This window comes from Embiotoca jacksoni, unplaced genomic scaffold (assembly GCF_022577435.1).
Source record: "Embiotoca jacksoni isolate LCO1_2020_lvr unplaced genomic scaffold, fEmbJac1.0.p SCAF_5, whole genome shotgun sequence".
Taxonomy (NCBI): domain Eukaryota; kingdom Metazoa; phylum Chordata; class Actinopteri; family Embiotocidae; genus Embiotoca; species Embiotoca jacksoni.
The window spans coordinates 18,862,037-18,915,163 of record NW_027185403.1 but is presented as its reverse complement, the minus strand read 5'-3'; the positions used below and the strand labels follow the sequence as shown (position 1 = coordinate 18,915,163).

Genomic DNA, 53,127 nt, shown 5'->3' with positions numbered 1-53,127 from the left:
CCAAGATAATCTGTCAACGTAACATGTTGCACATCAGGATGCTGATTAAACAGCATGATTATTGCACAAGTGTGCCTTGGACTGGTCACAATGAAAGGTAACTAAAATATTCCATTATAGCACGCAACCCAATAATGTATCTTGATGATATTGCCTAAGAGAAGCATGTACAGCAATAAAAGTATCAGACAAAAAACAGTAGTCTTTCTGGGGTGACCACCCCATGCTTATATGGGAGTTCAAGACAATGAACAAGCAAATAAACTGGCATGGTAGAGGAGAGGCCAGGTCACAAATTAGAACATAACTAATGCCTGGCAGAAGGAAATGGATATCAACGACAACGGGAGACATTTTTATATGACATAGAGTTCAATACATATTAACCAGTTTAAAGGTAGCTTTGAGAGAACTTGGAATGAGCATGCTTACTGCAGGAATGTCCACCAGAGCTGTTGGCTGTGAATTTAATCCTTATTTCACTGCCAAGCCATCTCCAACGATGTTTCAGAGAATTTGGCAGTACATGCAACCTATCTCAGACCACGAAGACCGCAGACCACGTGTAACCGCGCCAGCCAAGGATTGCTACGTCCAGTGGCTCCAGCTGCAGAGTCACCTGACACCACCCACAGGGACAACTGATGCTGCACCATTGTCTGCACAAACTGTCAGAAACTCAGGCAAGCTAATATGGCTGCCTGTCGTCAAGCAGTTTGGGGATGATTTGCCACAGAGTGGCCCATGGTGGTGGTGAAGTTATGCTATGTGTAGGCATAAGCTATGGACAACAAACACAGGTGTATTTTATTGATGACAATTTAAATGCAACGCCAATATCATGACAGTATCCTCAGGCCCATTGTGCCATTAATTTGCTGCCATCACCTCATGTTGCAGCATGATAATGCACGGACCCATGTTGCAAAGATCTGTACCGAATTCCTGGAAGCTGATAACATTCTTGAATGGCCTGCTGCATATGCTCTTGATTGGTGTATATGACAGCTTCTTCCTATTCCTGCCAATATCCAGAAACTTATCACAGCCATTGAAAAGAAGTGAACCAGTATTTCACAGGCCACAATCAACAACCAAAAATATTCTATGCAAAGGAGATGTGTTACACTGCATGAGGCAAATGGTGGTCACCCCAGAAAGACTACCGTTTTTTGTCTGATACTTTTATTGCTGTACATGCTTCTCTTAGGCAATATCATCAAGATACATAAACTAAATTTCTATATTTATGCAGATGGAACCCGGTTACATTTATCTATGAAACTGGATGAAACGGATCAGTTAGTGAAACATCAAGCATGCCTAAAAGAAATAAATACCTGGATGACCTGTCATTTTTTAAACTTAAAAATCCAGAAAAAAACTAAAGTTATGGTATTTGTTCCAACCACATAATTACATAGATGATATTGCCTTTGCCTCCAGCACCACTGTGAGGAAGACGACTGTAATTCCTGATAATTTTATATGGCTAAATTTGGGATTGGAATCACATAAAATTATATTATCATGACACACCGTTACCCATGAGGTGATACTGTAGTATACCACATTACAACGGTCTAATCTGATAGTTCATTACATCGGTGAAGATGAAGACAAAAAGTGATCTGTAAAAATGGAGGGTACATTTTAAACGCTGACTTTTATTGAAGTAAACAATTTACACTTTTTGTAGTTTTGTAATTTCATGATACACTTGCTGGTAAAGTTGGGCTCTCAGATTCAGCAGCTTCTCAGGACTATCATCAATACAAGTGGACAAATACATACTATGCAAAGAATGGGTATAGGAGTGCGGATTTGCGGAGTCCCTGCTTATATGGGAGTTCAAGACAATGATCAAGCAAATAAACTGGCATGGTAGAGGAGAGGCCAGGTCACAAATTAGAACATTACTAACGCCTGGCAGAAGGAAATGGATATCAACGACAACGGGAGACATTTTTATATGACATAGAGTTCAATACATATTAACCAGTTTAAAGGTAGATACTGTAAGCGTAGAGAAGAGATCGTCATTGCACAATTAAGGCATTTTGTTATTATTTTGCCAGTCAGTATCCAAACTAACGCCATGAGTCTGCGCACTCCGACTCAGTAGGTGGCGGTAAACTCGTTAATGATCTGCCAAAAAACCAAAAGAAGACGACGAAGATGAGGAGGAGGATATTGGGCTGAATCGAAGCGACCACCGCAACTCAAACCTTTTCAAGCTAACAAAACTGCCTTTTGGTAACTTTCAAACACCACTCAATGGTAAGTTTTATTTCATTCTAACGACATTAAAACTACAATAATTGTATTGTAGCTCCAGAAAACTACCACTGGCAAAGATAGGCGCGATCTAGTTATTAGGTAAGAATAGTTTTTTTTTTTTAATATTTGTTTTAGTTGTTCTTGCCTTTAGATTTGCTTTAGTTAATACTAAACTAAGATGCTTGCAAACTTAAGCTGCAGGTACTCTAACTAAACAATCAATCATTGTTACGTACAATGTGCTAGAATTATGAGTAGTTGTCGCGTTATTTAAATACATGCAGTTGCCAAGCTAATGAGAGTACAGCGGGTTAATTCCATCTGTTAGTGTGTGACGCTGTTCATTGTCTTTGCCTGCCATCGGACAATTAAAGTGATAGGGTGCGTTCCAATCGTCCCCAAAAAATACCTCCCAAGTCCTTTCCTAGGCTGTTTTCCTTGATCTCATTGAAAAACGTCATGAGGTGAAGGAAAGATGAGAAGGAGAATTGATAAGGACTTAGGAAAAGACATCTGCAGTGTTCAGAAAAACAAATGGCACTATGGCAATTATGCGACGGCGCATGTTAATGACGTGCTACCTGGTGAAACTACAATGTTCTGAAGATGAACTACAAAAAGCGCATCTTCGACAATAGGTGCGTTCGACTTCAACTACGGCTGACTTCATCTGACTTGATGGTCTGTGATAGCTGCCGGTGAGAGCAGGGGAGGAGTGTGAAAAGGCTGCCGCCATGTCGGACACTACATTGGGTGGCGTGCGTGAACTCAAAACAAGGCTAATCTCGCGATGTTTGCCTGTCATTTACACCCGAGTTAAATTCCATTTTGTAGCGCCAAATGACAACATGAGGCACTTCAGGGCTCTGGACACTGTGGTCCTTTCTATCTGCTGTCATGTTCGGTTTGCATCATGAAACATTTTGGGCATCATCAATAGGCAACATGCCCCATATTAAAATCTCTCCTGCTGTGTCACAGCGCAGGTTGTTCATATGTGGAAAACCTGCATAGCTGTTCTGTGGTTTGTATTTTAAGTATACGAGTGTTAACCTCCATACTTCAGACTGTTGTGCTAAACCTGGACACTGTTTAATCACCCAAATATATTGTTCAGTAACATTTTCAGGCCATACACAGTTTACATCAGTGTCTGACACATGAAATACAATCTAAGTATGTTTAATGGAAACATGTGCAGGGCGATAGGTTATGGGCAGAAAGTCCCACATTGAACATCTGCCGGAGAAAATATTTTAAATTTCTTCTTGTTTTATTGAGAACTGTAGACTTGACAATACTATAAGAAAAATAATAAATGAAGTATTATGAGTTAAAAGGGCTTTATTAAAAGTAATTAAGCCTACAGCCTTGCCTATGGCCTGGCTTGTTGTCTGTGAACTTGTTGTTCTTCACATAGTTTAGGTGGATCAAAAAGACATTTGCTGGACAGTATGTGTATTTGAATGGCCTGACTGCATATCTTCTCTATATCCAAGAAAGACCAAGACAAAGGTGCACACCATGGCTACAGGCCCATGATCAGAAGGAAGTCAGACAGACTGACAACAACAAGTTCGCAGACAACAAGCCAGGCTATAAGGCTATAGGCTTAATTACTCACCCTCGTAATTGCGTACACAACCTAATATGCATGACTTAAAAAACTTTCTCCTGTCCTCTGGTGGGTGCAGGTGAAAGTGCGTTGACATTTCTGTGCATATCAACCAATGTTGATTCTTGGTATAGCTTCTGGGCATTAGGAAAAATATGCCGTTGACGCGAGCACAGAAACTGGAAGGCAGTGCAAAGCCCACTCAAGTCCCAGCTTGTCCCTTCAAGTAAAAGCAAAAGCAATAGGGTAAATGCAAAGAAAATATGGGAAAAGCAATACGTGAAAAGTAAAGACAATACGGGAAAAATCCAAAGCAATATGGGAAAAGCAAGGGCAATACTCTTTTAAACTTGATTTGTCTTTATATTTCCACATTCATTTAATTATTCTTTGACAGATTTATTCTTTATTATAGCACTCCTATCGCTCAATAGTGAGCAGCTTCAGCGCTGGACTAAGAAAACTGCAGCCGCCGCGCTCCTACGAAGTTTTAATGTCATGTGACATTGTGACATTTTGCAGCGCCAGCTAAAGTCGGACACAATTTCTAACCATTATTGCTGCAAATCCATGCATCCTGTTTAGTCAGGTTAGTTGGTGCTGAAATGATGGAAAGTCCTGTGATCAGAAAATGATCCAACAACATACATAAAGCTGTTTTTTCATAGAGGAGGTGGTTGCTCACCCTCCTGTCCTCATAGTCATTGACATGAATTCTAATTATATGACTGCTTGTAAACAGTTGTTAAATTCATGCAATATAAACATCACATGTTCAGCCTTCAAATCCACTACTGCACATATCTCCATTCCTGAATGGCCAAGTGATGTGCTGCATTAAAGGTTGCATCTGCAAGGAATGGTGGAATTGCATTGGCTGCCACTTCTTTACTTTCAGGTTACTTCATTCAGTTAGGAACCTTCCTAAGCAACATTGATTATTCAAACGCACCTATTGTCTTGATAGACATGTGGTTGGTTGATACCAAACACATTCTAATGTTTTATATGTGCTCTCTCAGCAGAGGATGTCAATGCAATCAAGAATTATGTGTTGTATTCACAGCTAGGCCGGGTGCACATTTGCAAGAAGAGATGGATGACGAGCTTGTGAACTTCATCAGCGAACGCAAGGCAAGAGTGGCTGAAGACAAAGCTTGTTTAGAACAAGACCCTCCTTACATGGAAATAAAGGTGTGTTTGGTTGACCAATGTGAGATTATGAATCCTGAATTGGTTTGTCAAATTTTGATGACCATGAATTTAGACCACCTAATGTACATCTAGCAACCCCAATTCCAAAAATGTTTGGACACTGTGTAAAATGTAAATAAAAACAGAATGCAATGATTTGCAAATCGCATAAATCCATATTTATTTGAAAATAGACCAAAGGCAACATATCAAATGTTGAAACGGATAAATGTTATTGTTTTATTAAAAAAAATATGCTTATTTTGAATTTGATGCCAGCAACATGTCTAAAAAAAAGTTGGGACAGGGGCATGTTAACCACTCTTTTGCATCACTTCTTATTTTCACAATACTGTAAACGTTTTTGAACTGAGGAGACGGGTTTCTGGAGTTTTGGAAGTGAAATGTTGTCCCATTATGGCCTAAGATATAATTCTAGCTGCTCAACAGTTCAGGCTCTCCTTTGTCATATTTTTCATTTTAATAATGCGCCAATTTTTTTAAAATTGGAGACATGTCTCGACTGCAGGAAGGCCAGTAAAGCACCTTGACTCTTCTACTAGAGAGCCATGAAGTTGAAATCCGTGCAGAATGTGGTTTGGTATTGTTTTGCTGAAATAAGCAAGCCCATCCCTGAATCAGTCCCTCCAGGAAATCGCGATCTTCCGATCGTAATAATGAACACAAATCAAAGCACACTCCGCAATATTTGCGGGAGCTTGCAATTTTTTTTTAATTCCTGAGTTTTCCACAAAAAATAGGCCTATATGTTGAATTTACAATAATTAAACAGCATCTAAAGCTCTTATTTTGACAGAAATTAAGTCTTATTCTATATAAGTCACAGACCAACTGTTCTGTAAAGCTGTCATTTTTATGATTTTTTTTTTTGTGTAACTTTTATCTTTGGTTTTTTAAATTCAATAAATAAATATAGATTAGAACAAAAATATGTCCGTGACGTGCAGGATGATTATTATCACAGGAAGTGATTACATATTTACTCCCTTATCAGATGGTTCTTAACATTTTGCGTAAAAAACTCACTTGTGCAAATTAATGAGAAAATCCACTGCAAAAACAAGCATTTTTGTTCGCAACAATCACAAAAAAACTCAGGAGAGTGAGACATTGTCTGGTTGGCAGCGCATGCTGCTCCAACACCTTGTATATATTGTTCAGCATTTATGGTTCCTTCCCAGATGTGCAAGCTACCCATGCCATGTGTACTAATGCATCCCTGTACCATCACAGATGCTGTCTTTTTAACTGAGCGCTGATAACAAGCTGGATGGTCCTTCCTCTCTTTAACCTGGAGGATGCAGCATCCATGATTTCCAAAAATAATCTAACATTTTGATTCGTGTCGTATTTCAATTCTGTGCCGCCTGAGGGCCCGAAGATCACAGCCATTTAATATTGTTTTTTAGCATTGTCCTTTGTGTACAGAGATTTCGCCAAGTTCTCTGAATCTTTTAATGATTTTATTTACCGTAGTTGATGAAATCCTCATATTCTTTACGTTGAGGAACATTATTTTTTAATTTTTGCACTATTTTCATATGCATTTCCCATGCAGTCTTTCACAAAGTGATGAACCTCTCACCATCTTTACTAGAGACTCTGCCTCTCTGAAATGCACTTTTTATACTCAGTCATGTTACTGATCTGTTGCCAGTTAACTTAATCAGTAGTGAGATGTTCCACAAGCTGTTTTTTTTTTGTGTTACACAACTTTTCCAGTCTTTTGTTGCGGGGAAACTAGCCTAAACGGATCAAGTTAAAAATTGTAACTAATTGAAATATTGATTTTATTGTATATTTTAATGGTAATGCATTTCTGTGTTTGACTTACAGGCAAAACCCTACAGAGCCTATGGGTCTACTGTTAAGGAGAACATCCCTCCCAAGTCTGTAGCACAGGGAAAAGGTATAGAACATCGCCATAAGAGCCCCGTTTGAATTCATATTTTCATTGAATATTGTCTTTTATATAAAGAATTTGCAAAGTACATAATGTGTTATCATAAATGTCTTGTCAGATGAGAAATGTTTTCAGAGTAGATGTTTCTTAAAAGTGGTAGTTATTTTACTCTTCACCTTATGTCTTTTAAATATTTATGGTTGTGTTTGGTCAGAGGAGAGTTGCAGTGTGGGTCTGCCCCTCGGTGAGGAGTACGAGAGGAAGAAACAGAGGCTGCAGCATGAGCTACGTATGGACTACAGGCGCTACGTGGCTCAGGTGAATGTTACACACTTATGTGTGGGCGGTGCAGTGGTTAGCGTTGTCACCTCACAGCAAAAAGGTTCCAGGTTCAAATCCGGTCCTGGGCCTCTCTGTGCGGAGTTTGCATGTTCTCCCTGTGCTTGCGTGGGTTCTCTCCGGGTGCTCCAGCTTCCTCCCAACATCCAAAAACATGCACCTCCCCAGCTCCTCCTGCCCACATGCCTAAGTGTCCTTGAGCAAGACACTGAACCCTAAATTGCTCCCGATGGTGTACCATCGGTATGTTGTAAGTCGCTTTGGATAAAAGCGTTAGCTAAATGAAATGTAATGTGTTTAGGCATGTTTGCCTGTAACCGGTGGAGGTTCCGTTCAGGCTTTGTCATATATCTGACAAGATTTCATTAGTGTGCCAATGAAATGGCTTACCATTAGTATTGGCCATACTTATTCCATGTTGTTATTCTTCTGTTTCTGCCACATTTTAGCTTCATAACTTGTCTCAATGACTTTTTATAGCGATTTGTGGCAGTGTTTTCATAAATTTGCAAATAATAACATACAGTGGTGTGAAAAAGTGTTTGCCCCCTTCCTGATTTCCAATTTTTGTGCATGTCTGTCACACTTAAATGTTTGAGATCATCAAACAAATTTAAATATTAGTCAAAGATAACACAAGTAAACACAAAATGCAGTTTTTAAATGAAGGTTTTTATTATTAAGGGAGAAAAGAAAATCCAAACCCACATGGCCGTGTGAAAAAGTGTTTGCCCCCTAAACCTAATAACTGGTTGGGCCACCCTTAGCAGCAACAACTGCAATGAAGCGTTTGCGATAACTTACAATGAGTCTTTTACAGCGCTGTGGAGGAATTTTGGCCCACTCATCTTTACAGAGTTGTTGTAATTCATCCACATTGGAGGGTTTTCCATCACCAACCTCCTTTTTAAGGTCATGCCACAGCATCTCAATAGGATTCAGGTCAGGACTTTGACTAGGCCACTCCAAAGTCTTCATTTTGTTTTTCTTCAGCCATTCAGAGGTGGACTTGCTGGTGTGTTTTGGATCATTGTCCTGCTGCAGAACCCAAGTTGGCTTCAGCTTGAGGTCACAAACAGATGGCCGGACATTCTCCTTCAGGATTTTTTGGTAGACAGTAGAATTCATGGTTCCATTTATCACAGCAAGTCTTCCAGGTCCTGAAGCAGCAAAACAGCCCCAGACCGTCACACTACCACCACCATATTTTACTGTTATTATAATGTCCTTTTTCTGAAATGCGGTGTTACTTTTACGCCAGATATAATGGGACACACACCTTCCAAAAAGTTCAACTTTTGTCTCGTCAGTCCACAGAGTATTTTCCCAAAAGTCTCGGGGATCATCAAGATGTTTTCTGGCAAAAATGAGATGAGCCTTAATGTTCTTTTTGCTCAGCGGTGGTTTTGGTCTTGGAACTCTGCCATGCAGACCATTTTTGCCCAGTCTCTTTCTTATGGTGGAGTCATGAACGCTGACCTTAACTGAGGCAAGTGAGGCCTGCAGTTCTTTGGATGTTGTTGTGGGGTCTTTTGTGACCTCTTGGATGAGTCGTCGCTGCGCTCTTGGGGTAATTTTGGTCGGCCGGCCACTCCTGGGAAGGTTCACCAATGTTCCATGTTTTCTCCATTTGTGGATAATGGCTCTCACTGTGGTTCGCTGGAGTCCCAAAGCTTTAGAAATGGCTTTATAACCTTTTCCAGACTGATAGATCTCAATTACTTTCTTTCTCATTTGTTCCTGAATTTCTTTGGATCTCTGCATGATGTCTAGCTTTTGAGGATCTTTTGGTCTACTTCACTTTGTCAGGCAGGTCCTATTGAAGTGATTTCTTGATTGAGAACAGGTGTGGCAGTAATCAGGCCTGGGTGTGGCTAGAGAAATTGAACTCAGGTGTGATAAACCACAGTTAAGTTATGTTTTAACAGGAGGGGGCAAACACTTTTTCACATAGGGCCATGTGGGTTTGGATCTTTTTTTTCTCCTTTAATAATAAAAACCTTCATTTAAAAACTGCATTTTGTGTTTACTTGTTATCTTTGACTAATATTTAAATGTGTTTAATGATCTGAAACATTTAAGTGTGACAGACATGAAAACAAATTGGAAATCAGGAAGGGGGCAAACACTTTTTCACACCACTGTAGTTAGTAATGCAAGTTAAATGTCACTTGGCACTAAAAATTGAATTTTATATTTAAAATAACCTGTGGTGAAACCTAACAAAGTACATTTATATGTACACAGTTCCCACAGGTCAGCACAAATATAAAAATATGATGATCGTGGTATTGCTGGAGATCAAACTACCCAAACGTGTAGTTATTAAAATTGGCACAACCTTAAACATCTACAGCAGTAAAATGTAACATATACAATAATGCAGCAGTGATATTAACCTAAATAAATAATTTTGCAAGCACAGACAGGGAGCATTTTACTCCGCAACTTCTACTTTTACTTGTCACACGTTGTACGTACATTTTGAATAGAATACTTAGGATTCATACTTTTACTTAAGTAAGGTTTTAAATTCAATACTTTTATTTGTGGTGGAGTATTTTTTTTGTGTAGTGTTGCACTTTTTACTCAAGTCTGACTCTTTAATACGCTTATTGTTTTTTTGGAAAAATGTATTTTTTTACAGTATATGAATATTTTGCAGCTGCAACACAAATGTCCCTATAAAGTCAATAATAATATTCCTGACCACAAGATACTGAGTGAAGTTTCGACAGGATAAAGAACACACATCAGTCAATATTATCAGTCTACTACGGTCACTCTGTCCTCCTGCTCAGCTGCAGGGAGGAGGGACCGTTTAAAAGGACAGCAGACAAGAGTTTGAGCAGTTAAATGTGTGCAGCCACAAACATCTACCGTCATACTTTGCTTTGTGTCCAGTAGTGTCCCCACACAGATGTGCAGTCTCCGTGTGGCCCTCTTTTGTGTCCCGTTTGCTCGGTGGTGTTGTACTTTCTCCCTCCCGCTTGCTCGCCTGTACTTTTACAACCCTGTTTCCATAAAAGTTGGGACGCTGTGTCAAATGTAAATAGAAACGGAATCCAACGATTTGCAAATCACATAAACCCATATTTAATTGAAAATAGACCAAAGACAAAATAAGACATGTTGAAACGGAGGAATTTTATTGTTTAATGAAACATTTGCACATTTTGAATTTGAAGTTTAAAGCAAATTGGAAAAAACGTTCTCAAGATTTACAAAGGACATACAACCAGAAATCTGAAATTAAAATTAATTTAGGAAAAAAGTAAAGAGTCTTGGCGGACATCCCTTTCGAACATTATGGTGGTAAAAGTTAAGATTTAGAACTGGTGAGCTCTTGTTTGGGACACGTCAAACCAAATATCAAACATCTTTTAATGGAGGCTCTCTTTTACTTAGAATGGTATGACAGACAAATAAGATCAAGTATGATTACTTTTGACTAACACGATATACTAGTCAAGGCTGTCCGCTGTCTTCACTGCTCTTTGCATTAGCTATCGTGTCTCTTGCAGTCTCTTTACAAATAGTACATGATTAGGGGGCATTTCTACAGGAGAAGGACAGTTTTTCGTTCCTACTTGGCATTCATTCTTTGGTTAATGATTTACCCTTTTTTACCTCTTTTTTTGGGCGGTGTTTTTTATATTATTAACTGTTACAATTATGTTTTCTCTAGCAACACCTTCTTGAAGACCGAGCAGGTGCTCCTCACAAACAACAATCAGCCTTGCAGAGGGATGAGGCCACTCTGACAGAAGATAGGGGGTTGCAAAGGGCTCTGCGCCTCTGCCCTGAGGAGGATAAGGGGCGATTATCAATACTTCCGAGGCATCATGAAAGGCTGGGGACAGCAGTGGACCAGGAGTCAGAGGAGGAATATTTCAAACACAAGCTGGATCTGATGGGCAAAACACACAGACATAAGGGGGTTGAAGACAATTATGAAAAGAGACAGTCCACCAGGATCGATGGCAGGTAGCTGGGGGAAACTCTCTGCTTAATTTCTGTAAAATAAAAGTAGTAACTAAGTTTTTGATTGTCCTCATTTATCCTTTGTTTCAGTGTGTTGTTGTTTTTTTCAGGGAAAAGAGGGAAAATCCAGTTTGTATTGCCAGAGAAAGAGGTAGATTGAGAGGACTGACCAAAAATGAAGTTGCTGAGTTTGCCACTGGTCTCATAATAGGTAAGAGGATCTTTCTGCATTTTGCAAGTGAGAAGTTTGTTTTTAAAATAAAAATTCATTTTCGGAATTCAGCATTTGATCAGGCAAACTTTATTGATCCCCTCTAGGAAATGCCTTTGTTACAATTGTCCAACACGCACTGAAGAAAATGAAGAAATAGATGTAAAAAGTCAAAACGGAGCCTGAAAGGCAATAATAATAAATACAGGAATCAAATAAAAAAAAAATTGATGTATGAATCACATTGTCCAGAGTCACATGATTGAAGTCCCTGGATGAATAAAGCACTGCGACCCCATGGCGAGGAGTTCACTATCTGGTCTGCAGAAGGGTTCCTCCATAGCAATGTGATGAGAATGGCACCTTCTGTTAATACATTTGGCAAGCATGTAATTAAATTTCTTCCTGTCTGCCCAAACCGTCTTCAAGCTGTCAATGGTAGCGATGGGATCTGGAGTATTTTCCTGTTGACATGTCTGTATGAAACACAGAACACTATGCTCTATTCTTTATGAGAGCCGTTAGCTCATCCATCTTGTCCAGAGATCTCGTAATGACTGTGCTGATAATAAGAAAACATGGCTTGTATCGCCTCGTCTCCAACGTTCTCTGTTGTCTGGATCAAACTATTTTCTCTCATTGCTTGTTTCTTCCTCTGCATCTGTGTGCACTTCCCCTGATTTCCGCAAGGATTTACATTGTTGTTTTTCTGTCCCATAAGAAGTCTGTGCATGACAGTAACATAGCTGAATGAAAGAAGTAATTCCAAAGTGAAAAAGAGACCAGAGGTTTCTCTGCTAGCATAATTCCAGAGGGCGCAGCTGAACAAAAGTTACAAGTACAAGAATAAACAAGTCAACAAAGGGGAAAAGCTAAAGATGTTGGAAATTTGGGGAAAAAAATCAGGAGCAACTGCATACATGGTCGGCTTCATGCGCACTCTTAACCCTGAGAACCCGATTGAACGCACAGTGCGTTCAAATTCACTCCCTTTCTTATCGTCATTTCTCCGTACGACAAAGTATTTTCAGCTAGTCCAGTTTTGAAATCACAGCTGACCTCTGTACTGTCTCCAACATAGGACTGACATTAAATCCCACTTTGTATAAAACAAAAAATATTACAATAACATATTTGTGCACACATCATAGGGGCGTATGCCCTGAGTGTGACCATCTGGCCACCCGGAGTCATTCATGACATTTATTTTTCCGTCAGGCACTAAGCACATATTTGTTCCAAACAGCTAAGTCATTAAGTGACACACAAACACGGTTCAGATATTGCCAGATTCAAAACAATTGCCTCCACACAACTATAAAAATATATCTCTATTGACAATATTTTCTGGGGAGATACATGTAAAAACATAATTTCACAAGACAAAATAATTTTTTTTGCTTGATATAAAGGTTAATATATAAATCTCCAAGTATTACTAAATTAAATCATGAAAGTGCTGGATAGCCTAGAATGTTCTGAAAAAAAAAGATAGAGCGTGAATGGTTATCACCAACAATGACCAAGATACAGTATAAGCTTAAGATTGAAGGTAGTGAAATTACCCTGAAAATATCTTAGGCTTCAAAGGGTTGATGCATATTTTGTTATTAGCAATATGCTGAATGAATTTAAATGTGTTGTTACTACTTAAAGGATCGATCACAAGAAAGATTTATTGTTTAGTAAGAGAGCAAGCCCATTTACGGCATCACAAGTTTCTTGCCCTCCTAATCATCCAGCACTTAAAACCATAATAACTCAGGCGGAATTGTTTTTTGTAAAAGTGTTGAGGAAATGATTGTCTCTTTAATAATAATAATAATACATTTTATTTATATAGCGCTTTTCGGGATACTCAAAGACGCTCTTTTGAACTGTTGTCCCACCTTTTTAGGAGCTGCCAATACAGATGAGGCTTTGCAGAGGAGAAAGAGCCGCTACAGACAGGAACTGCAAGAACAGATAGCTGAACAGCACCAGAACAAAAAGAGGTACATTCTCTGAGATTCTTGTCCTGTGATGTTCAGTATAACATGTAAATATTTGTAACTTTTTTGGCAAGTAGATGAGACTGCAATGGCTGCAACAATAGATGAGCTTAATTTCTGTTCATCCAAAAGTGCTGTATGTCTGTCACCCTGTATAGAAACACGTGTGTACTTGTTTCAGGGAAAAAGATTTGGAGTTGAATGTTGCAGCGACAGGAGCAAATGATCCTGAGAAACAGGTTAGCTGATCCTCATTTAGTAAGGGGAGAGATTTAATTTGCATTATATTTGTTTTTAATATTTCAATTTTGTCTCTGTCCGCAATCCAGCCGGACCGAATTAGGCAGTTTGGACTGGGCAGGAGAAAACATCTTCAGGTTTTGGAACCTTTAGCAACAGAAGAGAGTGGATCATCAAGAGTTGTACCTGATAATTTGGAGACGGGTGTTAGAGAAAGGGAAATGCCTTTTCCTGAGCAGCCCCATGTGGCCTCTCAGTCCCCTCCACTGGATTACAGCCCTGGACTGGGCAGAGGCGGTCTGTCTCCCAACAGCCAGTTTGCCGCCCCCTCCTTAACCAGTGCCATGGAGATTCCCAGGTATTCCATGAAGTTAAAACTTACATCAGTTATAGTTCCCAGGATTTCAAATGACAATAATTGTCGGTGACAAAAAGTTTGGTTCAGGACGAATGAGTACTCCTTGAGCAGCTAGCTTGTCTTAAATACAACAAAAGACCAACCTGTCTATCAAGTTACAGCCAATGTAGGTTGTTTTGATGAAGAAGCTAATGTACTAACATTGATAACTGCACTTGGCAGATGTTTTTCACACAACAGCAGGACACTTCCTGAGACTGATTTACAATAAAAGTCATCCTCTGCTCTACAAGTTGAATGTGAGGCAACAACAGTAGTAGATTTTGGGTTTGCTTTAATTCACATGAGGTGGGATTAAAAATGTTGTAGACTGCTCCTATTGCATGCAAATAGAGTGTAGCATCATGATGTGCCTGGAGCAGGAGGAAGCGATAACCCTTGTGAGTAAATATTTCAAGTTAAGTTAAGCTTGATTCAAATTACCACCCTAGTTACACATGTTTTTGTGACCAATGGTACGTGCTGTGACGGGTATGGTATAGAAAGTCCAAAAGAAGATGGCTGCTGGTGTAGCTCCATGGTGTGGTTGAGTGGTGAAGTCCGTGGTGCAGGTTTTTTTTCGAGGGATTAACTACTTTCACTTGAAGCTACCTTTCCACAGGCTGTGGCTGATTATTTCGCCGGTACTTACCACACTGACAGACTACGTTACCAGGAAGGCATGAGAGATTGTCTGCCGATCTGAGTCGCTCTAAAATGGACGTCAAACAATGCTACAAAGGGAGGGGGAGCTTTGTGATGACATCATTTTCAGGCAACCATTAATCGACAAAGGGGGAGGGATGAGCTGAGGCTCTGCCAGTTCATTACAGTGCACATTTGAAATTTCAACATGGACCTGAAATTTGAGCAGAGAGTGCTCACCAAATTTTGTGTTACATTTTTGGGGAACACAAAGAAGTTTCAGGGAGCCAAATCCAGTGCTGAAGCAGGTCTGGAGCAATAATTGTATTGTTGAGGACGAGCAACTCCTGCGTTTTCAAAGTGCTGTGAGCAGGCACATTGTTGGAGAAACCAAGTGCCATTGGCAGAGTGTTTCCTCTCAGACGTCTCAGAACATCACAGTAAAACTTGGCATTGACAGTCTGATTCTGGGAGATAATTCACGTTGCACAACCTCACGAATGTCAAAGAAAACCCACCTTGTTCTACTCCTGACCTTGGACATTGACATTCTACCGCTAATGAATTGCAAATGACACTCAAAACACCTCACTGGGCTCATTTATTTATTGGCGTAGATTTTCTAAAGGGTCTCCTTTGCTGATTTCCAGAGTTTGAGACAAAATTTGATGCAAGTGCTGATTTTGATCAAGCAAAACTCGTACTCATGAAGGCTATAGCTTCTTAACCTGGTGCCACCAGACTATTGACTACCTTCAGTTTTCCTCTGTGATTATAGTCTGGAAACGCTGCTCTTATTAACATTCGTTTAGCCACTCTGAAGGACAGTAACTGGAAAAAAAAAATGCCATATGCTCAGGGCAGAATAAACACTAAATGCCTTTTGTGTCAGCCGATGGATGAAGAGATGGTGGCACTGGAAACAGTGCGAGGGAGGGATGCAATCTGGCACGGGTGCTTCATGTTGACTAGTAACACTCTCTTCTAATATATGCCGAAAGTAGCGTGTTCACACACCATTGTATCCTGATAACACAAGATGCAATTAAGTCGGGATTGACAGCAACTAGCATATATAACATATAGTCCTTATGCCTTCAGAAATGCATTTATTGTGTATTATATAACATAAAGAATCATACGTCGTCCACCTTTGTTCCTTCATAAATTCTTTGTCTCCTCCTCACCCTCTGTCACTAAGTGAAGCATACCGAAGCCCGTATGAAGAACCCCATCATTTGTATGCTGCCAGAAACTTGCTTGACCCAAACATGGCCTACTGTAAGTGTTGGTTTCTGTTGAAATGTAGGTTGAAATTCACCATTATCATGGCTTTATATGTGTTTAATTCTTCTGCCCAGATGGTCATTTGCCTGTTCCTGGTGCTGGACTTCCAATGTCCTACTGGAATGTACCACCAGGGCGAACCATGTCTAACCAGTTTGGTCACTGTAGCCCTCACAGCCAGCGAAGCTTTCCTGATTATTCAATACAGTAAATATTTCTTCTGTACTATTACTACTTAAGCTTGGAAAGCAAGGCTACAGAATTATTAGCAGCAAAGTTGGCAGTAAATTTAATGGTTAAGGATGCTCACAGGCCTGTTCTTGATTGACTTGATTAACCCAATGGAAACAAACAATTATGGTCCATAGACAAAAAACAAAACAAGCAAAAATAAAAGATAAACTTGAACCTCTTTAAATTTGCCGTGCACGAATGGAAAAGACATGGCATGTGGAAATATTTGCTTTTCATGTCCCATAAGTGGCTTTAATGGAACTGTTGAATATAATTTTGGTGAAATAGTAATAACTAGTAAGATATGGTAAAAGAACAAATTCTTGAACACAATCAAGCATAACTCCTGACTAGATCTAAACAGTGTCATTCTGCAACTGTTCTGGCAGGCCCAGCAATGAGACTGCTACTGTGGACTCGCAAGTCCAAGTTTTCCCTGCAGAGAGATCCAGATCAACAAGGGAAAGGACTTTGAGCTACAGAGAAGCGCTGAAACAACAGGTAGGTTGATCCAATTTTGAATCTATTTTAAAAAGAAAAGATTTATTTAGCAACTAAGCCACCTCAATGCTACCATCATCCACTAGAATTATAATTTTCTTCTAAAACATTCAAGTGTAGTCCTGATGTTTAAATCTAAAGACTGTATAATAATAACACAAAGAGTATATGGATGAAATTACAAATTTGTGTTTTTGATACAAAAAAAAAAAAAATTGCTGAAAGCATGCTCAACTTAACTTAAAAAGAAGTGCTGGAAAACAGTAGTAAATATGCCCCTGTCGCAACTTTTTTTTAGACATGTTGCTGGCATCAAATTCATAATAAGCACATATTTTTTTATTAAACGTTTTTTCTCTTTGTTCTATCTGTAATTATAAATGGGTTTTCATGATTTGCAAATAATTTTTGAATTTGATGCCAGCAACACATCTCAAAAAGGGTCATGTTTACCATGTTTTTGCATCACTTCTTTTTATAACACTCTGTAAATGTATAGGAACTGAGGAGACCAGTTGCTAGAGTTTTTCAATAAAATTAGTGTCCTATTCTTGCCTTATATGATTTCAGCTGCTCAATAGTTCGGGGTCCCATTTTGTCGTATTTTTAATTTCATGATGCGCCAAATTTGCAAATAATGCAATGACATTGTTTTGCTGAAATAAACAAGACTTTCCCTGAAAAAGGCGTTGTCTGGATGGCAGCATATGCTGCTCCGAAACGTGTACATGTCATTGAGCATTAATGGTTCCTTCCCAGATGTGCAAGCTAACCATGCCATGTTCACTAATGCATCCCTGTACTATCACAGATGCTGTCTTTTTAACTGAGTGCTGATAACAAGCTGGATGGTCCCTCTCCTCTTTAACCTGGAGGATGCAGCATCCATGATTTCCAAAAAGAATCTAAAATTTGGATTCATCACACCACAGAACAGTTTTCCACTTCACCTCAGTACATTTTAAATAAGCTCGGGCCCAGAGAAGGTGGCGGTGTTTCTTGATCATGTTTATATATGGTTTATTTTTTGTATGGTAGAGTTTAAACTAGCATTTGTGGATGCAGCGATGAACTGGGTTCACAGAATTCTGAAGTTCTTCTTATCTCAGACAATGATTTCCACTCCAGATTAGTGTCTGTTTTTAATACCGCCTGACGGCCCAAAGATCATGACCATCCAATAATGGTTTTCGAACTTGTCTCTTATGTACAGAGATTTCTCCAGATTCTCTGAATCTTTTCATGATTTTATGTATCGTAAATGATGAAACCCCCAAATTCTTTGCAATTTTATGTTGAGGAACATTATTTTTAGCTTGTTGCACTATTTTCCCATGCAGTCTTTCAGAGTGATGAACCTCTCACCATCTTCACTGAGACTCTGCCTCTCTGAAATGCACCTTCTATACTCAATCATGTGACTGATCTGTTGCCATTTAACCTAATTAGTTGTGAGATGTTCCACCAGGTGGTTGTTTTTAGCTTTACATGACTTTTCCCATCTTTTGTTGACACTGTCCCAACTTTTTTGGGATGTGTTGCTGGCGTCGAATTCAAAATAAGCATATATTTTTCATTAAAACAAACAAAAATAATCAACTTCAGCATTTTATATGTTGTCTTTGGTCTATTTGCAATTAAATATGGATTCATGAGATTTGCAAATCATCGCATTTTGTTTTGATTTACATTTTACAGCTCCCCAACTTTTTTTCGGAAATGGGGTTGTATAACAATACTTCATACAACTAACAGAAAGAAGACTTTTAATATGTCTTATGAGGTTTTCAATTCAATTTTATTTATATAGTCCAAATCACAGCATAGGCTATTTCCTGACACTTAACATATTAAAGTCCTTACAGCAGAACTTTACAACATTATACAGAGAAACCCAACAATTCAACAATTCCCACATAAGTTAAGAGGAAAAAGCTCCAATAGAGGGAAGGAAAAACTCCCTCTTAGCAGGAAGAAGAGAGCAGAGAGAGAACAGGACAGCATAGAGATCCAAAACATGAACAGAACTATTGGTGGGGACGACAATGGCAGAGCAGAGACATGCAGCTCCATGACGGGATATCTGCAAAAGAAACCACAGAAACTGCGTGAGCGAGGGAAACTGAATGGAGAGGCAACAGACAACAAGCAAAAAGTATGGGAGAGAAAAAGCATGAAGTCAATGAAAGAAGCTCAGTGCATCACGAGGTCCCCCAGCAGCCTCGGCCTATAACAGCATAACTAAGGGATGGTTCAGGGCCACCTGAGCCAACCCTAACTAAAAGCTTTTGACCTCTTAAGTGGAATTCCTATCGACAAATGTTTTGTCGGCATGAGCTTTATAACAATGATGCTGCTGAAATAAAAATCGGAACAATGAACATCACTGTCATGTTATGTGCATTGTTTGTGGAGATGTGACTCATGAAAGACAGTCTCCAGAAGAGTGAACTTTCTCCCATGGTCTAGTAAACAAAAGTAAACAAAAAACACAATAAATCGTAAAATCAAATTGCAATTGATCCCAATACTAAAAACGGCCACTACATTATTGAATTGGCACCCAAGTATTGTAATAGTATCGAATCGGGAGCATATGCGCAATTTCACCTCGGCTCTGTTCTTTTTTGTCCAGAACCCGTATTGTTAGAGAATACAAAGTAAACTAGTTGCAGATTACTTATAACTTTTACTGCATCCTAGTTTGTGGTATGTTGGCAGGAAGCTTCCAGGAGAGGGAGCAGCGAACTTCACAACCAGGTAAAATGGATCTAGTTAAGACTAAAAGATAAGGTCTATGTTAACTTACATTACTAGATCCTTGTTAGAGTTGGCTGTAGAAGTATTTCTGAAATCTTCTCCATTTAAGGTGTTAATTCATATTCTAGTTCCACTTAAATCTGCCTCTTATTTTCCTGCTAAATAATGCAATCCTTTCCATCGCTCCTTAGCGTGCATTTTTGGCCAGTTATTTCTCAAGCCTTAATGATCACTGCAGGCTCACACAAAGCTTTTCCAGGTAGATCCTCTCTGTTTGTTTTGGTTGAGTGTCATGTTTGTACAAAAGCGTAATAGTAGCACAGTAACATAATGCTTCTGTTATTTAGTTTTTGTTCCATATTCAGAAACTGTGGCACCACTCTGGTATATTTTAGAACTGAAAGGTCACGAGTTGAACATGCAGCTCACATGAACTAAAATGTGAACGTGAACTTGAAACATAGTCAGTCAACACTTCCAGTTGTTTGGACGTTGTCATTGTACTTCATGTTTGAAAGGTTATGACAGTTGGGTGTTTTTATTTGACATCTTCAGATTTCCACAATAAGCATAATGATGATTATCAGTGAAATACAGTTAAGTAGAAAAGACTTACTCTTGTAATATTTGGGTCAGAAAGTGATCATTTTAAGGAAAATAAGCTGCTCATAAAGAATATTTAAGTGATTTGCGAAGTAACAATTATCAATTTGCAAATGTTAAGTAACTGAGAAATAATATACCATAGATCCTGGAACGGCAGGAACGAAGGCGTCTCGAGCGGGAGGAGAGCGAGCGTTACGAGGTCCAGCTGGAGGCGGACATGAAGAACCACCAGCCCTGGGGGAGAGGTGGAGGAGGAGCCCCACTCAGGGACAGCACTGGAAACCTCATTGGTAGGTCCTGGTCTGTAGTGTCTTTTTTACACTACTGTATGAGTTTTTCATGGTATAATAACAGTCTCATAAGATATGACAGGATACGGTATTTCATAATTATTTTTACTAGTGCAGTGCCCGTTGAAAATAGTCTGTTTGTCAGTATGATTGCCTGGCTTGTGGTATTGCTCCGTAGCTTTCTTCAGAATAGCTCAACTATGTCCACTGCGATGCTCTGTGGAACTGCGACTTTGTGGCGCGACTCCGCTCCCGCTGCTGCACAGAACGCCGGTTGCTTGGGTACAAGCTTTTCCCTCTGTTTCTCCTGTAAGGCTGAGTGCTGTAGTTGCAGGCAGGTGTGGGCATGGGGCTCAATTAGGGGAGCAGGCAGCTGTGGGGGATGGATCCTAAGGTGTTCCCAGGCCAGATGAGATATGTAATCCCTCCAGCGTGTTCTGGTTCTGACCTTGGGGTGTCCATTTGGGCGTGCCTGGAAAATCTCCAGAGTGCGGTGCCCAGGAAGCATCCTGATCGGATGCCCGAGCCACCTCAGCTGACTCCTTTGGGTGCGAAGTAGAAGCGCCTCAACTCCAAGCTCCTTCTGAATGTCGGAACTCTCTAAGCCTGAGCCTGGTCATCCTGCAGAGGAAACTTATTTCAGCCACTTGTAACTGTGATCTTACTACCCACACCTTGTGATCATACGTGAGGGTTGCAACATAAACTGACTGGTAAATTGAAAGCTTTGGGATTCGACACAGCTCCCTTTTCACTAAAACGGTCCGGTGCAGCGCCTGTTTGGGTTGCCGCTGCGAAAAAGCACCGATAACTTCCAACTGCAACTCCTAGTGGCTGTGTCCACAATGGAGGTTTTAAACATGGTCCACTCAGATTCCATTTCCCCAACCTTCCTGGGATGTGTGAGAAGCTTTTCTAGTGGGGGTTAAAGACCTCCCAGACAGGCACCTTTGCCAGATGTTCCCAGGTTAACCTCACTACATACTTGGGTTTGTAAGGTATTTCCGGCCAACTCCCCTACCATCCCTCCCTCCCTTTTCTTACCAAAATTGTACACTAGTGTTAAAATATAGTTTCAGCATCTGAAGTATAATTTTGCAAATGTACAAAAGGTATACTGACATTGAACTTACAGTGTAAGTACAAAATAAATGTACTTATAATATATGGTAACTGCATAGTTAGTGCACTAGTTTTAATAAAACTGAGTTTCGAAGCCACCTTGGTTTTATAACATTTGTCTCGTTAAGTGTTCTTTTGATTTCAAACAATAATTACGTTTAAAAGGACTCCTCCGCTGTCGTTTTGTCCTCCGTTAGCCAGAGTGGTTTACGTCCTTGTTTCCATGCTGGCAGGGCTTTATTAAACACTCACTGGGTGCAAAACTTCAGAATGTTTAAGTAAGTTTGTTGCAAATAGATCCATGTTCACTATATACAGTGGGTACGGAAAGTATTCAGACCCCTTTAAATTTTTCACTCTTTGTTTCATTACAGCCATTTGCTAAAATCAAAAAAGTTCATTTTATTTCTCATCAATGTACACTCAGCACCCCATCTTGACAGAAAAAAACAGAAATGTAGAAATTTGTGCAAATTTATGAAAAAAGAAAAACTGAAATATCACATGGTCATAAGTATTCAGACCCTTTGCTGTGACACTCATATTTAACTCACATGCTGTCCATTTCTTCTGATCCTCCTTGAGATGGTTCTACTCCTTCATTGGAGTCCAGCTGTGTTTAATTAAACTGATTGGACTTGATTAGGAAAGGCACACCTGTCTATATAAGACCTTACAGCTCACAGTGCATGTCAGAGCAAATGAGAATCATGAGGTCGAAGGAACTGCCCAAGGAGCTCAGAGACAGAATTGTGGCAAGGCACAGATCTGGCCAAGGTTACAAAATAATTTCTGCAGCACTCAAGGTTCCTAAGAGCACAGTGGCCTCCATAATCCTTAAATGGAAGAAGTTTGGGACGACCAGAACTCTTCCTAGACCTGGCCGTCCAGCTAAACTGAGCAATCGTGGGAGAAGAGCCTTGGTGAGAGAGGTAAAGAAGAACCCAAAGATCACTGTGGCTGAGCTCCAGAGATGCAGTAGGGAGATGGGAGAAAGTTCCACAAAGTCAACTATCACTGCAGCCCTCCACCAGTCGGGGCTTTATGGCAGAGTGGCCTGACGGAAGCCTCTCCTCAGTGCAAGACATGAAAGCCCGCATAGAGTTTGCCAAAAAACACATGAAGGACTCCCAGACTATGAGAAATAAGATTCTCTGGTCTGATGAGACCAAGATTGAACTTTTTGGCGTTAATTCTAAGCGGTATGTGTGGAGAAAACCAGGCACTGCTCATCACCTGCCCAATACAATCCCAACAGTGAAACATGGTGGTGGCAGCATCATGCTATGGGGGTGTTTTTCAGCTGCAGGGACAGGACGACTGGTTGCAATTGAAGGAAAGATGAATGCGGCCAAGTACAGAGATCTCCTGGAAGAAAACCTCTTCCAGAGTGCTCTGGACCTCAGACTGGGCCGAAGGTTCACCTTCCAACAAGACAATGACCCTAAGCACACAGCTAAAATAACAAAGGAGTGGCTTCGGAACAACTCTGTGACCATTCTTGACTGGCCCAGCCAGAGCCCTGACCTAAACCCAATTGAGCATCTCTGGAGAGACCTGAAAATGGCTGTCCACCAACGTTCACCATCCAACCTGACGGAACTGGAGAGGATCTGCAAGGAAAAAAGGCAGAGGATCCCCAAATCCAGGTGTGAAAAGCTTGTTGCATCATTCCCAAGAAGACTCATGGCTGTACTAGCTCAAAAGGGTGCTTCTACTCAATACTGAGCAAAGGGTCTGAATACTTATGACCATGTGATATTTCAGTTTTTCTTTTTTAATAAATTTGCACAAATTTCTACATTTCTGTTTTTTTTCTGTCAAGATGGGGTGCTGAGTGTACATTAATGAGAAATAAAATGAACTTTTTTGATTTCAGCAAATGGCTGCAATGAAACAAAGAGTGAAAAATTTAAAGGGGTCTGAATACTTTCCGTACCCACTGTATAATATAAATTGGAATATATAAAATTGTCTACTAACTGGAACATTTTAAAAGCAGCTAGGTCAAAGGTATATATTAACACAAAATGTATCATGCTTTTGAGTAATACAGTGAACCCTCGTTTTTCACGGGGGTTACGTTCCAAATAGAAACCGTGATAGGCGAAATCCGTGAAGTAGTAACCTTTATTTTTTTTACAATTATTATACAATGAAATACTCCATAATACATTGAAACCAAAGAACAAAACCTTTTTACAGGCCCAAGCATTTGTTTAACAAATAAAAGTACTGTATAAATGTTTTTTTTTTACAAATAACTACTGTACTGTAAAATAATAATTTTAATCATCAATACGAACTGAAGGCTTCAAATTGCTGAGATCAGCACCGCCCCACTGCGACCCGAGTCATTGGATTAGAACGGGAGAAAATGAAAAATGATTATGAAAAAAAATACAAAGTACAGTAGGACAAATAGTGACTCACGTGTATTTCACTGCTCTTCTGACTGAGCCGCTGCATCCTGACTCCGCTCTGGAGCGTTTTTTTCTTCTAAAGCCCGCGGTGCAGGTGTGGTTTTTCGAGAGAAGAACATAGTTATCGGTAGTTGTTGTCGCTCTTTTTTCTTCTGGGCAAAAAGATTCTTATAAACCGGCATGCCACCATCGATTATGTTTTACGTACGTGTACATATTAAACCGCAACGTTATTGACAAACAGGTAGAGAAGAAGCGGAGAGACTGTTTAGCCAATCAGAATGCAGAACACAATGCACGATGCAAATCCGTGAAGCAGCGAGACCGTGAAAGGTGAACCGCGTTATAGCGAGGGTTCACTGTATACTAAATTAAATTGAAAGCATTGCACTTTTAGCAGCTATTATGTTACATTTTAAGTTTCACTATACTTAACAGAAATGTGTACTATTAAAAAGTATTTCTTCAGTTAAACTCTGCATTGATATTATATTAATATGCTGAAGAAATGATATATTTAATCACATCATGGACCACATTTATGATAAGTACACCTTAAGAAAGTATACTACAGTATAGCTTTAATTAAAGGATGGTTTAAACATACTTTTTTAAACATACTGTAAAAGCTTAAAATATGTTGTAGTAGTAGCACTTAAGTAGCAATATAATGCAATTGAAGTCTGAACACACTTACTAAAGTATATTTAAACACAAGTAAGTTTTAAATGAGTATATTTTAACTAAGTGTATTCAAATGTACCTCAGATTAAGTACATGTTGGAGTAACCTTGCTAGAAATACACTGTTAAAGCAATTTCCATGCACTAATTATAAATATACTTTTGAAGAATAGTACTTAAGTGGAATTTGAATATGATTGGAAATGTACTTAAATTCTAGTATATTTTTAATACGTGTACTAAATTGCATTTCAAGTTATATTATCTTGTAAATATGCTATGCAAAAACTTACTTGTTTGCTCTGAGAAAGGAGTGCATTTGCAGTGAAACTATCTTTTGGAGTATCATCTTTTTTTGGAGTGGAGATGGTGATATTTTTTTCCAATACCGGTAATAAGCACTTGTACATAATATGATAACAATCATTCTCCATACCATGGTATGTACTGTGAAAAAGATATACCGTTGCAACCCTAATTCTTACTTCCCTTTTCTGTTACCTAGCTGACCTCAACCAGATGCACAAGCTGAATGAGGAGGCCTACAGCAACTCGGGGCAGTTGCGGAGGAGAACTGCAACTGCCACAATGGCCTGCCGGGTAGAGCACCCTGACCCCAACGAGAGGGTCTCTGGTACAGTAGCAGAGTGTATTATCCATGACTCCAGTGAAAAGTTTTCTGGTACCGTAATAATATTTAGAGGTCCTGTATTTTACACTTTTCCTGTGTTTTATTTACAGTTTTGATAAACATTAGAAGATATTTTTCAGTTTTTAAGTACCAAAAACCATCTTAATATAGTTTTACATCTCCTCTCTTAAGCTTCTCTCTGGAGCTCTACCAAGAAGGCATGCATTGAAGGCACATTGATATCGCCAATCTCTTTTGACTGGATGACTCTTTTCTGATTGACACACGCCCAGGCCAACCACAGGCTTTCTTCTGTCATGTAGCTTGCTATCTCCGTGACAGAATGAATGCTATGTCTAGATGCACACCCCGGGATAATGTTACTAATTTGGTATCTGTCGTAAATGTGGACTATGGGCGCTATCTCCCCTTCTATTCCTTAGTTATGGTGATGGATAATAAACAAAAAATAATAATTATCATTTTATCTTCTCAGATATTTGTGTTAAATGTTGTCCTAATTATTGTATAAACTATTGAGTAATAACCACAAACGTGATTTATGAGGTCACAGTTACCTTTAATCACCAAATTGTGGTCAGTTCATTCTTGAGTCTATGTAAATATCGGTGCCAAAATTTAAGAAATTCCTGAGATATCACATTCACAAGAATGACACTGACTGATAGGATGTATGTGAGGTCATATTGACCTTGACCTCTGACCATTGACCACCAAAATCTAATCATGTTGTTGTTGAGGCCAAGCAATTATTTTTTGCCAAGTTAGAAGAAATATCCTTAAAGCTTTCTTGAGATACTGCACTAAGAAAAAAAGATGGATAGATGGAAGGGATGTGAGGTCACAGTGACCTTAAACTTTGACATTTGACCTCAAAACTCGAATCAATTAATCCTTGAAATCAAATAAAGGATTATGCTGCATTTGAATAAATTCCATCCAGGCGTTCCTGAGAGGTTATATTCATGAGAATGGATCAACTTTGGGACACAGCGACATTGACCTTTTTTTTCTCCCAAATCTGAACAGTTCATCATTGGTACCAATTGAATCTTTCTGCTAAATTAGAAGAAAGTCCTTCAAGGCACTCTTGAAGGCACAACTTGAAAACATAATTCTTCTGGCTATGGCTATCGCTGGTGCAGAGAAATAAAAAGAAATGGAAATCAGTATTTATAAATATGGGACTATCAATTCTTGATGTATAAGCAATGTTTTGCTATTACATTATTTTTAACATCACAGACTACACCAGAATAAACAGTGGGAAAAAGACAATGATAGACATAAGGTAAAATTATTTCCATGAAAGTCACCAAGGAATATGTACAGCAATAGATGTTATGAATATAGTTTCATTTAAAAAGGAATTGTACAAAAACAGACAAAAATGTGTGAGTCATGAAATTAATTCTTTTGTAGGTTTCACCCATGTCCAAACATCCCAGTTTGCCAGAGGCAAAGTGTTTGGCAACCAACCCACCGAGCAACAGGTCCAGGAGCAGGACAAGTACAAAGCTTACCTCAAACAGCAGGTACCAGTATAAACAGGTACATTTACTGGCGGTTTTACTGGACGTCTTATCAAACATCACTGTTTGACAGCCTTTTGGACAGTGTGTTCTCTGAAGGGACTGTTCAGCTGCTTGTTGATTATAGTGAAAGTAGCCTTTAAAATTTCACTAAATTGAAAGCACAATCGAAAGTTTTGTTTCCTCCTTTTCTTGAAAAGTTTTGTAGATTGTGTTTGTGGATTTGTCTTGTGTACTTAACCTGCGTTTGTTTGTAGATTGAGGAGAAAATGCTTAAAAAGGAAGAGGAGAGGGAACGAACCAGACTGGAGGATGAGAAAGAGGAGAAAAGGTTGGCAGAGCAGAGGGCTCACATCCAAAGGGAGTACGAGGAAGAACAAGAGAAGAAGAAACGAAAGGAAATCGAGGTTAGGCGTTAAAACTGAGTCGTGGGGAGGGTACACCTTTGTTTACTAATTGTTTTGGATCCTCAAGTGATCTGATTTTACTAGATCAGGGTAGATCAGTTATTAAAGTTGTCTCGCTAATTCTCCATTTCCCTTCATTTTGCCCTCATCAACCTCTTTCGTATTGCTTTTCTGTCTCAGCAAAAAGCCAAGAATGAGGAGCTGATTCAGCTCGCTCAACGGAGGAAGAAGGAAGTTGATGAGAAAAAGAAGGAAGCAGAGAAGCAGGAGAATGCAGCACTGAGAAGACAGTATGAGAGAGAGACACAGGCACGGGTGGAGGAGGTTAGTTCATTGACAGTACACAATGCTTTAAATATAGATGTTTCTGCAAAGAATCTAGAAATTAAAAATATGATCTTTACAACCACTACAGTTTCTAAATGGACACCAGAGTTTACCCGAGGATGGGGTCGCAAAGGTGAAGTGTGAGGGGGAAAAAACTTTTAGTGTATGTGCAAAAATGCACAATCCCCTACGTGCAAACTATAGTACATGTGTGCACAGTAATGAGCACACATGTATGTGTCAGAGATGTGTATCTGTGACTTCAAGTTCACAAGAATAGACGGATGGATAGCACAAATTCAAACTCAAGAAAGATTTTGAATTTGACCGTGATTGTTGAGTCCTTGGCATAAAAACTCCTGCCAAATTCCCCAGGGCATTCCTGATATTGCGTTCACGAGTGTAGGTCAATGTGACTGTTACCTTGACCTTTTGAACCTCTGACCCCCAAAACTGAATCAGTTAATCTTAAAAACTGAAGTGAAAGTTTGTGCTAAAAGGTATTCTGCTGGAGGGACTGATAAGAGCAGACCATTTACCATTTACAATCACTAGGCCGTAATTCTCATTTGTTGGATAACTTGAAAGGTGTAGTCATTGGATCTAAGACATGTTTTCATTCGCATTGAAAACTACAACACATGCTTTTGGATTTAAATAGTTTTTTTCTTTTTGAAGATTGGATGGAATCTAAGGGAACAGCCAGTGAAGTTTAGCTGTAATATCTGAAACTGTTATGTTGTGAGCATGGGGCTATGTGTTTTTAGGTGTGCAGGGAGCCCTCGCCTCCAATCCCTACCCTACAGAAGAAACATGGGCTACACCGGTACAGCTCAAGACCCCCCACTGTTGACAGCCAGCACTCCACAGCCCCCATTTCTGTAAGTTACTCACATACACGCAGACTACTTTAACAGTTCAAAAAATATCTCTGCACAGGTTACTACTTGCCTGCAATGCCATTGAAAGAAATCTGGTCCTTTTCTCTGTTCAGTTTAGTTGCCGGTTCTTGATAAGACATCTGACAGAAATCTAGTTTCTCTGTTTAAAAGAACAGATTTTCCAGTAACTTCTTGCCTTGACAAGTAAAGGTAAAGGATGTCTTTTCATTGCTTTTTCTGTCTCTTTATTTTTTCCAGGAGCGCTCCTTGTCTGGTTTCCAGTCCCCTCCTGTCCCGGCTTGTAGGAACCACCTCAGAGCTGCAGGTACTGCATAAATACAAACCGAAAGACTGTCAGCAAAGATTTAAACAAGTGTGCAAGTCCACAATAACTTTGTACTAGGTTCACTGTTTCCCATTGACCATTTCAAAATGTTTTGACCATACCATCTTGTTCCACTGTTACTTGACCATTGACTTGATCATTCATGTCTGTAATATTATCTAGTAGTAGTTGAAGCTTAATCAGTCGTAATAGTGGTATTGATACTGTAACGGATATTATGTGTGTTTGTGTGTTTTCAGGAGACCAACGTGACGTGTTCAGTGAACTTTCAGCATTGCGTCGGCAGCTTCGTAGTGTACAAAAATGCCTGGAGGGTCATCTGCAGCAGGGTGAATGGGAGGAATTAGATTCTCCTCTGAGCAACAGGTCAGACCTGTGCAGATGCATCACTCCTACTATAACCTTATGATATTCATCACATGAAGTGCAGTATTCGTTGCACATATTTATTATTGGACTACAAACTGGATTTAATTGTGGATCCATTTATTTAGTGGTTCAAGTGCTTCTCTACTTGCATGGGGTATGTGAAAAGATAGTGTAGTATAAAAAGTAATAAAGACTTAAATTTTAAGAAAAAGTCATTCTCATAAGAGTCAGATAGAAACAGTGTCAAGACTGCATGCACGCAAGTGAGCAAGCAGGCAAAGAAGTTCCAACTTTTTAAAAGTAATAACTGGTTAAAAAAGCTACTAAAAGGAGGTGGTAAAACAGTTCAAATAATTTAAACTGGAGTCATGGAAGTTTAACTTTTCGCTATGTTAACATTTAGCCATTCCTTTTATCTACTTTGAATTGAAGGCCTTGGACACGTTGCCTGCGAGGCGTGTGCGTTACCTCTCGCTCTGCACAGCTGGGGTTCCACACCAGCTGCGTGCCACAGTTGTGCTGTGGCTGCAGGTCCTATCATTGAATCAATGAGTGTCTCTTTGATAATGGCTATCAGTATTGAATGTTTGAGGTTAGACAAGTGAAAAGTTGGAACCAAAATGCAGGAACAGGATTTTTGTTCACCCTCGTTCAGAGCGACACACAAAGATGCGTATTGGCACTCACTCTGAGACAGAGGAGGGAGAGAGAAATGGAGAAAGCACTGGGAAAACGCCGCCCTTCACCACGTAAAGTGTCGCCATGATATGTTTAGAGGCTTCACTGGGTTTTTGCTATGATTATTTGTGTACATGTAATCACAGGACTTTCCCCTGTGTATTTTTTTACTGGAAACCGCGTGCAGCATGTGAAAAATAGGCGGGTCTATTCCCTAGCTGACGCACCATCATGCTAGGTATGACTCATTCGTGAGACGCTCATCTCACGCAGGCAGTGTGGCTGCTCTGATCTGTAAACATGGACGTCGAAATGAAAACACGTCACTCAGCAACAAGTAACACGCACGCCACGCATCCAGTGTCCCAGGCCTAACAGTTCAATCTATTTGAATAAATTAAGATGAAAACAAATTGTTGCAATATTTAGCTAAATGTTATTAATATTTGGTTGAAATAAATGGTGGTGTCAATGATGGGGTACTTCAGTTCATCTGCAATGGCTCTGAGGGCATGTCGATAACAAAGGTTGAGAGAGGAAAGGCTTTTCACTATTTATGGATAATACTGAGTATCAGGACTTTGCCATTTAAGCCATTGTCTGTGTGCTTGTCTGCATTCGTCCAGACATCGTGAGCGGCCAATGGTGGATGTGTTTGATATGGCCAGGCTGCGACTACAGGCTCCGGTCCGAAGGACCACCTCCAGAAACATGGAGCCCCGAGACGTGCTGCAAATCTACGACTCCATTCAGCTCAAAGACAATGGTGATACAGTCGTACAGTCTTAATTTGACTTTACTGCAAACCAACATTAATAGCTGTGACTGATTAATATATGCTTAATTTTTAAGAGGCAGATGGTGAGCCCAGGTTGGGCTCCAGTGAGGATCGGAAACTGGAAGAAACAGGTGTGCCTAGCAGACGGAGGCGGGACTATGGGGATCCATATCACCAGTTCAGCAACCAGACATCTACAGTCCAGGATGGTTAGAACACAACATGGAAATGCATGGAACATGGAACACAACATCCTAAATGCAGCTACTTATATTGGTAGCTTTTGTTGGGCTTGTTTAAGCTAGCTAAGTGACATTTGATCTTGCTGGGTCCATTTTGTTTTCTAAAGAATATGGACTGCATTTACTCCTCCTTAATCCTAAAGCAAGTAGACAGCCTTCAGATTGTACACACTGTATTGGTTAAAATGGGGTCTGCATCGTTTGCTATTTAAGAGGATAACGGAAATAATGTCCTTCTTGTGTTGCAGATTATTTTGACCTGTCCCCACCAGGGCAAAATTATCATCTGGTGAGAAAATTAAAAATTGTATGTACTGGGTCAACTAACTTGTAGTTATTGGACTGAAATTGTGAAAATAGTTGTGTGTTCGTTGCAGAGGAGTTTGACCAGACGATCCGCAAGAGGTTCTTTGCTGGAGTCAGAGAGTGCTTTCATTGGTAAGACCACCGTGAGGGAGCTACTATAATTGAATAATTTTAATTAAAATCCTCTTTTGAATCGTACAGCCAGTTGACTGTGACCAGAGTTTTTCATATCACATAAGGATCCAAAACTCTTTGAGCTATCACAGCACTGATCTATTTTGTTATTTTCTGGAACACAAACATAAATTAAACCTGCAAGATCTCAACAGATTTGAATTGCTGCAGCTTCGATTACTTCAAACCCTCCTGCCTATACACATTGTTCACAGGTGCAACGGATGGTTGCTGTGGGGATTTTTAGTACATTGGACATGCAAATCCTGTGTTCTTTTAACCACAATTTGAATTGCTGTGCCCCTATTTGTCAAATAGGGGCACCAAATGTCACCAAATGAGTTGCTTCACTGTAATTTGGAGGCCTGATAACTCTGTCTGCTCTCTCGCACTCAGTTTGTGTAACGAGAGTGAGACCTTGAAAGTTTGTGCTAACCTAGTCAACTTTACTGTTGCCTTGATGCAAATAGTTATTTTTATTTACGTGGCTTTATTCCTTGATCAAAATTATGACAATAGACCTGGATATTTCTGCAATTACCACCCATTCTTCCATGTGGGAAATGTTTTTCCCTTTGATATCTTTGAATTGTTTTGCTTCCCAAATTTTTAACTCTTCTTTTCCTGCTCTGTAACAATAATCACTATGTGCTTCTAAGGGGACTTTTTTTTAATCTTCTTACTTTTACAGTGGAGGAGCCCCTCCAGTATTGCAGTGACCTGTGCTGTTAGAGCAGAGCTCTCACAGGTCCCTGATCACTTGAAAATTGTGTTTTCCCCCACTTTTGGAGAATAAATGCCAAATGGGCTTCATGGTCCATGCCCTGCTTTGTTTGATCTACTAATATTATAATTTTGTCTGAGGGTTTTACCTTCTTCGAGGGCTTTGTGGAGGTTTTTGCATTCACATCCTGGTATTTTTTACCCCGGGTTCTGGTTCTTATGACCAGTGTATCCTCTCTGTCCTCAGATAAGGGGTCACAAGCACTGCACCACAGTGAACCAAGCTAAGCTAACACGCCAGAATACACACAGGGAGCAGCCCTGTCATAATGCTGTTTAGGTCATGAGGGTCTGTTTTAGCATTTTCTACAGCAAGAAGGGGTGTGTGTCCTCTTTCCCTCGTGGCTACTGCTCTGGCTTTCCTGATCTTTTTTTTATCCCTGCTGCTGGACGTACCTCAGCCTCATTAGTGGGTGTCTCGCAGTTTAGGGCCGTCTAGTGGAGTCCCTGAATAGGAATAGAAAAAGGTAAACATAAGCATAATAGGTCTCCTTTAAAAAATAGTGCCGTGTTTCCACAATGTAAGAGAGAAAACAGGTTATGTAATTACAAATCTTTATACCTTGAAATAATTCTACCTTAATGATTAAAAGTATCTCATTGTACCATAATATCAAAAAACCACAGCACAATGTATTGTCTCTAAATTTGTGTTGTTGAAATGGCTGGGGCAGATTTTTACTCTTGATTGTGTGTGCTTGTGTGTGTGGTGTGTTGAGACCATCCTGGCGATGCCTATCCAGTGCCACACACCCCAGAACTTGAGAAGACCCATCATCTGTCAGCCAGGGAGAGGAGGAGACTGGCCAAACAGTCACAGTACCCTCAGGTACTCTGTTCAAACAACAGCCGTGTGGCCCATGAATGTGTGCTTGTAAGCTAAAAAGCTACATCAAGTAATCCTGGGTTATTTTTTTGTAGGGATTTATTTTTCAAGACACATCTCTTTAACTGTTTATCCCATCTCATGACCTGTGTTTTTTGTTTTTTTTAGGAGCGAGCTGATTCCAGCCAGCCGATTGGCCATCATGACAACTACTCCACCCACACAGATAATAGGCTCCAGCACGAAGCAGAGCCTGGAGATGAGTGGAGGAGCCAGAACAGGATAGGTCATGCATTGACTGTCAGTCGCCGTGGCAACACAGCTGGTACGACTTTAAATATTAAGCTCTGCAAGTTGACACATTTTAATGTAATTATTACAAATGTTAGCAAAACAGTTTTTCAGGAATGAAGTTGAATATTTTTCTTAGATATGTGAATTAAAATTTAACATCAGAGCTGTAATGGATTTAAAAATCCAGAGGCTCATTAATTTCAGCAAGAATTCATATCCACTTAGAAACTGTTGGTTCCTGTTGAACATATATAATGACCCTTTTTTTGGCAGAATATTTTTGGCCCTGAGTTCTGTAGAAGCCCATGCAGTAATGCTGTAACAGAAACAACTGCTTTAATTCAAAGGTGCATCTGTACACTAAGTTTACACAGGATACCAATTTTGACCTGCTGGCTCCTTACCTGTGTTTCTTCAGGACCATTAGATCTGTCTGATGATGACTTCTCCCCTCCCCAGTCTTCTCTTCACAATCGAAACCATCAGAGCTCTTTAACAACTGCCGCCACAGATCCGTGGATGTGAGGGTGGACAACATAGGACCTTGGTTTGGTGCCTTCCACTTTTGACAGCATGGCTTAATACAGAATCGATCTCTCTGTCTTTGAAATATGAGATAATGGTTGGTTTTATGCTGGGTTTAAATGGAACTTGTAAGCTTGTTGTTACTATAGGCAACAGCAATATAGAGGGCATGTAGAAGAGGCAAATAATTTAGCAAGCTGGTGGGCGAGTAACTTGATGCAGGGAATGTAAAGTCATAAATTACAGCTGGAGAAGATGAGGCGGTTTGAACATTATTACACAAACATTAAGTTAGGAACTTAAATTACAACATATTAGCTTAACATTCAACAAAAAATTTACTTCCATATCCATTGCCATTTCCAAGAACATCAGCAAAATGTCACAATTTGTGAATTCTGAGCTTTTGGGAAATTTCAAAGGTCCAATGTAACAAATACCAAAACCAAAATAGCAAATACCAAAAGTCATATGGACTTTTCTCATGAACATGATAAAAATGAGCCCATTTGAACCCAGCATTAATTTGTTGCTATTGTCACACATCGAAAACAATGAATAGCTGTCTAAAAAACAATGAGGTCTGTACTCTTCTTTTTAAATTATTGTTTCCATCAAAGGTTCATTGTCTGATCCCACAGTGGACAACAATTATGTCTCTGACTATTTATGTTTTGAATAAATTCTATTTTAATTATATTGACTGTGTTTTGATGGTGTGCGTTCATTGACAGCCTCAATTCTACAAAAACTTCATCAGATGTCATATGTCTGCCAAATTATCTGCCTGCAATTTATGTACATGTCTAAAGCTGTACTCTGATTATTCAGATGGTAAAATCCATATTACATACAGATCGTTTTTTCCCCTTTAAAGAAATGTAAAGTCTGCCTTGGCAAAATTGTTATCTTACTATTACATGTACATTATCTTAACATCTTATCTTAACAAAGTTACAGTTTGACATTTTGGGTAATTCAAGTTTTGTTTTGCCAAATATTAGAGCAGCAAATCAATACCACTCACCTGTAATGGTAAATTTGACAGCTGCAGCATCTTTTTTTTAATTTTATGCCACTCATCGTAGTAATTAATACACATACACATTATGAAGAAAAATATTTATTGGCTGTTGAGTTTAGCTTTGCAACTAAATCCATTATATTATGTCAATCGATGCTCATCGAAATGCAGTCAGTCCCATATCTGAAGTAAAGCATCGGGAGATACATCTAGCAGCGCCAATTCTTCCGTTTTAATACAGTTCAATTCAATTCAATTTTATTTATATAGCACCAAATCAAAGCAGGTTATTTCGTGGCACTTAACACATTTAAAGTCCTTGCAGCAGAACTTTACAATATTATACAGAGAAACCCAACAATTCAACAATTCCCACATAAACTAGGAGGGAAAAGCTCCTCTTTAAGGGAGAAAAACCTCCAACAGAGGGAAGGAAAAACTCCCTTGTAACAGCAAGAAACCTCTGACAGAACCAGACTTGGAGGTGGGCGGCCTTGGGGTGAGAGGAGAGGAGAGCAGAGAGAGAAAAGGACAGCATAGAGATCCAAAACATGAATAGAACTATTGGTGGGGACGACAATGGCAGAGCAGAGACATGCAGCTCCATGCATTTGTGGATGCAGCGATGAACTGGGTTCACAGACAATGGTATTCTGAAGTTCTTCTTAGCTCAGACAATGATTTCCACTCCAGATTAGTGTCTGTTTTTAATACCGCCTGACGGCCCAAACATCATGACCATCCAATAATGGTTTTCGAACTTGTCTCTTATGTACAGAGATTTCTCCAGATTCTCTGAATCTTTTTATGATTTTATGTATCGTAAATGATGAAATCCCCAAATTCTTTGCAATTTTATGTTGAGGAACATTATTTTTAGCTTGTTGCACTATTTTCCCACGCAGTCTTTCAGAGTGATGAACCTCTCACCATCTTCACTGAGACTCTGCCTCTCTGAAATGCACCTTCTATACTCAATCATGTGACTGATCTGTTGCCATTTAATCTAATTAGTTGTGAGATGTTCCACCAGGTGGTTGTTTTTAGCTTTACATGACTTTTTTCATCTTTTGTTTACACTGTCCCAAATTGAGACATATTGCTCGCGTCGAATTCAAAATAAGCACATATTTTTTATTAAAACAAAACAAAAATTCCATTTAAGCATTTGATATGTTGTCTTTGGTTTATTTACAATTAAATATGGATTTATGAGATTTGAAAATCATTGCATTTTGTTTTGATTTAAATTTTACAGCTTCCCAACTTTTTCGGAATGGGTTTGTATATACTTCATATAACTAACAGAAAGAAGACTTTTAATATGTCTTGAGGTTTTCGATTCAATTTCATTAAATTGAATTTGCAGTAAATAGCGCCAAATCACAGCACCGGTTATTTCATGGCACTTAACACATTAAAGTCCTTACAGCAGAACTTTACAACATTATACAGAGAAACCAATAATTCAACAATTCAACAATTCCCACAAAAGGTTGGAGGGAAAAAACTCCTCTTTAAGGGAGAAAAACCTCCAACAGAGGGAAGGAAAAACTCCCTCTTAACAGGAAGAAACCTCTGACAGAACCAGGCTCAGGGGTGGGCAGCCATCTGCCTTGACTGGTTGGGGTGAGGGGAGAGCAGAGAGAGAAAAGGACAGCATAGAGATACGAGACATGAACTGTTGGTGGGGCAACAGTTTGAAGTCAACAGCATGTGCATGCTTTTTTTCTGTATAAATTTCTTCACATTTCCAATTGATGAAGCTCACACTAGAAAACAACACAATGTTTATTTCTTTTACTTGTTCTAATTTTTGGTCCATCCACACACTGTATGACATAACTTCCTCACATTACCTCCATCTGTAGTTGACATGCATTCCGTCTTTTCTTTCTTTTAATTTCAAAAGTCATGCATTGTAACTATGATCTCTCACTCACTAGGTGACAGACACTCGCTTTATAGCTCTGGCCCCGTAGTCCAGCCGAAACTATTGTATTTGTGTCATTTACCTACTTTGTGAGCGCCCGTTTCTTTTCAGCTCAGTTTGAGAGTCTCTCTGATCTCTGTGTGTTTCAGGAAAGGTTGATAGAAACGCTCTCTCGGACAGATAAATAAAAATAAGTAAATAAAAATGCAAAAATGGATCGCCAAATATACTTGGGCGGCCTTTAATATACCTGGGCGGCATGCCCTAGTAAGTTTATGCATGGGAAGCACTGCATATTGTTCGAACCTTCAGCTAGCAACGACCAAAATCTGCATTTAGATATTTATAAACAAGTTTTGCGTTAGGGCTTTATGTGATAGGAATATGGATTAGATGTAATGGCACAGACTAGAGTGTCTGTTATGCTTTTTTTTTTTTTTTTTTTTTTTTTTTAGCTTTTCTGTATTTTAGCTGATGATTGACCACAGTCCTTACTTATAAAACATTTCTCAGTTCTGGAAGGGAAATAAACATGTGAAAGTTGCATTGTTAAATATGAAACTATGTGGATTTGGGAGCGTAACTGGAGTATCCCAAAAGAGAGGATCTATCTGCCTTGTTATTACTCACTCTGCTTTAAAATTCTTTGTCTCTCTTAGTACTCTGTGCCTCATTCATGCTTTCTCGCTAGTGCAACACACTCACTTTTTCCCACTCTGGCTTTCCTGCCTGGACAAGAACTGTCACTCACTCGATCTCCTTTTTTTTTCTCTCCTGCTCTCGCCTTCTATATGAATAATGACCTTCTCCAGCATCGAATAAGAAGGAGGATAGAAGCCATCTAAACTCTGTCATGCCCCCATTACTCACCCAGACACCCCAGTGTCAATATACCTACAAGCGCGCACACACATACACACAAAAACAGACTGCATCCAGCTCAGCATTACACTGACTCAGGAAGGCCACAGCAGCAAAGCGTGACCAGCAACTTCATCCAAAATTGATTGCCTCAGGAAAAATTTCCTCAGCTGTTTGAAAGAATTTATTGCTCTAAACTAATTTTATGGTCTTTAACTTTCCAGCAGCTCAACTCAAACTACAAGAGGAGAGCAGGAAGCCTTTTGCTGCATCTCCACAGTCAGCATCTGAGCCAGGTGGCACACTTTTAGGTGCCCACTTTTCATGCTTTTTTCATGTAACAAGGAAACATCAGATTGTAGCCATTATTAAATGGAATTGGACCAATTCCATTTATTTTCACAGCCAAATAAGTTGACTGTGAAAATAGATGAAATGTAAAGTGTTTGTCCGGTGGAGCTTGTAGAATAAAACTTCACAAAAGAAAGCCTTTGTTATAAACCATGGGAAAAGACTTTGAGAAAAAAGGGTGTTTAACAGGCAGACTTCATCTGACAAAAAAATATGATGGATTTGCATTATGTCTTAACCATAGGTACTCTTGACTTCTCCTGTGTCCATTTTCATGATTTAAAAGATCAGGTGTCCCTTACGAGCCCCATTAACAATCTATACGTCCCCATTTAAAAAGGTTTCACATTTTATTTCTATTGGCAAGGTATTTTAAGTGGTCTTTAATTGGTCTTACTCATATTGGCTGAAATGTCTCAATTTGATTTAAAACGGTATTTCTACATTTTGTTTTTTGATCACTTGGGGGGCAGTGGTGTAACCTTTGAACAAGACACTTACATGTTCATTTATGTTATGGATGACAATTATCTAATTACACTTCCAGCAGAATTAGCATTAATTTGGACTTTCTGTCCACCAAAGAAATGTAAGTACTGAATTCACTTCCCCTTCCTCTCTATTTTGGTCTCCACAAAATTCTAAAGCAAATGTTTGTCTCTTTAGCTCCAAACCCTCTGCTGTCTTCATCAACAATCGTTTCTCACTCTGGTAGTGGACAAGAAGTTTATCAAAACCTTTTGGCTAAAAACAGGTGCCCAATCTAAACCTAGTCATTTGATCAATTACAAAATCTAAATATATTTGACCATAATCACCAAATTCAGTTTTAGGCCCACAAGCAGGAACATTTTGTGTAGAAAGCATTAGTTAATAGCTGCCCGGTTAGCTGCTAAGTGTATATCTGACTTTTTTTTGTATTCTTTTCCTTTTTCAATATTTATCAGTCTCTTAAATTTGCCTGCCACTGGAGTAGCCTATTAGATAGTGAGATTGTGTGTGAGTGGATGCATGTGTGTGGGTGAGTATTTTTTTATGTGTTAAATATCTTGCATCTATCTGGAAATAAGTAACTTTATTGTCTCACCACTGGATGGCAGTAGTGTTTTACGCAGGACAACTTAAAAAGTCCCTCACCAAACAATAAACCTCAGACTGAGTTAACATATTCATACACATGAGCCAGACTGGGATAATTTCAGTAGCCCCAGTGAGTATGATTATTAAGATGAGAACATATTTAAATGTATTCAGATTGAGACTGTGAACTCTGCTTGCAGTGTATGAAACTATATCTCCTGCAAAATTTGTGAAACTCACTTCTTTGTTCCTTTGCCTCTCCTCCCATGCCCCCTTTTTGTCCCCTGGCCTGTCTCACCTCCCCACCTCTTGCTTTGTTTGGCTCCTCGCTCTCTTACTCCCTCCATTATAACAAAGTTCAAGACAGAAAGCATCAAACAAAATTTTGGATTCATTCTTTGATCACTCCATACAACATCACTGCTTCACCCAATTGAACTGACACACACTCACACAAACACACACTAATGCACACTTGTGCTACCCATCCCTAATGCTACCTCTGGGATGTAGCTGACCAATGACAGTGCTACTCATCTATCAACCCTGAGGCTCTCGCTGGGCAGGGTGTATGTGTGTGTGTTGCTGGAGGGAAAAAAAAATTGTTGCAGGACATGGGGAGATGGAGAGGAGCATTGACAAGATTCTTGCTCTCGATTGGTTGAGGTAAACAACCTGCAGAGTTATGGATTTTTGACAGGAAAGATGGTTTGTTTCGACCATGTTGCTCAGCAGACTATGAAAAAAATGATTATTTTCTTTCTATCTGAGCATAAACCAGATATTCTGGCTGGTAAAATCTGTTATTTGGCTATTTATGGATTTCCCCAGTGGGGTGCAGGAACAGAGAAAAACAGCAGCACTTGAAAAGATGGAGGAGGAATAACAGAGTTAAAGCTGCACAAGGCTATATCTTTATGTAAAAATGTCAAGTCTTGTCAGGTTAAACTGCTGGCATATTCTTAAAATATATTAACATATAAATACTGTATAATTTTTGTCACAATTTGCCTCTTTTTGAGATTTGTGACAAAAACCTTCCAGTTAGAATTTATTCTACTCTGGGGTCACCTATGTTGAGCCTAGGTTTTAGGACACAGCTTGACCTTGTAGTGAGCTGTGCCAGATGCTGCGACACATTTTCATCCACTCATTTCTTAAGACTGCTTTGAGTCACGGTGGCAGCAGAATAAAGCTCTTCACACATCAGGTGTGTTTTTAATTCGAATATCATGTTTTCGATCGGCATCAATCAATCACATTGTGGGGAAGATAAATGTATTTCATATCATAATAACACCTAATGACTATTTTGATTGTGTCTCCAGTGTTAAAAAACAAAGGGCACAAAAAGAACAAAGAAAACAATCTCAGGAAAAATTTATGGAGCAGTTTTGCCGAACAACAAGGCTATCGGGGTAGTGAGTCTATGTATTGGATATATTTTTGTATGTAATAGAGTTGGTAGTAAACAGACAACTGTCATATTAGGTTTGCCAAAGAACCAAAAGCTTCTCTTCTCTACTGCTCCACCTCACTTTGTCCACTGAGTTGGAGAAGATCATCATCTCTAGTTGATGTTGAAGCCATCATTTTCTTCTTAAGAAGGAGCTAAGGTGAATCTATTCAAACCTTTTTTTGAATAACTTGCAAATCTGTATCACTGCTGTTATGAATAGGTAGGTAGGTATTTACTTTATTAATCCCCGAGGAGAAATTTTTTTAATAGTTTTGATACAAAATATTCATAGGCTAGTATTTCAATTTTTTTTTTGTCGTTTATTCGTCACGTTCCAGGTTTATAAAGACCTTCCGGAAGGTCCTTCTCACCAGTAATTTCAATCTTCCTGGGTGATTCCAAGGTATTCTCAAATTATATGGAATATGTTATCCTTCCTTTGTTGTCTGGAACCTTACCCTGGTCTCTTCCCCATCATTTGTTCCAAAAATCCCTGTAAAACAAAGTATTTTAAAGTGCAAACAATAAAAACAATCCCACCCATTACAGCCCCCCCCCCACACACACATGCACCAAAATTTCAGTTTCAATTAACTAAAAAAAAATTGATAACACAAAGTAAAACCAGTTAAATAAAAAAATGAAAAAAATACATAAAGAGAGTTTGCTCTTAAGAATCTCAAAACTTCCCAAATGTACAATATTATCACAATACTTAAATTATGATACAATATTATTGTGAATTTAAACATTTTAAAGTAGAGTATTGGGATAACATACATTGTGATATATTGTGATTTATTACATTCTTTCAACTGCAAATGATGTCCCCAAAGGACACTTTGTCACAATCTGTCTAATTAAACACAGTTTTCAGTCTGTTCAATTAAATACATTTTATTGCAGTGGCCAACAGTGTCATATTGACACATATAAAACATGTCAGAAATGTTGCATCCATTTATCGATATGATATTGCCAAGCAAAATATTGTGATACTAAGCTGTATCGAATTTTACCCACCCCTACAAATTACCTGACTAATTACCTGACCCTCGTGCCTTGCAGATAATTGGCCTAGAGATTTAAAAAAATTCTAACTTTAATGTTCATTAAAAACAAGATGTGCTTGTAGTTGAAGCACCCTGAAGCAGGAAAAGGTCTGCATACTGAGACCTCAACAGGAAACCATAAACGTGCAAGGCAGGGAACATACACTGATGTCTTTGTTAAACATCACAATCATTCGCAGCAGCCATGTATCTCTGCTTTTTCAATAATCTTTTAATGAGTATCCCTTGCATTGACAAACCTCAACCTCAACATGCATCCATATGGAAAGTTATATAAGCAGAAAAAGCAGTGTGGACATCGCTGAACGAAAGTTGATGTCAAATGAAATATGTGTCAATGGATGGAGTCAAAGAGGTAGGCATTCAAGGCCAAAGTAGCAGATATCAGGTGGAAACATGCCTTAATTAGCAGCAGTGTGTGTGTGTGTGTGTGTGTGTGTGTGTGTGTGTGTGTGTGTGTGTGTGTGTGTGTGTGTGTGTCCCTGTGTGTGTTTGATGGCTTTAATTAATATAAGTGCAAGTTAAAAAAAAAAATCTAAAATCTCTATAAAGGTTAACAACCGCCCTCCTTCTTCTAACCCACCCTATTATGACTTTCCTTTTTTCACCCCTCTGACTCTTTCATCCAGAGTTTGAGATAGAGGAAAAGAAGAAATGAGAGTGGGATGCAGAATGAAAATGAGAGAGCAAAGACTAATGAAAACAGTAGTTGTGTCTTACTGCACAGATTAAAGGTAGAAGCAAAGAGTTTACTGTGAAACTCAAATTGAGTATTTAGTTTCTGATGTCTTGCCTGATGCCTTAATTACGAAAGAGCTCTTTTTACCTTCTACTTCACTGCTTTGATGTCATTTAGGTGGATAAAAAGAAGAGATTGATAAGACAGTTATGAGACAGGAAGATATGCAACACGTTTTAGTCTTTGAGCCTGTGGTCCCGAGACAAGAGACAAGGCAGAGAGGCGACACAAATTCAGAATTATTGGTTTGTTTTGATTTCATGGGAGCTGTGAGACATTATGCCCCAGTGGTTTAAGGGAGAAAATCCTTGGACAGAGGGAACAAAAATTCCCTTTTAACAGGAAGAAACCCAGGCTGAGAGGTGGGCGGACATCTGCCTTGGCTGGTTGCGTTGAGGGGAGAGTAGAGAGAAAACAGGAAAGCATAGAGATCCAAGACATGAACTGTTGATGGTGTCAGTAATCACAGACCAGAGACATACAGCTCCAGGGCCACAGATATCTGCCCCAAAAAAGCGCAGAAACTATGCAAGCGAGGGGAACTGTGAGGCAACAAACAATAAGAAAAGATAATAATTTGATTTTCATGTAAGTCCGATCTCTTTATCTATTTAGCTTAAAACTTTACTATTTGAAAAATTAACAGTTAAGACTGGGTCAGGTCACCCTGAGTCATCCCTTAATTATGCTGTTAGGGCTGGGCTGCTGCTCCTCTCCTCTCTCTTTCCCTCTCCATACATTCATATGCCACCATTACATCTCGTCACCTTCATGCCTTCTCTCTTTTTTATTGTTTGTCATCTCTCTTTATGCAGTTTTCCTTGCTTATGTAGTTTTGTGTTTTCTTTTGCAGATATCCTTGGAGGTGTGTGTCTCTGATCAGCAATTACTAGTCTCACCCACAGTTCATTGTCTTAGATCGCTATGCTGTTCTTTTCTCTCTCTGCTCTCCCCTTACCCCAACCGGTTGAGGCAGATAGCCATCCATCTTTTAGCCCAGTTCTCTCTGAGGTGTCTCCCTGTTTAAAGGAGTTTTTCCTTTCCCCCATTAGAGCTTTTTGTTCCTGTTAAAGAGGAGGTTTTTGGTCCCAGCTATCGCTCATTTGGAAATTGTTGGTGGGTTCCTCTCTATATAATGTTGTAAGATTTTATTGTAAGGACTTTACGATATTAAGTGCCTTGAAATAACTTGTGTTGGGATTCAGTGCTATATAAATAAAGTGTAATTAAATTTAATATTTTCCTTTCATTTGTTTTATTGAATTACCGTTATGTACTTTTAGGGCTTGTAAAAAAAATCTGATGATGTTTTAGGTCCTATGTATGCAGAAATATAGAGAAGTGAACAGGGTTTCCAAACTTTCATGCACCATTGGTGCATGGATGAGGGAGAACAAGAGAGGAACTGGGGACAAGTGGAAGGAAGAAAGATGAGAGGAGACAGAACAAAAAGGAAAAGGAAGGAGGTGTCACATGCAGCATTTTGCTTGTGTCAGACCACGTGTCCTTGTGTGTGTGTGTGTGTGTGTGTGTGTGTGTGTGTGTGTGTGTGTGTGTGTGTGTGTGTGTGTGTGTGTGTGTGAGAGAGACAAGAGGGGAAAGGTTGACAAGCTTATGTTGTCATCAGGTGACATTTAGTTGACAGGGAACACACAACAGATGGTGCCAGGGATTGAGAATTAAAGTGTGTGTGTCCTTACCTAATGGCTGTCTGCATCTGTTTGTGTGTTGAGCACAGGGACACCTTTGGTTTCAAAAGTGATGTGACACTAATTGGTCCAAAAGGTTGCCAGGTTCAAGTTACCTGTTCATCATGTGGGCATCACATCGGTTCACTGGACAAAGTTTCCAGTTGCGCCAACCTTTCAGTTAAGTGAACTCTTCAGCTTCTTTTAAGCAGCGACCCTATGAAGGTCCTTCATCAGACAAGTACAGAATGAAAAGTTCAAAGGAAACAGCTGAAAAGAAGGGAACAACTTCCACCGCTAAAGTGAAAGTGAAATTTCCTTTATGTCTTAGTGGTTTGGGCATCCAAACTCAAAACACATGACCTCCCTTACGGCTTCCTACTTGAAGGTAATTATTAGTGCTTACTGCAAATTTAAGTGCAAAAGAAAATAAACCTTAATGAATGTATTTGTTTGAGAATATTGCAAAAGGTTTGCAGTGTTTTATAAAATTATTTTTGAAAAAAAATACATGATTGTAATGTTTTGTACATATGGTATCGACATCGAAGTCAATGTATTGTTTCTAAGGAAAATGGAAATAGCGTTCGAGTGTCAGGATCCCCTGTCTTCTGAATGGTTTTCCCCCGCCTTTCCCTGGTCATTTCCACGTCTCCAACTGTCTGTCATGTCTGAGTGTGTGTTAGGGGTTAGAGGTGGGTGGGTCTCCTCTCTGGGCTTGGATGCAACATCTAATTATCAGCCTAATTTTTGTTCAGCCAAAAAATAAAAATAAAAAAAGTTTTCTACCTGTTACAACAGACACTTAGTAACCAGATTTTTAAGGAAATGCTTTTTTAAAATGTAAATACTGTTTTTTCCAGGAGTTGTCAGAGATTAAGGGAAAGCTAAAATGTGAGTGAATATTTCTTCTGTCACTCGAAACTCTATGTCTGCTTTCACTATTATGAAACATGTAAATGTTACATAGTATACCTAGGCACAGTACGACAACCCATGCTCACATATGTTTTAAAGATACACACTTTGATGCAGATCAGACATACAGTACTCAGGAACAGTACACATCAGGTGTGCAAGCTAGCTGTTCCAAAATCACAAAGTGTAAGTATCATCAAGATCTTTTCAAGGAACATCAGCATTATGCCAGCATTCTGTCATATTTTTAAAGATAAATAAGCGGTTCTCTACACTGTCTATCTCCTCAGAAATATGCATATGCGGGGAGATCTTGACACTATCTGCTTCCTTGCATGAGGTTTAAAGACAGGTGAGAAATTGTTGTGTGACTTCCTCGTTGTGTGCAGTGAAGTAATAGAGTTCTCTATTGTGATGTTAGCTGTGGGAAAATATAAATTTTAACTGTGTATACGAATGCTATATGGATGATGTTGTTAGTGTACACAGGTAAGAAACATTATTGGGATGTGATGCCACCGGTAGATTTGGGAGGAGGGGGAAACAAATAGGCACAATAAATACAGATTAATTTGACCTAATCGGAAAACTAATGTTGATTGTTTTGTCTGGACAATTGTTTGGTTAACACATCAGCCATAACACAGGCGAATAACAGGCCATTCAATGCAAAGCATTTTCGTCTTTAGAATTCATTGTGTTACTATACAGTATTACTCTACAACTCCACAACACTGTTTCCAAAAAGTTAGGACGCTGTGTAAAATATAAATAAAAATGAGGAGGAGCAACTGAGGGGACCAGTTGCTGAAGTTTTGAAAGTGAAATGTTCCATTTTTGACTGATATAGGATTTTTGCTTCTTAACAGTTCAGGGTTTCATTAGTCGTTTTTGTCATTTCATGATGTTCCAAATGTGTTCAATGGGCAACAGGTCTGGACTGCAGGCAGGCCAGTTAAGCATCTGGACTCTCCCAAAAAAATAATTTCAAATTTAGATTCGTCAGACCACAGGACAGTTTTGCACTTGACTTCAGTCCAGAGAAGGCGGCAGCCTTTCAGGATCATGTTTATGGACATTTTCCTGTACCGCCATGCAACTAGGACAATTACATTACACGCTGAGGGGGACAGAGTGAGGGTTTGAATGTCCCCCTGTGTTTGCTCTTAGTGTCATACAGGGTTCAAGGACAGGTGCAGTAACCCCCTCATCCCTATTAGAGCCATCTTTAATTGTCGGAATCTGTGTCTACCTCTAGTCCCCTACCAGGAGATTCTACCTTCCCTGTTTCAGATCTCTAGACACTGCATCCTCTCTGTCAAGACCATCAGAGACCTCATCTCTCTCTTTATTCCTTGAACAAAGCTTGGACATGCTCATGATCTGTACAGACTGGGACAGACAAAGGACCATGAGCGGAAGTCGGTGTCGGGGGACTAACTCTCTACTTCCAGACATTTCAAATGTTACACAGTCATCATACTTCCATGCTTGATATGGTGTGTGTAACCTCGTCCTGAATTTTTTTTTTTTATCAGTATACTGAAAAAGAAGCACAGCTAATTTAACCTTCTCACCCTCTGTGCCACAGTATTGTCTATTATCTGTTCCTCCTTATCACTCACTTTTCCTGGTCAGTTGAGGTATTCTGGAAGCACACCTCCATTTGGTCACTGTCAACACACCCAACCAAAGACAATAATACAAGTTCAACAGAAGCAGCCACAACAAGACCACCTGATAATGGTGTCTCCAATAACAGACAAGGGCTGTTATTAGATGCTTGATTGCCCTTACTTAGACTGAGGCAACAAAACAGCTGGTATGTGGACTGTATCTCTGCCTGTTATCCAGGCTGTGGATGTCTTCTCTATTACCTCCCATGTTTGTACTTGCTAAAATACATTTTGGACCAAGCTCTCATGTAGGGGTAGTGTCAAACGCTGTCATAACCAACTGCTTGCACTTCTTTATCAAGTATGATGACAACGACACCTGTCACGGGTTCCAGGGAACCCTTTGCCTGTGGGGCTTAAAACTTTTTGTCCTCAGTCACTAACTCTTGGACTGGATCATTAACAACTAAGAAACCACACTCAGGTATATTTAACCTCGTAGCCTCCTTATTCAGTCCCACATAATTTATGTAGAGCATCAGCAGAGAGTTTGCTGCAGTTAACTTGAGCCATCCTCCCCTTTCTCCAGTAGGTGCTGTCTGAAGTCAGTAAGAAATGTTGCTAACCTGGCTTCTGGTATCTAACTGACTGCCACTTACCGAACACTCACTCTCTGCCCGCTCAAGGAATCTCTCATGGTTAATTTAATTTTTAATTTTAATTTATTTTTATTTCACTTTATTAATCCCCGAGGGGAAATTTCATTGCTACAGCAGGGGAGCTCTCAGGGGGGAGCTGCTGCAACAGGCTGCCACTAGCACGGCGCCAGGTAACCTGACCTGAGGTGCATGTTTTTGGATGATGGGAGGAAGCTGGAGAACCCGGAGAGAACCCACGCAAGCACAGGGAGAACATGCAAACTCCGCACAGAAAGGCCCAGGACCGGATTCGAACCCGGAACCTTTTTGCTGTGAGGCGACAATGCTAACCACTGCACCACCGTGCCCCCCAGTCTTTGCGCCTTTAGTCTCTACCTCACTTTACTCCCACTCAAGTGGGTCGTCTTGTTGAGAATGCTGCAGCCTCTCTGCATATGACTCTGAATAATGTTGCCCCTTTGAAAAAGAGTGAACCAGAGGAAGCCATCCCCTTGGCACAATTCACAGATACACTCGTTAAAGCAAAAGCTGAAAAGGAAGTGAAGAATATCATTTGGCCTGCCAGGATAGTCTCATGACATGAGAAAGCTCTCTGTCACACCACGGCTGCATATTATTCATCATTAATTGAGGAAAATAAGAACAAAAAGGATTTCTTTTCAGCACTGTAGCCTGGCTGAGAAAGAGTCACAGCTCTGTTGACACTTACATTCCTTTAGCTCTCAGTAGTAATGACTTAATGAACTTCTTTAATATTCAATTCAATTTCATTCAATTTTATTTATATAGCGCCAAATCACAACAGAGGTTATTTCATGGCACTTAACACATTAAAATCGTTACAGCAAGACTTTACAATATTATACAGAGAAACCCAACAATTCAACAATTCCCACATAAACTAGGAGGGAAAAAAACTCCTCTTGAAGGGAGAAAAACCTCCAACAGAGGGAAGGAAAAACTCCCTCTTAACAGGAAGAAACCTCCGACAGAACCAGACTCAGGGGTGGACGGCCATCTGCCTCGACCGGTTGGGGTGAGAGGAGAGCAGAGAGAGAAAAGGACAGCATAGAGATAGAAGAGAAGAACTGTTGATGGAGACGACAAGCACAGGGCAGAGACATTCAGCTCCATGATGGGACATCTGCAAAAGAAAGAACAGAAACTACGCGAGCGAGGGAACTGAATGGAGACAACAGACAATAAGAAAAAGCTATGGGAGAGAAAAAGATGGTGAGGTATAAGTCTATAGAGAGTTAAAGAGTAGGAGGAAAGAAAAGAAGCTCAGTGTGTAACAAGGTCCCCCAGCAGCCTCGGCCTATAACAGCATAACTAAGGGTTGGTTCAGGTCTACCTGAGGTAGCCCTAACTATAAGCTTTATCGAAAAGGAACGTTTTGAGTATAATCTTAAAGCTAGAGAGGGTTTCTGCCCCTCGAACACAAACTGGGAGCTGGTTCCACAGGAGATGAGCCTGAAAACTGAAGGGTCTGCCTCCCATTCTACTTCTGGAAACTCTAGGAACCACAAGTAGACCAGTGTTCTGAGAGCGAAGTGCTCTGCTAGGATTACATGGTTCTATAAGATCTCTAAGATATGATGGAGCCTGGTCATGCAGAGCTTTGTAAGTCAGCAAGAGAATTTTAAATTCTATTCTTGATTTAACAGGAAGCAAATGAAGAGAAGCTAAAACAGGAGAAGTATGATCTCTCTTGCTAAATCCCGTCAAAACATTTTGGATCAGCTACAGAGTTTTTAATGAGTAATTTGGACATCCTAACAACAAGGAATTACAATAACCTAGTCTACAAGTAACAAACGCATGAATAAGTTTTTCTGCATCACGCTGAGGAAGAATTTTCCTGATTTTATTAATATTACGTCGATGAAAGAAGGCAGTTCTGGAGATTTGCTTTATACAAATCCTCATCAAAGATGATTTCAAGGTTCCTCACAGTTTTGCTGGAGGCCAAGACAACGTAATCTAGAGTAACTAAGTGATTACAGAAAGAGCTTCTGAGGTGTTTAGGACCAAGTACAATAACTTCTATTTTGTCTGAATTTAGAAGCAGGAAGTTTTTGGTCATCCAGGCCTTTATGTCTTTTAGACAGGCTTCAAGTTTTACTAACTGATTCGTTTCATCTGGTTTTATAGAAAGATATAGCTGAGTGTCATCTGCATAACAATGGAAGTTTATACAGTGCTTCCTGATGACATCTCCTAATGGAAGCATGTACAAAGTAAAAAGTATTGGGCCTAACACTGAGCCTTGTGGAACTCCATAACTAACTCTTGTTTGTCTGGAAGATTCATTGTTGACATGGACAAACTGGAATCTATCTCATAAGTAGGATTTGAATCAGTCTAATGCAGTTCCTTTAATCCTCGTAACGTCTTCTAATCTCTGTAATAAGATCGTATGATCAATCGTATCAAAAGCAGCACTGAGGTCCAGAAGAACAAGTACAGAGATGAGTCCATTATCTGAGGCTAATAAAAGGTCGTTAGTAACTTTCACCAGAGCTGTTTCTGTGCTATGATGAACTCTAAAGCCTGACTGAAAATCTTCAAACAGATCATTCCTTTGTAAATGATCAAAATAACCTACCTACCTACCTGTCTACCTACCAACAGAGTACAGATTTTGATGCAAGTTGTGGCCAATCCTCTTTCTCCACACTCCCCTCAGATTTTAAATTACAGTTTGAAAACTTCTGTTACAGAGGTACACACACAACCAACAACAGATTGGCTGTGTGGCCCTTGATAGTTCCTCATAAATGCAAACGAATTGTTGCAAATATTTCCTTGTTAATGGTTAAAATATGTTGGTTGGCAGGTGAGGGACATAGTGCATGTAAACATGAAAACTAATAAACTAATCCACAGTCTCTGAAAAAATACTGCACGGACTACATCGAATGCACACTTCTACAGTCCAAACTCCTTTTTTGTCATTCAAGAAACATTTGACATTTTATTTGAATGTTTACTTTCTGGGACTGCGTGTACGTGTTTCCCACTAGCCCCCTGAGAAAAATTAAGCCTTCACCCTGGCAGTGTGTGTGCTATACCCCTCCCAATTAAGTATGAAAACCATATACTTTTATCATGTCAGTGCAATGTATTTGTTATAGATTGATTGATGGTCTTGACATTAACGAGAATATAGTCCCCCAGGCGTGCCTCTCCAGGTAGGTGAGAGCTGCTGAGGTAGAATCTGAGAGCAGCATCTGAGACATATTTTTCTCCTATAACCTCGATATGTCTGAGTTAACTTGATTAGAGGTGGACTGTGGCCTCTCTCTCTTGCTTTGCCCTTATTGCAGGTGCAGAGGTGTGTGTGTGTCAGTGATGGATTTATTGCAGATGGTCTAAGCTCCATCTAATTATGCTGTGAACCCTGGAGGAAGTCCTGTACAGAGGTCACTTTGGGCACCCACTTATACACAGTCAGAGAACCTGCATTTGAGTATGCCCGAGGTGCGTCTGTTAAATTTACTTCTTTTTTTTAAAGATGGACCAGTGTGGGAAGCTATATGGGTCTGTGAGGCCAAACAGTGTTTTGAGTTTATTGCTAAAGTCAGCATCCTGATGTACTTATGATGACAATGGTAACATCCTGTTAGTGTAGTGTTAGAATGATGTCGCACTGACTCGGTCTGGTGCTGCGCATTTAATTAATGTTTCCTGCAAAGTGCAAAACAAATCACTTTTGATTGCCTATCGCTACACAGTGCTTCTGCTCTCATGTTGTACACGGAGAGTTTTGTTGTCTAACTTTTCCAAAATAACAACGTCCATACCATAAATGCACAATAATAAAGTATCACACCATCTCTCAAGTCTCTTCTAAGTGTAATCTGTGTCATTCAATTTTGTATGAAAAAAGTTATGTCTATGACACCATATTACTTGCGAGTAACAAACACAAACAGTGACACAGAATAGAAATATGAAAAATCTCTCACAAGGGTTCGTTGTTAAGGCTACCGCCCCACGCTCCTTCTAGACAGTGATGGTTGTACATACCACACTAGCTGCTAACTGGCTAACTGACATGACTGATACAGTGAGTCATTTATAAACACCTTCATAACTTTGCACAGTGTCACCAAATTAAAATATAAACATGGTACCACGATACCTAAAGAACATCATCAGCTTATCTGCAAAAATTGACAATTGCTACATTGCGCCTTCTCCTCTCATGTTGAACACAAATATTATTGTTGTCTGACTTCCTTATGGGAGACTTCCTTTGACTCTCTCTGTTAATACCCTGCTTGCAAAGCGACACTGACATCTTCTGGTGCTTTACTGTCACGACTTCCTAACAATGGCAGTATGATACATAACAGTGTACCAGCCTTGTGCAGTTCCTTTGATCCCAATAACATGTTCCAGTCACTGTAATAAACTGTTGTGATCAATTTGATCAAAAGCAGCACTGAGATTTAGTATGAAAAGTAAAGAGACACGTTTATTGTCTGAAGCAATTAGCAGATTATTTGTTACTTTTCACCAGTGCTGTTCTTTTATTTCTTTTTGTTCTTTTATTTTCCTCACCCCTACTGGTCGAGAATAGACCATTCCTGTTCAGACGATTGCATAACTAATTAGCAAAAGCTTTTTTAAATGGAAGTTGGATGTAGGTCAATAATTGTCTAATACAGCTGGATCAAGAGTAGACTTTTTAAGTAAAGGTTTAATTACAGCAACCTTAAAATCCTGAGGTTTGCAGCCTGTTAATGAAGACAGATGATTTAATATTAAAGTAATAAGTAAGTATTCTGTCCTCAGAGTAGGTGTCAGACCACACTTCGACAGATAGCGAACATACTGTTGTATAGAGAGTCAGACGAAGAAGTAAAGTTGAATGAACTTTTACTGTTTGTTTTCCTCTTCTCATGTACAACAATCTTTTTTGAAAAAAGCATTGCTTCTCAAGGCACTCAACATAAGAAAGGCAGAGGATTAGCTGCCCACATGTGATCCCTCACCTCTGCTGTGTGCTGGAATCATTGCTCTGGCCACATCATGTGGCCCTATTGGCCAATGAATGAAAAGAAGACTTCTACTGCTAAAACTAACTGCAATAACACATGCAACCACCAGGGGGATAAATTAAAATAATCTAAACATCAACCCAATATACAGAACACTCCCAGCATGGGATTGATAAATTCCACTATTTCAATTTCAGAACAGTTGAGCGTATAAGTCACTGAACTTGTATACATATACACATTTTTTTTTTTAGTAGTCTTTGACGCTCATCAGTAAGACTGTCTCAGAAACAGGCCTTAGGAAAGTCTTTGCTGAACTAGATCTTGTCACTTTCAGTTCAACTTTCCTCACTTTGCCATCTTGACTGGGGAATGTCTTTGACACCAGTGCCAGTGGCCATTCATTTCATTTCGCTTGGCTGTCTTTAAGCAGGACTAGATCGTCTACTTGGAGGTTGGGTTTGTCTTCCAGCCATTTGTTTCGTTTTTGAAGGGTAGGAAGATATTCCTTTCTCCAACTGTTCCAAAAACAGTCTGCAAGGTGCTGGACCTGTCTCCATTGTCGATGGTGGAGGTCTTTGCTACTAAAAGTCCCCACAGGAGGAACAGGAGTGCAGACTTTCTGAGTTAGCAAGAAGGATGGTGTCAGTAGAAACGGTGACTCAGGATCTGATGAGATTAGTGCCAAGGGCCTTGCATTGATAATTGCCGTCACTTCAGCCATCAACGTGGACAGTACTTCATGGGTGAGGTGTGGGGCGTTGCTTTCCTGGAGCATCGAATCTAGAATACGGCGGGACATTCCGATCATGCGTTCCCACACACCCCCCATGTGGGAAGAATGTGGGGGGTTGAATGTCCACATGCAGCC

At 39.6% G+C, this 53,127-nt stretch overlaps 1 protein-coding gene across 6 annotated transcripts; it reads left to right on the top strand.

Annotated features, from left to right (window-relative positions):
- Window positions 1-2,179: 2,179 nt before the first annotated feature.
- On the top strand, window positions 2,180-34,545 carry LOC138211149 (centrosome and spindle pole-associated protein 1-like). 6 transcript variants are annotated; one of them, XM_069170827.1, is made up of 28 exons: window positions 2,180-2,280; window positions 4,962-5,089; window positions 6,947-7,019; window positions 7,228-7,331; window positions 11,041-11,339; window positions 11,447-11,547; window positions 13,445-13,541; window positions 13,720-13,777; window positions 13,868-14,136; window positions 16,022-16,101; window positions 16,182-16,314; window positions 16,731-16,842; window positions 19,564-19,602; window positions 20,351-20,498; window positions 25,232-25,360; window positions 26,801-26,913; window positions 27,168-27,317; window positions 27,498-27,641; window positions 28,412-28,525; window positions 28,784-28,850; window positions 29,111-29,237; window positions 30,545-30,684; window positions 30,771-30,827; window positions 31,187-31,227; window positions 31,316-31,376; window positions 32,921-33,030; window positions 33,196-33,352; window positions 33,781-34,545. In XM_069170827.1, exons 2-28 carry the CDS (start codon window positions 4,991-4,993, stop codon window positions 33,888-33,890), a joined length of 3,132 nt encoding a protein of 1,043 aa, XP_069026928.1. In that variant the 5' UTR covers window positions 2,180-2,280; window positions 4,962-4,990; the 3' UTR covers window positions 33,891-34,545. The 6 variants fall into 6 exon arrangements, with proteins under 6 accessions (XP_069026928.1, XP_069026925.1, XP_069026926.1 ...); XM_069170824.1 differs by having other exon boundaries at window positions 30,771-30,905; XM_069170825.1 differs by having other exon boundaries at window positions 30,771-30,905; window positions 33,740-34,545.
- Window positions 34,546-53,127: the final 18,582 nt, after the last annotated feature.

What these genes read in the sequence shown, in the direction of transcription:
- LOC138211149 (XM_069170824.1), top strand. Translation starts at nt 4,991, where the DNA reads ATGGATGACGAGCTTGTGAACTTCATCAGCGAACGCAAGGCAAGAGTG. An exon ending in TCCACCAGGATCGATGGCAG is followed by an intron (nt 11,340 to 11,446) that starts GTAGCTGGGGGA and finishes TGTTTTTTTCAG; the next exon opens with GGAAAAGAGGGAAAATCCAG. An exon ending in AAGCTTACCTCAAACAGCAG is followed by an intron (nt 26,914 to 27,167) that starts GTACCAGTATAA and finishes GTTTGTTTGTAG; the next exon opens with ATTGAGGAGAAAATGCTTAA.